This window comes from Vipera ursinii, assembly GCF_947247035.1.
Source record: "Vipera ursinii genome assembly, chromosome: 1".
Classification (NCBI taxonomy): domain Eukaryota; kingdom Metazoa; phylum Chordata; class Lepidosauria; order Squamata; family Viperidae; genus Vipera; species Vipera ursinii.
The window spans coordinates 305,073,575-305,139,197 of record NC_139512.1 but is presented as its reverse complement, the minus strand read 5'-3'; the positions used below and the strand labels follow the sequence as shown (position 1 = coordinate 305,139,197).

Sequence of the window (65,623 nt, the reverse complement as noted above, 5' to 3'; positions counted from 1 at the left end):
TAGTAGGCTAAAGCTTGCCTGAAGAGATTCTATAGTTTAATTAATCATCCTCAGAATTTGTATGAAAATCTAAACATTCAGTTGTCATGGGGTTGAGTAAGCTAGGAGTTAACTTGAAGGAAAGAATAAAAAAGGATCAAAGTCATAGGTCCAGTCAAGGATTTGCATTCATTAGTATAGCTACAGTGATTTCTCAGATACATCTCTGACAGTGATGACCCTCAGTTTAATTAGAATTAACTAATATAACTTACGAAATACTTGCAGTTGAATTAATTACAACTCTCTTTGGGGCTGATTACAAGAGTACAGGATAAATGTACCCATAGCAAGAACTAATAAAGACTCAAGAGACCCATTCATGAATCTTTGCACATTAGCCTTTAGATATCTTCTTCTTCCTCTTCCCTTCCACCCAGATTTTTTCTTGTATACCATGATTTTTCTTGTGTGACACCCTACATGCTCTTCGTGTGGTTTAAAAGGCTCTAAAATAATTATTTTAAACTGCAGACTATCAAAACCACAAATTACCTCAGGACTGCCTTAGCAGATAAATGTTTGAGATAGGGATCAACACGTAGTATCTCTGCCAAGCTTTCAGGGATGTCCTATTAATCTACTGCTTCAAGCAATGGCAGGTTCTGTGTTCAGCCCTTACTTAAAATTTTCCACAATGCCTTAGATCATTGTTCCTCAACCTTGGCAGCTTGAAGATGTGTGGATGGGGAATTCTAGAAGTTGAAGTTCACCCACACTTAACCTGCCAAACTTGAGAAACACTGTCTCAGAGCATTGTGGGGAATCATAATTGCAGCTATATTATCCGGGTAGAACTGTTGTCTGTATCTATTGAAGGAGATGGTAATGAATACTGGAGGTCACTTTACTGAGGCTCTTGTCCTCTTTTAACCTAAAGAGACTACTGTATATAAGTCAGATGCAGCACATCTGAATAGTGTGGACAATGGATTAGAACAGAGATCTCCAACCTTTGGGGCACCAGGGACTGGTTACATGGAGAGAGGTTTTTCTACGGATCACAGGGGGCGTGGTTTTGTGTTCTGCCTGCATCCTGCGGATGGGGCTTTGCTTGTTTGTGCGGACCAGTTGCTGGCATGCCATGGCCTAGTACTGATCCATGGACCAGGAGTTGGGGAACCCTGGATTAGAATTTAATATCCCATGATTTATTTTAATTACTTTATATCCTTTTTTTAAAGTTGATTGTGTTGGAATCAATTGTGGTTATTTACTGGTTATGCTGGCCTGAGTAATATTCCAAGCAGGCAGCTATTTGAATTGAAGTAATAAAAATAACAGTTTCTTTAAAAAAAACAGCCCTAGTATTTCCAAGTGGTTTCCTATCCCAACTACTAATCCTGTTTAGTTTTTTGGGATCAGTTACAGATAACAACTCATTTCCAGATACTAAGAAGTAATGATAAACAATTGAATTCACAAACATGTTAGCACTCTAGGTCTCTAGGCAACAACAGGATTGCAAATGCCATCTATGCATCTGACATCATCAGTTAGTTACGTGATGCAAATATAATTTTCTTGCTTGCATCACTTATTATGATGCAACTCTGTAATGGCTGCTTATGTAATTTGTATTATTGTGTGTGTATTATTATGTTGGCAGTATGCACTTTGCTGATTTTAAAACCTGGTTCTTTTCAACTTCTGCCTGATATATACTAAGCAATAATGTCACATATTTAGAATTTAACATATATACAATTACCCAAGAAAGAAATCATGGTATACAAATGAAAGCAGAAATGTCTGCCCATTATGAGAAATAAAAATCATAATTTTAATCTAATATGATTCAAGAACTGAAATGTTCTATCAGATTTATCTTTCATTATGCAGAGAGCTGTAAAATAATATCAACTGAAATTTAAAGAGTTTGATTTGAATGTGTTCCTTATTTTTTAATGTGAACTGTCTTAAGAACTTGGCAGGACAAAAAACCGGGTAACTATACATTGTACTGTAAATCCCCAACCTTTTGGGCACCAAGGACCGGTTCTGTGGGGAAAGGTTTTTCTGTGGACCGAAGGGTGAGTGGTTTTGTATGCTGCCTGCATCCCACTGATCGGGCTTTGCTTGTTTGTGTGGACCGGTTGCTGGCATGCTGCAGCCTGGTACTGGTCCACGGACCGGAGGTTGGGGACCCCTGTTGTAAATTACATGTGACTAATTTAAAGTGATACTTGCTTTTGAAATGGAAGCCTACAGAGACACTCTGTTGTTTTTAATTTATTGATGCCTAGTGTTGGTGAGAATTTCTACCATAATTGCAAATGTAAATTAGTAACACTTCTCAACCAGCATTACCATTGTTCTTGTTGCTGCTTCACCAATCAGGCTACAGTTTATCCCTCTCATTGCAACCTATCTAAATTCCAGACATAAATTCAGAGAGGGAAGAATGGAATAAACACCTGTTTTAAATAAAAATTAAAGGGAAGGATAATTAGAGATACAAAGGCAGAAAAGAATTTGAATAAGTACATATTTGACAGAACTGCCATGTCAGAAAAAGGATTCATCTGGACAAGCCAGTATTGGTGAGCAGGATATTTGAGTTTGCTCTCTGTTTCCTCCAAAATTAGGCTTATAAGATAAATCAGTTTGATAACATTAGTTTACTGAACAAGCCACAACTGATTTGATTGTCATTGCACTATGACATAAACATGATTTAAAATAACTTTTTTTTTACTCACATTAAATAAAATCAAACAAACCCACTGCTTTAGTGGGATGTGTGTGAATCCAACCCAAGTGTAAGGAGTTATATTAAATTCCCATAAAGTACCTTCTACCAATCAATAGGACAATGAGAGAATGTACATACAGTATGGCAAAACTAATGGGAGCACATTAACTTTATCAGGGTTCAGTACATTACAGTGATGATGAACAGGTTATTTAAAGAGTGCTAATATAGCCCTCAAGCTCCAGATATCTAAATCTGAAAGAAAGGGAAAGTATCAATCATTTCATGTACAATACCAAATAACTTAGAACTGAATTAATTTTACCCATGTCCTGAGTTAAAGAATTTTAAGGGAGAAGGATACAAAAGTTTCCATATCACTTCTTGAAGAGGGCATAGATAACTGATGAATAGACTTTACATCTCAAGAAATTTTAACAGTGAGTCAAATAGAACAATCTTCCAAGGTGGTAGTACAGTTTAAGAGCATTAAATAAAAACCACATATACATTGATACTTAAAGGTGTCTCCTCTACCACAATCAATATGCAGTATGTATGGGTTTTTATGGGATTGTTATGTGGTGTCTCAGTTATTTGATTCATACTACATATAGTTTTTTGAACTACACTCACCCCACAATGCTAGCACTTGCAATATTGGAATGTTTACATGCTGTAGCTCAGTTGTTGACCTGCTGCTTCACTAAGGGTTCCATGATAGATTTTTAAAATAAAATAAAATAAAATTGAACACTGCTGTGCCAGATGCAAATATGATTATTTTTTTATTCAGAGCTTTCCCGAGATGTGACAATTATTTCAAGGGTTCCTTCCAGGGTAAAAAGGGTTAAGAACAGCATGATTGAGGGGGTTACATTGTTGTATTGTTAACCACACAGAGTTATGTGCTTCAGATGGGTGGCTTTATACATTTTCTAAATAAATCAGACACTATTTCTGATTTTAATTGGATGCAATAGATGATTTTCCATTGTAGCTATTAATCAGGAGTAAAGAAGCTCCCTCCTCATTTTTGTTTTTGTGCGTTATCAAATCATCCATTGTGTTTTCAAGAACTGTAAACACATTAACTAAATATTTGACAATTTACAAGAAGAATCTAAAAACAAAATCTGATTGTATAGATTCTTCCTAAATGAAAAAGAGAACAATCCAAAGGTTTTAAATGTAAAGGATTTTACATTTGTGGATATAATGAAGCAGAAGAAATAGCTTATTAACAGAAGGAATATCCCAAATTAATGCAAATTTATAATGCCACCTTTAATGTATTAAGGCTTACCAAACCTGTAAACTATCTTTAATTAATAGGTAAAAATACTTTTTCATATTGATTTTATCTTCCTGGCAGTTTAATAGCGTGTTTTACTTTACAGACAGAGCTACGCAGCCACTTTTCTAAACGATATAGTACTGTATTAGCCACAGTGATTATATATCCAAAGAATGCAGTCATTCACGAGTATCTATCACACATAGCTCTGATAGGAACTATGTCTACTACGACATACCTAGGCATTCTACTTTGACAATCTTGTAATTCAACTTACAAACCAGTTCAACTAGAAAAAGTTAAAGCCAGCTTAGTGACAACCAACGTTTCGTAAGCAAAGATTATTCACTAGAATGGGGAAGGCATCGGTGAAGAGGCTTTAATTTTCAGCTTGGGACTGTACTGCTTCATTACTGTCCTACATTTCTCGTGCTCACTTACGTCAGGGAGTCTATGGGAACCTGTATACGGTTTGCAAGGTCTGATTCTTGGTAACCGTAAAAGGAGTTCATTCCCCAAACCTCATGCAGCTTCCCCGATGCTACTGTTGTAGCAAGTTCTTTACGTCAGGGGTCAGATCTTTTAGAACCCGCGTTGCAGGGCATTTTGCGGGTCGTCCGAGCGCTCATTCCGCTGACTTCTTCTCCCAAGCTTTCAACCGCCGGCATCCCTGTGCCAGTCAACAAGTGAAACAGAAAGAGAAATTGTGCTGGCGGCATATTCCTGCAAGTTGGAACACTTCGACAACCACCCGTAGCCGAAAGGTGCCTGGAACGGGCTTGCCGAGAAGTCTAGCAGTTTAAAGCGGAGACTGCGGAATTCCAAAGCCTGAACAAATTCGGCCCAGAAGCTGCAGCACTCTGTCTCTTTAAGCGTCTCGCCGAAGAAGGAGGCGGTAACGTTTGCCACAGGAAGTGCCCCCTCCCGGAGCCGAGGAAGGAAATAGGCCCCAAGATGGCGGCAGTTGTAGCGGCTGAGCGGCTCCTGTCGGAAGGGGAAGGAGGCGCCATGGATTCGGCGCGGCTCTCCCCACCTCCTCTGCCGCAGCCCCGGGGGGAAGCGCCGTCCCTGGAGCAGCTCCCGCAGAGCAACACGCTGGTGGGGCTGCCCATTGTGGCCATCGAGAGCATCCTCGGCTTCCTTTCCTACGACGAGACCAGCCAGCTCCGTTTGGTGAGGGGGGGGGGGGCTGAGTGGCGGTGGGGCTCGAAGGAGGGCCGGCGAAGAGGAGACGCTCGGTCTTGGCTGGGTAGAGATTTGGGGAGGACGTAGACCAGCGCCTTTCTGTCGCCCACCTTCCCGACCCCGATTGCGGATCGCAAGTATTTCCTCTTAAGGGCAAAACCGAAGCGAGGTGTAAAAGCTTGCTTTTCCCTAAACTCTCAAAAGATTAGCTTCTTGGCTGGTTTTGTTTTAATTGGAAATGCCCTGGGATCAAATACAAGAGGGGAGAAATGCCGAAGTTGGAGTCGGGAGTGGATGACCTTTAGGGCTTCTTTATTGAAGCCTTGCTTGGAATGAAAAGGTCTAGTGCCAGGGGTCTTCAAACTTGGCCCTTTTATGACTTGTGGACTTCAACTCCCAGAATTCCTCAGCCAGCAAAGCTGGCTGAGGAATTCTGGGAGTTGAAGTCCACAAGTCATAAAAGGGCCAAGTTTGAAGACCCCCTGGTCTAGTGTGCTTTTTAGGAGAAGGGACCCCCGATTTGAGGATCACATGATGCAACCCCTTTATGACGGAAAGGTACCCCTCAGATTCTCCCATCTTATTTTGGGCTCCTGTCGCACTGGCATCCATCCTCTTCTCCACCCACTTCTTTTGACTTGCTTTAAAAATGCTACTTTCTCAGGTCTTCACCATGTAGCAGTTTCAAAACTGCTTCTCTCTGCCCGGATTAGATTTCCTCATTCAGAATTTATTTTCTCTAGCTGTGTACAGGAAATGTATGGGTAATATACTATATATTTGGGACTCGTATGACTTTTAAAGTAATAAGCATATGCTTTACAACCATTAGGAACATGATAAAGATCCATATTCTGAAGAACTCACATTCTCCAGATGCAGAAGATGTATGGGATTAATGAAAAGGGAGAGAAATGTGTAGAAAAGTAGAAATGTCTTTGTTGTATATTTTAAGTGTTTTGATACAAGAACAAGAATTAAGATAAAATATGCTTGAATATAATTTAAGTGGGAACATAATCTAATAGTCATATATAAATTTCATCTTAAATTACTGTGCTTGTATGTCTTATTACAGGGCATATTATATATGGCTTTATCATTAGTTATATCTATTATTTTTTATATTTTTTATTTTTATAAATAGGGCAACAAAAAGTGAAAAAATAGCACTGCTGAAAATGATTGTAGTTTGCTCTTCCTGTAAATGTTTTCTGAAAAAATGGAATCTGATGACTAGTTTAGGATGGTCATAAAACTTTCAATACATGGGGCTGCAGCCTCTATCATCCCATAGAATGTGGCCGGGATTGGTGGAGGTTATTGTCTAAAACTTGCAGGCCTCTATATGGGAAAGATTCTAGAGACAATTTCCTTATTGTATGCACCAACACAAGCAGAAAGTACAGAACATTTTTTCTTTATATTACTGTAACGAATATGGATTTGTTCTTACAACCAAAGGACCAACTGTCTAATCCTGTGTGCAATTTATGTTAAAAGTCAAATATGCAAACAGATCAGTGCTGACTTATCTGAGAGTAGGAAATGCATGCAAGATACTTCTGTGTGGAGAATCACATAGTTCAGTTTTAAAAATAAATTATTCTTGCTTTTGCTGCCAAGGCTATTCAGTATTTTGTGACAGTTTATTATTAACCACAGAATTTTGTCTGTTTTGTTAGAACATGTGTGGCATGTGCTCAGAAGAATAAGGAATTAACCAGTGTTAGAGCTGAGAAAATTTATCCAGTTATAAATTCTATTTCCACCTTGCAGGTTTCATTGTCTCTTACCTCTGCATCAAGCAGACTGCAGCTCTTTAAAAATAGACACATGTTTAGATATCTTAGGAACCACACAAAATGTCTCCTGGTTAGAACAATGGCTTATAAAAGAAAATGTGCAGCACTGCTTTTGTGCTGCATCTGTCTGATCAGTATTGAAGTCGAGACTTATTGCAGCCCAGTCTTATGCATTTTTCTTTCAGAAGCAAGTTTAGCTGCATTTATTGAGGTTTCTTTTCCGGTAATTTACTTTGGGATTGCAGACTTGATATTATTAGAATCGATGTAGCTTGATCCTTGCTTTGAAAAAACTAACAAAATATTGTGTTCCATTGATCATTATGATATTTAAAATTAGGCTGTGTACACTGTGAAAGCATTACAGTATAAGAAAGTTACATTGGGTCTCTGTAAAATAAAAAGTCAATTCTTTTGATTTGCCAAAGTATTTATGTGTTGCAGACATCAAACAGATGTAGCTAAGCAACCAAACACACTCAACCTATTTTCATTGTACCTAGCAATTTGCATGAAAATTCTGGGTTAGGTATTTTTCCAACATCAGTATCTGGAAGAGAAAGTAATCATACACAGTAATAATTTAGCATGATAAATGTTTAATGCAGTACAAGACGTATAATATGTGAAATACATTTTCAGAGTAGACCATAATTTGATTTATGATAATAGTGGCTAGAAGTATAATTTACACTAAGCCTTACTGTGGTTTGCTTGGTTTTGACTAAGATAATGTCTGAACTGAGTCTTTGGTTACAATGTAGCCAAAGCATGATTAAAATCATAGTTTAGTAGTATACCTGAACCTGACTAATACTTTGGCTAGAAAAGGGGTGTCAAACTGCTGGCCCATGGGCCGGTTGCATCATGCGGAGGCCGCGCCCACACCAGCTCCGGCAATGCAAAAAAAGTTTGATACGTCGCAACACGTCACGTGACGAGTTTGACACCCGTGGGCTAGAAGATACTGAGATAAATTATTTTGGTATCCTATCTTCTATCATACTTTAAAACAGATCTATTGAATAAAGTGTTTAAAATTTTATATCTCTCCTTAAGAAAACAAATGTTCTTGAGATCCTCTTTAAGAATTTACTTTTCCCTTTCTAACATTTGCTTGAGTAGTTATTTTTCTAAATTTAACAATTCATGCACTTCTTAAATGAAAGTGAAACATTAAGTTTATATTATCATTAAAAGTACATATTGTAGCTGAATGGTGTTTGAAGAACACTTGATAGCCATGGACGTGCAAGTAGTGATGCAAATAAAAAAAGAAATTTAGGTAACAACAACAACAACAACAACAATAATAATAATAATAATAATCATCCTTTATTGTCAAAGTACAACATGTGTACATTGAGATTAGCTGAGCCTCCCCCCCCGTGCTCTCTCCCCCCAACACACAGTGACAACAAACCCTCCATCCTACCACACCATGTGAACCAACTACACCACACACCGGCCTCCCAAGTCAATTCTGCATAAGATTATGTCCCATTTAAAAGCCTAACAGCCCACGGATAAAAGCTATTTTTCAGCCTGTTGGTACAGCTGGCTATATTCCTATATCTCCTACCGGATGGTAGGAGAGTAAAGAGATACCGTCCAGGGTGTGAGTCATCCCTGAGAATCTTCCTCACTCTTCCAAGGCAACGAGCCCTGGCGATGTCATCCAGTGGTGTCAGGGAACAGCCCACAATGTCTTGTGCTGTGCTCACTACCCTCTGTAATACTTTCCTATCCGCGGCTGTCAGACCAGCATACCAAACCACAATACCATACGAGAGGACGCTCTCTATAGTACACCGGTGTGAGTCATCCCTGAGAATCTTCCTCACTCTTCCAAGGCAAAGAGCCCTGGCGATGTCATCCATTGGTGTCAGGGAACAGCCCACAATGTCTATTAACTATGTAGTTATTTATCCAATTTTATAAATATTTTGCAGCCTAATTATATGCCTCTATAGCAGACCTGTCAAACTTTTGATGTCACGTGATGTTGCACAACTTAAGGGAGCTTTCTTCCCATTGCCGGCAATGGGGTGGGCGTGGTTTGCTGGTGACACATCCGGACCGTGGGCTGGCAGTTTGACACCCCTGCTCTATAGTGTATAAATCATACTTTATTGCTTGCATACTCTGTAAAGCACCAGTCATAGGTTTTTTTCAGCAAATCATGAATTGAGCAAATAATGCCTTGAATGAAGGGAGTGTATTTTGAACATGCTTTGTTAATTGCGGTCTTTTGTTTTACTCTTAACAGTTTTGCTGGGCTCCAGTGACACACATAACAGATAATAAGTTATAACAACCTTTCATTTCTAAATATTTTTTTAAAATCCCTGATATATGTTTCCAAAAGTAAGCTGGCATAAAGCAGTTCTTGGTAATTATATGATTTTTTGTTAAAATGGCTTTGATTATTGTAAATATAGATCCAGTCTTAGTGAAGGTCCAGCTGTAAGTTTTCTGACTGTAGGAATAGAAGAAGACGATAATTTCTTCAGTTTTTCTGAAGAAAGACAGAATATAAGCACATAAGATGAACAAAGTGTCTGACAATTTACAGAAATGTAAGTAAAGCACAAAAGAGAGCAATTCCAGATACCATATTCTTTATTAGCCTTAATAGTTTCAGTGAGAACATGGAAGCAAACAAAATTACTATCTACCACATGAATTTGATTTTGGGCAGAATGTTTCTGAATAGTTACGAAAAAGCAGCAAATTACTTAGTGGTACTCACAGTAACTATTGAGTCTTGTCCCTCACTAGAATAATCACACACTACGATTAAGAGTGAATTTAATCTAACCAAATGTCTAGGAAAGATTGGGTATCTTAAATTGGTGTCCATGTATTTCTTTCAATTCTCCAAGTAACGTGGTCTGCTCAATATTGAAAGAAGGGGTTCTTAGTGCTCTCTGACCTTTGTTCTCCTGCCAACATTTCATTACCCAAACTAGGTAGCATCATCAGCGCTAGAATGATATTGAAAGAAAAAAAGTGTTCCATTTCTGGGGAAGCAATTGGGGACTAAGACAACTTCACTTTTAACGTAAGCAATGATCATGGTAGAAAGTGAAAGCAGTGGAGGAAGTAGGTTCCCAGATTCTTCTCTGAATGAAGGAGAGGACTTGGAATCACCGAGGGTGTCCTTACAGATAGTAGGATCATAAACAGTGATCTCAAACAGGTTTTAGAGCTCTGGGAGTTGGGAGGGACAGGAATGCCCAAGCCATGGTTTGGAGCCTTTTAGAAGGTCACTGAGTTTGCTCACTTCCCTTCTTAATCACTTTTTTTGGAAACAGCTTATAAATTGCATTTTGGACATTAAGAATGTCTATAAGGACAGGTTTTATTATACTGGGTGATTTTCCTCCAACCTGCAGTGAAAGGAGATTTATGTAAGTTTAAATTAAAAAAAACACCTTAAAACCTCTTTTTATTACTTGGAAGTAAGTTACAAAAGGGTGATTTTGCAAAGTTTTTAAATGGACAGAAAGGCCAGATTGACTGAAAACAAGACTTTGAAAAAGTTATAAGAATATTTCCTGTAATTTATTTAAAATTTTATTAAATATATATGACAATTGAGTGTAAGTGTATGACATCTCTTCTTGAGAAAATATTCTGGATGAGAGGAGGAGACCTTGAAGGCTGGTTACTAGAAGCAGCCAGAAATAATTAAAGAATATAACTAAAGGAAAATTCCCATTAATAGAGAATGGAGAAATATATTTTAGTTCTGGAGGAATTTAAGGATATTTGGCAACATTGTACCCAGAACTTGTCTTTAGACCAGACATGTCAAACCTGAGACGTCATGTGACGTAGTGTGACGTATCGGAGCTTTTTCCCCATTGCTGGCAACGGGGTTTCCTTGTGATGCGGCCAGCAGTTTGAGACCCCTGCTTTAGACTGTCTGACACAATAAAAATGGGCTTAAAACAAGAAATAAAAGAGAATGTAACAAAATGATGCTGTTTCAGAAATTAATTTAAAATTGATAGGTTACAAAAATGATATTGGCAAAGATGTTAAGCAGAGCCTACAAATGAAACTGGCTGACATTTTAATAGTTAAAAGAGTTACATACATAAAATTTACAGAATACAAAATAAACTGAGTTGGAAGGGACTTTGAAGGTCTTCTAGTCCATCTTTCTGCTCAATCAGGAAACCCTATAGCATTTCAGACAAATGGCTGTCCAATCTCTTCTTAAAAACCTCCACTTCAAGAGCAAAGCCAGTGGTTAGTTGTTCTCACTGACAGAAAATTTCTCCTTAATTCTAGATTGTTTCTCTCCTTGATAAGTTTCCATCGGTTACTTCTTGTCTTGCCCTCAGGTGCTTTAGAGCAGGGCTTTTCAACCTTTTCACCAATTGTACCACTTTTAGGATATGGCAGTATTCGACTATCACCTAGCAAGGTGTCAGAAACCTGATGACCAAAAAAAAAAAACCCTGTTCAAAGTTGCAATTGCACTGAAATGACTTATGACCATTTTCCACACTTATGACCATTGCAGCATGCCTAGGGTCATGTGATTTATATTTGGATGCTTGGCAACTGATTCATATTTATGATGGTCACAGTGTCCCAGGGTCATGTGATCCCCTTTTGCAACCTTTTGACAAGCAAAGTCAGTGGCAGGGCTGTTGGGAGCCAAGTGCTAAGGCGGGACTTCCCTCCCTCCCTCTTTCTTATTCCCATCTTCTTCTGAAGGAAGAATTTGAAACACACACACATACCATATTTCCCCTATTCCATATATTCATCAAACAAAGAAAAGCCTCCAGAGACAGAAAAGACAAGCCATTGAGGGAACTAGCTTAAAAAGGTGCATTCCCCTTTAAGAATTAGCTACTGGCTAGAAAGGAAAGTTAAGGAGCACAGCCGGCTTTTAAGGAAGGAAAAAAAATGTAGTAAGTATTGGCTGCCGGTTAAGGCAGCCTCCCCAAATGACTCCATTCATAAGTAAAGGAATGCTACAGGCAAAATCCATTTAAGAGAAAAATACTTCAAAATCCCTTGCAGCAAAACTTACAGCTAACAATAGCAGAGCAATAGAAGCTAACATGAGACATCAGCCACCAGCCAAATAGAAATTGCCAAACACTCCTTAAGAACACAAAACCCACATTGCACAAATCCCAGAACTTCAAAGTCACAAAAGGACATAAGTATCCTTCCACTCTCCATCTCCCTCCCTCCCTCACCTCAAGCCAATGCTGCCTTTCTTCATTGCTGCCTTTCTTTATTCCTCGTGGAGGGTGAGCCCTCCCCCACTGCGTTTCTTGCCTCTTTGTTGCTGCCAGCACGCATGGTTGTCACAGAAGTTGTAGATCGGCTCATGGCTGGCCTGCTTGATCTCCTCTCCTCTCCCCCCACCTTCCTTCTTCTTCTTCTTTCCCTTTGGTGCAGCTAGAGTTGACTCTGCCTCCTCCCAAAGCTGCTTCTTTTTTTTCTCTCTCCCTCTGCCGCCCAAACTTCTTCCTTTTATAGACTCTCCTGTCTCTGCCCCTCCTCCTTTCTCTTCCGGGGATGAGCTGGAAGTGAGCCTGGGGCCTTTGCCTCGCCCCAGCCACTCTGCAGCTCTGGAGGACTCTCTCACAGTAAGTCCTTGCCTGCGATAGCTCGTTCCCTCCCCCACTACACTTGGCTGGGCAGGGCTGCGTACCACCTACCACGTGCTAATGTACCACAGGTGGTATGCATACCACCGGTTGAAAAGCCCTGCTTTAGAGAATAGGTTGACTCCCTCTTCTCTGTGACAGCCCATCAAATATTGGAAGGCTGCTGTCATGTCACCCCTAGTGCTACCCTTCGTTAGACTAGACCCGTGGTGGTGAACCTATGGCACACGTGCCCTCGCCCCAGTCCTAGGCCTCCAGCTGGGTTTTATAAACCCTTTTCGCTTTAGGCCTCTGCAAAAAAAGAAAAAAAAGGTTCAATCAATTTCAACTTCTCGCGGGGAAAAAAGATGTCGCAAATTGATTGATTCAACTTTTTAGTCCCACCAAGTCTGCCGTTACCACCGCAGCCACACCCACCCAATTGTCCATGCCCACCCGGCACCCAACAATACATAAGTGGGTTTTGGGTTGCAGTTTGGGCACTCAGTTTCTAAAAGGTTTGCCATCACTGGGCTAGCCCTTCCAAAAAAATGGCAACTAAATGGTCTCTCTTATTCCAAATAATATATATATAATAATAGAGGGAGATCTATTTGATTATTTAAAAGTGTTGACATGGAAAGCTAGTTGGCAAAGAAAGCAAGCCAGAATAAGACTGAAGAAAATTCGGGATTTCATTTATCAGAGGGGATTTCATATTACTAATTAGAGGGCCAAAGGGAGAAGTTGAGATAAGGGAAATTTTGGTCATTAAATTTAAAACATTTGGAAATTAGTTGAAAATAAGGATGCTATTTGTTTAATACTTAAAAATTAGACCCAAAAGAAAAAAATTATAAATATATTTGATTTATTGATTAACTCAGATAATATATACAATAGGCTTTGATTTATTAAAGAGGATACTGTATTATTAATTAGATGATGTAAGATGGGGGGAAATAGATAACCTTTAGGAAATAGAACAAGATTATACCCAAATAGATAAGATGTGTATTTTGAATATTAGATTCTGTTATGAATTGAAATAAAGGAAACTTTGCTTACCTAAAACCTGGAAATTATAAATATCAAATGTTAAAGGGACGCGGTGGCTCAGTGGGTTAGGACGCTGAACTTGTCGATCGGAAGGTCGGCAGTTTGGCAGGTCGAATCCCAAGTGCCGCGTAGCAGAGTGAGCGCCTGTTACTCGTCCCAGCTTCTGCCAACCTAGCAATTCGAAAGCACATAAAAATGCAAGTAGACAAATAGGGACCACTATGGTGGGAAGGTAACAGCGTTCCGTGTGCCTTTGGCATCTAGTCATGCCGGCCACATGACCACGGAGACGTCCTCGGACAAGCGCTGGCTCTTCGGCTTTGAAACGGAGATGAGCACCGCCCCCTAGAGTCGGAACGACTAGCACGCATGTGTGTGCGGGGGAACCTTTACCTTTTACCTTTACCTAAATTTGAATATTGATGGGAAACTAAAAATTGGGAAAAACCAATTACAGGACATTGATTGAATGTAAAAATTGAATGTAAAAATAATTAAGATACGTATAAGCTAAAAATTTATTGATAAATGTAATAATGATATTTTTATTTAGTTGATATAATAAGAACTGTATTAGCTTAAATATGAGATAGTAGATATTAAGGGAAAAAGAGAGGAAATATTTGAGGTTGTAGTTTGAGATTTGTACTAAAGGTTTTTGTATGTTACTGAACTATTGATTAACCCAGCCACCACGTTGCTTTTTAAATTGTTGTTGTTGTTAGCTGCGAAGTCGTGTCCGACTCATCGCGACCCTATGGACAACGTTCCTCCAGGCCTTCCTGTCTTCCACCATTTTCTGGAGTCCATTTAAGCTCACGCCTACTGCTTCAGTGACTCCATCCAGCCACCTCATTCTCTGTCGTCCCCTTCTTCTATTGCCCTCGATCTTTCCCAGCATTAGGCTCTTCTCCAGTGAGTCCTTCTTTCTCATTAGGTGGCCAAAGTATTTGAGTTTTAGCTTCAAGATCTGGCCTTCTAAAGAGCAGTCAGGATTGATCTCCTCTAGGACTGACCGGTTTGATCGCCTTGCAGTCCAAGGGACTCGCAGGAGTCTTCTCCAGCACCACAGTTCAAAGGCCTCAATTCTTTGGCGCTCAGCCTTTCTTATGGTCCAACTTTCACTGCTATACATTGCAACTGGGAAGACCATAGCCTTGACTATACGCACTTTTGTTGACAGGGTAATGTCTCTGCTTTTTAGTGTGCTGTCTAGATTTGCCATGGCTTTCCTTCCCAGGAGCAAGCGTCTTTTAATTTCTTGGCTACAGTCCCCATCTGCAGTGATCTTGGAGCCCAGGAAAACAAAATCTGTCACTACCTCCATTTCTTCCCCATCTATTTGCCAGGAATTGAGAGGGCCAGATGCCATGATCTTGGTTTTCTTAATGTTAAGTTTCAACCCAACTTTTGCACTCTCCTTCTTCACCCGCAACAAGAGGCTCTTTAGTTCTTCTTCACTTTCTGCCATTAGAGTGGTATCATCTGCGTATCTTAGGTTGTTGATATTTCTTCCAGCAATCTTAATTCCAACTTTTGATTCATCTAGCCCTGCCTTTCTCATGATGTGCTCTGCATATAAGTTAAATAGGCAGGGCGACAGTATACAGCCTTGCCGGACTCCTTTCCCAATTTTGAACCAATCAGTGGTTCCGTGTCCAGTTCTCACTGTTGCTTCTTGACCCGCATATAGGTTTCTCAAGAGACAAATAAGATGGTCTGTGTACTCCCATCTCTTTAAGAACTTGCCACAGTTTGTTATGATCCACACAATCAAAGGCTTTAGCATAGTCAATGAAGCAGAAGTAGATGTTTTTCTGGAACTCCCTAGCTTTCTCCATGATCCAGCGTATGTTGGCAATTTGATCTCTAGTTCCTCTGCCTCTTCGAAATCCTGCCTGTACTTCTGGTAGTTCTCGATCCACATACTGCTGAAGTCTAGCTTGTAGGATTTTAAGCATGACTTTACTAGCATGAGAAATGAGTGCAATGGTGCGATAGTTTGAACATTCTTTGGCACTGCCTTTCTTTGGAATTGGAATGTAAACTGATCTTTTCCAATCCTGTGGCCACTGTTGAGTTTTCCAAATTTGCTGGCAAATTGAGTGTAGCACTTTTACTGCACTGTCTTTTAAGATTTTGAATAGCTCAGCTGGAATACTGTCACCTCCACTAGCTTTGTTGTTGCTCAGCTTTTCTAAGGCCCACTTCACTTCACATTCTAAGATGTCTGGCTCGAGGTCAGTGACCACCTCATTGTGATTATCAGGGACGTTAAGCTCATTCTTGTATAGTTCTTCTGTGTAATTTTGCCACCTCTTCTTAATCTCTTCTGCCTCTGTTAGGTCCCTGCCATTTTGGTCCTTTATCGTGCCCATTTTTGCATGGAATGTTCCCTTCATCTCTCCAATTTTCTTGAAAAGATCTCTGGTCCTCCCTATTCTATTGTTTTCTTCTATTTCTTTGCACTGTTCATTTAAGAAGGCATTCTTATCTCTTCTAGCTATTCTCTGGAATTCTGCATTCAATTGGGCATATCTTTGTTTTTCTCCCTTGCCTTTTGCTTTCCTCCTTTCCTCAGCTATTTGCAAAGCTTCCTCAGACAGCCATTTTGCTTTCTTGCATTTCTTTTTCTTTGGGATGGTTTTGGTTGCTACCTGTTGTACAATGTCGCGAACCTCTGTCCATAGTTCTTCAGGCACTCTGTCTATCAGATCTAATTCCTTAAATCTATTTGTCACCTCTACTGTATATTCAACAGGGATATGATTTAATTCATACCTGAGTGGCCTAGCGCTTTTCCCTACTTTCTTCAGTTTAAGCCTAAACTTTGCAAGGAGAAGCTCATGGTCTGAGCCACAGTCAGCTCCTGGTCTTGTTTTTACCGACTGTATAGAGCTTCTCCATCTTTGGCTGCAGAGCATATAGTCAATCTGATTTCTGTGTTGACCGTCTGGTGATGTCCATGTGTAGAGCCGTCTCTTGGGTTGTTGGAAAAGAGTGTTTGCTATGACCATCGTATTCTCTTGACAAAATTCTATCAGCCTGTGCCCTGCTTCATTTTGTACTCCAAGGCCAAACTTGCCTGTTATTCCAGTTATCTTTTGGCTTCCTACTTTAGCATTCCAATCCCCCATGATGATAAGGACATCATTTTTTGGTGTTAGTTCTATAAGGTGCTGTAGGGCTTCATAGAACCGGTCAATTTCATCCTCTTCAGCACTGGTGGTTGGGGCATAGACTTGGACTACTGTGATATTGAATGGTTTCCCTTGGATTCGAACTGAGATCATTCTGTCATTTTGAGGATTGTATCCCAGTATTGATTTTCCTACTCTTTTATTGACTATGAAGGCTACTCCATTTCTTCTGAGGGATTCTTGCCCGCAGTAGTATACCTGATGGTCATCTGAATTAAATTCACCCATTCCTGTCCATTTTAGTTCGCTAATACCTAAGATGTCGATGTTCAGTCTTGACATCTCTTGTTTGACCACGTCCAGCTTTCCTTGATTCATGGATCTTACATTCCAGGTTCCTATGGAGAAAAAATCTTTACAGCATCGGACTTTCCTTTCACCACCAGACACATCCACAGCTGAGCGTCCTTTCGGCTTTGGCCCAGTCGCTTCATTCTTTCTGGCGCTACTAGTACTAGCCCTCTGTTCTTCCCCAGTAGCATATTGGACGCCTTCCGACCTGAGGGGCTCATCTTCCAGCATCATATCGTTTTGCCTTTTGGTACTGTCCATAGGGTTTTCATGGCAAAGATACTGGAGTGGGTTGCCATTTCCTTCTCCAGTGGATCACGTTTTGTCAGAACTCTCAGCTATGACCTGTCCGTCTTGGGTGGCCCTGCACGGCATAGCTCATAGCTTCATTGAATTACGCAAGCCCCTTCGCCACGACAAGGCAGTAATCCATGAAGGGGATTTTAAATACCTAAATGTAAAATTAGAAAATTAACAAAAATATTATTTTAAAAAAAGAAAGTAGCAATGGTAAACCACTTCTGAAAAATCTTGCCAAGGAAATTGCAGGGATTTGTCTGGACAGATGCCAGGAATAAAAACTGACAAAGGAACAAAAATAATACATTAGATATTATCCAAAAATCTAAGAAAAGCAAAATTTCCTTGAAATTACAGTATTATCTGTTTAGGCATACAAGGAAGGAAGATGGGAGGTCAGGAGGAAGATTGTTTGTGAAAGTTAAAATAAAAAGATAATTATATATAATGGAAAGAAAGATCCAAGTTCCATAATAATGTAAAAAAATTTCTGTAACATCAAATCCACGGTTTGTCTTTATTTGGCCGTAGCCTGGAGATATTCATATATTAATCAGAAGACAACTGCCATTTAACTTCCATTTATAGATAACCAGTGTCTGTTCCTAATAAATTCAGTCCTTAAAAGGTGATCTTTGCATGTGTGCCACTATAACATCAGGCAGTAATAACTTAAGTTCTGCTAAATTTTATTATTTTATAAATACTGTACTTATTGTATTTTTGTGCCGCTATTTATTTCATTATATTTCCGCTAATGAATGATACACCTTAGCTTCAGATAGTTTGGTAATTTGTTCTGATATATACTTCTTTAGGCCAGTAAATGCTAGCAATAAAGTAATTCCATGAAAGTCTTTTTTAAAAAAATTGTAAACAAAGGCCATTGTTTGATAATCTTTATTAGGGCTATGCAAATTCTTTAAAAGAGGTCCTCTGGAACACATTGGGATGTGTACAGGCAGTCCTCAACTTACAACCATTCATTTAGTTACTTTCAAAGTTACAAAGTGACTTAATAGCCAATTTTCACACTTATGACTGTTGCTGCATCCCCAGGGTCATGTGATCAAAATTTGAGCTCTTGGCAACTGGCATGTATTTATGACAGTTGTACTATCCTGGGTCATGTGATCACCATTTTTAACCTTCCCAGCCATCTTCCAACAAGCAAAGTCAGTGGGGGAAACCAAATTTGCTTAATGGTGGCATGATTCATTTAACAACTGCAATTCACTTAACAGATGAGGTAAAACAGGTCATAAAATGGAGCAAAAATCACTTAACTGCCTTGCATAGTAACAGAAATTTTGGGCTCGATTCTGGTTGTAAGTCAAGGACTATCTGTGTCAATGAAGGGATGTGCCTATGCAAACACATTGCACAGACAGTGAAGCACCCCGAAAAGCCTGGAAAATGTTGCAGCTGCTTTAATTGATCCAAAAAGAATTTCTTTGAATATGTTAGTATGCTTTTTGAAGTAGCTTTCTGAAAGAATAGTTATAGCCTTTGTCTTTATTCTGTTATATTATTTTTGAATTCTGAAATATAAATATCAAAGTAGATAAGACATTCCAGTAAAACAATTCTGTATTAAAGTTGCAGATGATGTGGGTAGAATATAGTGACATATAGGCAGAAGTGCTCGTGAATTTAACAAAAAGCCAAGGCATGTTTGATGTGTGGGAACATAACAGAAAGCAATTAAACTTTATGGATTGTAATTCACTCAGCATGTATTAAATTGGTTCATGCATTAAGCATTTTGATAGGAATTATAAGAAGTGGGATGGTAACGCTATGGCATATCTGATAACAAAAGACTGCAGCAAAATTCTTCAGTTTTTGCAACATTACAGTTCTCTTTATCTGATGTGCAAAGTTCTGGTCAACATGAAACATAGAAAATGTCAATCTATCGTAATGAAAAATAAAGCTATATTTAAAGTATTTTACTGCACTGACATTATGAGTAATACCATGTAATTCTACAGCAAAGAGTAGAAATTTTGTGACAGTATTTACTATTCTGAATAGTTTAACATCAACAAATCTAACCTCTCTTCTCATCCTCTAACAGTTGATTACATTCACTAACCATTTATATATCTGATATTTAGATATAAAGCATAAAATATAATATAAACCATTTATTTGATATTAAGAAGAGGTAATTTTTGTAGATCCACTTCACTGGTTCCAGATTTCGGATATTTTATATAGAGTATTTTTCTGGAGTAGAATTATGGCTAGAATTTAATTTTGGTTGAGTCTTGCATATAGTCTGTTGCACTACTTTGCTAATAATCTCCTTTTGCCTTCCTTCAAAGAACCATTTTATGCATTTTGAATGATTTTAGTGATTTTTAGTGTGTGAATTAAATAGCATTGATCTTCTTTCTCAACCCATTTTGTTTCTATCCAACCTCCAGCTGATGTTGAGCTATGGCTGCCTGGTTCTGCTTTACCACTAGATGTCAGTCTAACACTACAATTTTGTGCATTCGTGTCAAAAGACTTCAATATAATATCTTGTTATCTTGTTATAATATCTTGTTATCTTGTTCAATATTGCCATAAAAAGATGGCTATCCTGTTATGTTCGTTAAAATACATTCATCTGGAAGTTTTTATATTTAATTTCCTTGGGTATATCTTGAACTACTGGTAGTTGCATTATTACTTCTAAAATGATTGTGAATAGTAGATGATTGCATTTTTTTCTGTCTGTATTAATAACTGTATTTGTAAGTGTAGCAGTACTGGAAAGTGTTTTACATTCCTGGATATTAAAATCAAACTTGGAGAAGTTTGTACACTTCATTTAGGTACTGATATAAAAAAAATATGCTACATGTTTGTAGGATCAATCACATTGTTGTATTGTATTTAATAATTCTAAGTTGATTCAGAGCATCATTAAAGTAGAATTCCAAGGAAGAAGCAAGATTCTATTTATAATACCGTAGCTGCCTTATATTTATTTTTATAGATATTTATCTGTATTCCACCATTATTTTTACAAATAAAGCGATGAACATATCCAATACACTTTCTTCCTCCTATTTTCCCTACAACAGCAACCCTGTGAGGTGGGTTGAGTTGAGACTAAATGACTGGCTCAAAGTCATCCTGCTGGCTTTCATAGCTAAGGTGGGACTTGAGTCTCCCACTTTGTAGTCTGATCCCACTAGTCCAAACTGGCTCCCTTTTACTTTCCAGTTACCTCTGTTGTTATTGAAAATAAATAATAATAATAATAATTATAATAATTATAATAATTATAATAATTATAATAATTATAATAATTATAATTATAATAATGAAGAAAGCACAATACTGTGTATTTGTACTTGAGCATATATTTCAGATATCTTGAAATCTCAATAGTTTGAATCCCAGTTTCTAGGTTTCAGAAAAATAATATTAGAAAACTGTTTTATAGTTGTAAATCAGAAGCTGTGTGTGTTACAGCAAAGTGAGGAAAGGACTACCAAAGAATACATTTTTTTACTTCAGGATTTCGTCCAATATTTGAACTGTATTTAGTGAGGTGTATCGGTGCTGCTCAAGAGGGACAGAACAGCTAGCCACTAGTTGTATACTTTTCCAGAATCTTGCTTTGCTTTGAGACTGATGTGATTGTGCAACTAAAAACTTGCTATTAATGTTAACCAATTTTTCATATCTGATTTGAGGACACTACAAGCTGATTGCAATTTTAAAAGCCACTTTATTTGCTTTGGAAGGCCGGCTATCCGATCTTTTGATCTTCTGCTTAGTGCAGGGGTAGGCAACCTCGGCTCTTTTATGACTCATGGACTTCAACTCCCAGAATTCCTGAGTCAGCTGACTCAGGAATTCTGGGAGTTGAAGTCCATGAGTCATAAAAGAGCCGAGGTTGCCTACCCCTAGCTTAGTGGAACATGACTAAGATCAAAGCCAAGGACTTTGCTCTCCTTTTGTTTTTTCATTACCAAAATCCTTGCTTGTTTTCTTAAATCCCCCATGACTTTTGTTTGCTTTCAGTTATTGTTTACATTAAAACCAGTTGTTTTAGTACTGCCTCCTGTGTATGGTATTATAAACTTTTTAGCATCTCTGCTTTCATTGTAATCTCTTAACGGATGTTTGCATTCTTCTAAATGTCCACTGCAAACAAGCTCCTCTGATTTTCCCTTTTCCCTGCTTTTACTGTAAAACTACTCATTAATAGCCATGTGGAATTGATCTTGCGGATTCTGAACTTATTTGATTCTTAAGGAATAGCTTGAATGCTAATGTGTACAGCTTTCACCTTGAAGCATACTTGGTTGTTTTGTGAAATGATGGGTTCTATTTTCTCACCAAAGACCAGCAGAGCTCCAGATACCTGCTACGAATAGCGTAACTGCAGGAACTGCTATCCCTCCTTTATTGCCAAAAACCTCGACCAAACTACTGCAGTGTAGTGATTTGTGGTAAACTGGAAAGATTCAGGCCCATTCCCATCCCCATCCCCATCCCCATCGCCCCCTTGAAAACTCACTGGGTGACAGACCAATCAGTCTCTCTCAACTCAGCCTGCCTCATAGGGTTGTTGTGAATGGGAAAATGGGAGAAGTCAGCGCTATCCCTAGAGCACATTATCCTAGATATGAGCTTAAACAAATATTACAACTTATTACCCCAATATAACTAAATATTGGTATTCTGATTAATGAGTAGCACTGCTATCTAAGCAGCCAAAATCCTTCGGTTTCCCAGATGTTTCTCGTGAAACATTGTTTTGCACTAATGTTTCTTTGTTGATTATTAAATTATTAAACAAGGTTGTTTAGTGACAAACCATAATACTTGCATTATTTTTGACTCTATAGAGACTTTCCTGCCAGTGTATGAAAAGAGTCAAACATTGCTGCCTTCTGTATAACTAGTGATACACAACACTCATAGTTATTTTAAGTTCGATGTTCCTGGGCTAAACTGTTTGCCCAGAGGGGTGGGGTGTGGGATTTGGGAATATTGTTGTGACACAGAGAGATGCCATTGCCAGCACCTTAGTCTGTTACCTTACATGCCATCTTGAGCTCTTGAATAAAAGGCAGGATATAAATCAAACATACTTAACTTTGCCTTGCAAACAATTGGCAACCAGAGCCATTACTAATACAGAAATGTCATCTTGAATTTCTTAAAAGTATGTTGTGAGGCAACTTTAACATCTTTTCTCTAGATGTTTTTTTCTCCCTGTTTCTCTTTCTTTGCATGTTAGGTTTGCATTTAAACTGAAAGCTTTAGAGCAGAGCTTGTCCTACCTTTTTGTAGATGGCAAACTTTTGGCACAATCTTTTCTGGGAAAAATGTGGTAACAATAAATGGAATTGGAGTGAATATAATAAAAAATAATTATTTTAAAGGAACATTAAACCAGTTACAAATTCTCAAGTGCCAGAAAGTGATAAAAATGCAAGGTTAAAAAAATCTATCCTTCTAAATGATGTAAAACAGTAAATTATTTTTAAAATGATTTATTTTTTTACTGTTTAGCATCAGTACAGGCAATCTTTTCATCTTGATCTTTCATGCTCAATGACTTCCTTTTCACTTTAGAGGAATGTGCTGGTCAAATCAAACTTAAAATATAAAGCAGAATCTCTTTATAGTTTCATAAAGATTTCTTTATGAAATCCTACACAGTGGTTATGTTTTACCTATTTATTTGGTCCAATTGCACTTTGTGGATTGGCCAAGCTAATGCATCTTGCTGAAGTCCAAGCAGTAAATAAAAATCAAGAGAACAGAATTTGCCATTTTTACTATGGTTGATGTGGCATTGCTCATTCTAATTTAAAAATCTCTTTCTGTTGCTCAAAAATGTCATTGTCATAGCACTACCTCTTCTTTGCCTTACATTTCAACATCTCTAAATGGAAGATGGAATCCTCTTTCTATTTTTTGGGATTTTTGTCTCACCCCCCCTATTTTCATCTCTTAATGATTTTCGTAAGGCACGTGTTTGAGCAATTTTCTTATCTGTCTTGAATAAATTAAATCATGAATGGAATGCAGCCTTATCCTGGCCAAATATTAAGATTGAAATTTATGAAGTAAAGGATCAGAAATAATTATTCAAGGTGCTAGAATCTAAAATGTGTTTCTATACTAAGAAAAGCTATTTTAAGGGTTTTGTTTCTGGAAATCTTCAATACACCGAGGACTATCTTTGGGGACCCACAAATCATATCAAGTTCAGTAGCTAAAAAAATAGGAAACATGTTGAAACAGGATTGGAAACGCAGAGTGGCAGCTTGCCCCCCTCATAAAAAAATCATCATCAGGTTTCATTCCTAGTAACTTCATAAAACATCTATTTAATTTTCTTGGCAACAATATTTTTTTATTTATTTTTAATTCCATTTATATCCCGCCCTTCTCCGAAGACTCAGGGCGGCTTACAAGCTTAGCAGTAGCCTTCATTCTATGTATATGCCTGCTTATTAGGTCTTTCACACACACCCCAAGCGGCATTATTACAAAGTCAGCTTAATTGCCCCCAACAATATGGAAATGTGTTGCCATTGTTTTCTTCTAGGATATTTTTCCAACTTTCCCGTCTTCTGTATAACCATGGTATTTCCTGTACTTATCAAGTTAAACCCTACTTAGCTTTTCAAATTCAGCCAAGGTGTAATAGCATAGATAGCATAAATAGTATTTATCCCCATAAACCTGAACTTCTAGGCTTCTTTCTGAAAATTAAATATAAAAATAAATGGTAGGAGATCAGAATCAGGATTTAAAAACCCCAAAAATTATTTCTACTTCTCTCAAAGAAATCAAATCCTGTTTCTTTCTTCCATATAGAAATTCTTATTTACAAACTCATTTTTTTATTTGTTTGCTTTTAGTAGTTCTGAAAATCAACAAAGATGATTGGGGGACTGGAGGCTAAAACATATAGGGAACGGTTGCTGGAATTGGGTATGTGTAGTTTAACGAAGAGAAGAGTGAGGGGTGACATGATAGCAGTGATCCAATATCTCAAGGGCTGCCACAAAGAAGAGGGAGTCAAGCTATTCTCCAAAGCACCTGAAAGCAGGACAAGAAGCAACGGATGGAAACTAGTCAAGGAGAGAAGCAACCTAGAACTAAGGAGAAACTTCCTGACAGTTAGATCAATTAACCAGTGGAACAACCTGCCTCCAGAGGTGGTGAATGCTCCAACACTGGAGGTTTTTAAGAAGAGACTGGACAGCCATTTGCCTGAAATGGTATAGGGTTTCCTGCCTGAGCAGGGGGTTGGACTAGATGACCTCCAAGGTCTCGTCCAAATTATTATTATTATTATTATTATTATTATCATCATCATCATCATCATCATCATCATCTACAAGGAAGCAGTAAAGTATTTGGAAGAAATAGATTTTTATGGTATGAAACATAGAAATTGATTCCCTCTTCATATCTTTTCAGACTGCAGTGAGGTAAAAAAAAGTAGGTAAATAGGATGGAGGAAGAGAAGGAAGATACTGAGAACCCAAGCTCCAACTTTTGCCACATCTAGTTTAGTAAGAGAAAACAATGGTTTGCTGCTATAATTGAAATTAAAGTGTTAACAGAAACAAATGTGAGGATGCATTCAGATTCCATGCCATAAACATAGCTTTTGAAAACTATTTGTAGCCAAAGCATTTTATCTATGAACTATGCCCAATTTTGGGTTATGGCTTAATAGCTAGTGGTTAAAAACAAACATAGTATTTCAAGATGCCAAGTCTTTTCCATGATAATTACTGCTAAGCTTGTTTGCCGCCCTGAGTCTTCGGAGAAGGGCGGGGTATAAATGGAATTAAAATAAATAAATAAATAAATAATCAACTGACAAATAGGGGTGGGATTAGCTACAGAAGGATAGAAATAAATGAATTGGATTACCTCTTTTTTATTTTGCAAAGAAGCCATAGCATTATATAAGAACCTTTTAGATTGTTACTTCTGCTTAAACTGCTTTTAAGGAAGCAAAAATGAATATTCGATTGATAAACAAAATAGAACTGATCATCTCCTCTGCATCCCTTTATCTGTTGCTTAGTTATTTCTAAGCTTGCACTGATGATGTTACCTAGTTTGGGTAATGAAACGTCTGCAAGAAAACAAGTAAGCTCAGAGCTCCAAATATTCTCCTTTATTAGTTGTTTCCAGCTTTTGTATTATGCCTGTCTCCGCTAGAAAAAAAAAAGAAAATAGAGACATTAGATATACATTGAGTATTGTAAATTGGCATAAAAGATTGCTGGAACTACAGAAACCCTGTTCAAAATGATGAATATGGAAAGAACGCTTTATTTACTAGGCAGTTGGGATGATGATTACAATAAAGATTATTAATTGCATTAAAAAAGCTGTATGTATGATTTGGTTTTTTAAAAAATTCTTTGTATGTGATCTATTTCTTCAGAGCTTCAAATTCCCATTTTCTGTTAATGCTAAGAAGAATCACATCAAAAATATCAATTTTTAAAATGTCATTTTAGGGAAAAATGACAGTTTTAAAATAGAACATTAAATATTAATTATGGGATGAGGGCTGTATTAAAAGAGCCCTGGGAAAGACTGTATGGGAATTATCTAGTTCAAGTTCCACCTTAACATGAAAACCAGCTTGGTGACTTTAGGCCAGTTTTTCTCGCTTAGTCCAACTTCCCTCAAAGTTGCTATTGTGGGGAAAATAAGGCAGGAGTATTAAGTATCTTACTGCTTTGTTTATTACACGCACAAGGATAAAAAAGTCTAATAATAATGAAGCCTGTGATATATTCACTACCTCAGATGTCTTAAATTTTGTCTTTGTATTTCCCATCTAGGTTTGTAAGAGAATGGATTTAGTTTGTCAGAGAATGCTAAACCAGGGATTTCTGAAAGTGGAAAGATACCATAACTTGTGTCAGAAACAGGTTAAAGCACAACTTCCAAGGTATGTGATCAACAAAACTGAAGGTCAGAGATAAGGCAGTCTAAAAAACTGTATGTGGAGATGAGATTCAAGAAAAACTTCCATACGCAATCATATAGACAAATATTTAACATATGAAATTATTCCCATCTTCTGGGGGAACCATTGTTTTATCACATGTAAGCAGAATAGCAGGGAGACTACCACTTGCCTCCTTTGTGTGTGCCGAGTGATTTGATGCTTGGCATTGTGAGCTTGGAATGTTTTGAAAGTGAACATCATTTGAAAGTGAACATCATACTGCTAAGCTTGTAAGCCGCCCTGAGTCTTCGGAGAAGGGCGGGATATAAATGGAATTAAAATAAATAAATAAATAAAATTTTCTCCCTGTTTCAGCTGAGATTGCTGCATTCTATTTCAGAGTCAGTTCTGCAGTGAGGACATGCAGATGATAAGCCATAACACTATTGTAGGTGGTCCTGATTTTGAATGTCTATATAGATCCATATCTCATCATTCTCTGGGTTATTTGTTCATTATTTCATTAACGAAGGCTTTCTGAGAAAAGACAATGACAAACATTTTGAAAAAAAGATAAGCAGTGTAAATGTACTTCTTAAATAAATAGTGCAGGAAAGATATAAAATGTAAAATTCACACATCCCAGAATAGAATAGACTTTTAAACTAAGCCTAAATTATAGCAATGCCGGGGAGAAGCCAATGTAACTTCTAGTGCCAAAAGGTTGTTAGTATGGGTACCAGGCTTGCCACCCAGAAGAATAATGGTACCATGCTATCTTTGCTTAGAAAGGGAGATCATACCGAGCTGATGAAAGGTGCTCCTAACAACAATTGCTGTCTGTGTCTCCAGTGACATGATTGGTTCAAGGAGAATAATCAAATGATGCATTTCAAAACAAAGGGCAATCCCCCCTCCCCCGAGCAGATTGAGGATCATTTGTTCAGGCAAACTTTCGATTTTGCCTTGATCAGGTTTTAACTATGATAATGTGCTCATTCTCTCCATTACTATGCTTAGGCATCAGCTCAAGTCATCAATTACATCAATTAAAGGGAACTAAAGTTGTTATTATCAGGGACGCAGTGGCTCAGTGGGTTAGGACGCTGAGGTCGATCAGAAGGTCGGCAGTTTGGCGGGTCGAATCCCGAGTGCCGCGTAACAGAGTGAGCGCCTGTTACTCGTCCCAGCTTCTGCCAACCTAGCAGTTCGAAAGCATGTAAAAATGCAAGTAGAAAAATAGGGACCACTACGGTGGGAAGGTAACAGCGTTCTGTGCGCCTTTGGCGTCTAGTCATGCCGGCCACATGATCACAGAGATGTCCTCGGACAAGCACTGGCTCTTCGACTTTGAAACAGAGATGAGCACTGGCCCCTAGAGTCGGAAACGACTAGCACGCATGTGCGAGGGAACCTTTACCTTTACCTAAAGTTGTTATTAATTTAATATTATTGATGTTTAACCTGTGTTGCCTAAGAATAGGAGTAACCTTACTGATAGAGATCTAATTTCAAAGCAAGGAAGAATTTTTTGACTCTGAAAGTAATTAGGCAATAGAATCTCTTGCTTCCTGAAGGTGTGAGTGTTCATGAGCACTGGATAAATATTTCTCAAAGTGGCCTGAACATTCTTGCCCTGGTCAGGAGGCTGGACTGGAAGACCTGCAAGATCTTTTCCAGCCCTTTGATTCTGTGGTGGCTGATACATATTTATAAATCAGTAGTTTGTATTCCTACTTAGAATTTGAAAACTTGTATGCCGCCTGACTCACAATGACTCTGGGTGGCTCACAACAAACAAACAAGAAATTATAATAAAATCATTAAAGAAGGCAAATGGGAGCCTTGAATGAAGCAAGGGGTCTTGCTCTCTCCAAACACTTGGGTGAACAGCCAGATCTTTATGGCTCTTCTAAACCACGTCCACATCTTGGGAGGAACCTTGTTCCAGAGGACAGGGGCTGCTACAGAAAAGGCATACTTCCGTTGTCCCGATGGATGATGTTTCCTCAAAAGCATCCAAAGTGTGCCAACCCTGCAGGATCAAACCAGGCTGGCAGTTGCTATGGGAGACAGGCACTCAAGTGACCAGGCCTGTGCCCATAGGGCTCTATAGCTGATAGTTTATAACTACTTACTAGTGGGAATCTGATCCTGAAGTACAGTTAGATTAAACAACTTTATATAATAATAGCTTCCTTTCAGTATAAGAAACTTCCGCTATGCCACAGTATTTCCTTTTGGAATGTGCTGATTAATTTGTTTTTAGAGGCCTGATGTTGCAATGTTTTGCTTGGGTGTCTAGTTCCCAGTCTCCTGTTTGCTTTTTCAGTTTTCTGCTCTTGGTTTATTGTTGCCAGGATCTATCAAAGCTCTTCCAATGTCTGTCTTGTTCATTTGCATGTAATTATCCATATTCTACTCAGAGTTTCCACAAAGCAATGTATGATGTGACAAATTTAAAATGAATTTTAAATAGCATCATTAATATAGCCTAACTCTAGAAATGCAGATAACTTTTGACTTACCACCACAATTGAGCCCAACATTTTTGGTTGTTAAGCAAGGCAGTTAAATGAGTTGAGCCTCATTTTACGACTTTTTTGCCACAGTTATTAAGCAAATCATTGCAGTTGTTAAGTGAATCATGTTGTTAAGCAAATCTGGCTTCCTCCATTGACTTTGCTTGTTGAAAGCTGGTTGTGAAAATTACAAATGGTGATCACAAGATCCCAGCTCAGTTGCAACTGCCATAAATACATGCCAGTTGCGAAACACCCAAATTTTAATCCGATACCATGGGGATGTTGCAACAGTTGTAAATGTGAAAACTCAGCCTAAGTCACTTTTTTCAGTGCCACTGTAACTTTGAACGGCTGCTCAACGGTTTTGATGAACCACACAGATTATGAAACAAAGGCATTAGCCTTGCTCAATGATTCCTCAGCTAAGACATCAGAGATGAGAACAATGGTCACCCAATTGAATGTTCAGCCAACTCAAACAAAACAACTGTATAACAGAGAAGGAATAATGGAAAATGAGAGGAATGCAGCCCCAACAAGATTCTATGGACTCCCCAAGATACACAAAATACGAGTCCCTCTCAGACCTACTGTAATGTTATGAGACACCCCTACAAATAACCTGGCTAAATGGCTGTCACAGCACTTAAGCTTCCTGACCCAACCCTCGAACACACAATTTCTGACAAAATTACAAGACTTAAATGTGGCTCCCTGATGAAATCATGGTCTCCTTTGATGTAGTATCCCTATTTACATCTATCTATTAATAGATGGAAAACTAGAAGAAGAGTACAACACAGATCAGGACAACCTAACCAAGACACAAATCATGAAGCTACTTTAATACTGACAATGCACCTTCTTCACACTCAAAAGCAAAATGTATGAACAAGTAAAAGGGACACCTATGGGAATGATTGCAAAAACTGTCCTGTGTGAACTAGAACACCATGCATTTCGAAACTACACAGCTAAATTCGGATGCCACTACGTGGATGACACATTTATCATCATCAAGAGAAACATACTTAAAGACTTCCATACCATACTGATCTCCATTTTTCCTGACATACAGTTCACAATGGAGGAAGAAACAGCCAGCAATTACCATTTTTAGAGGTACTTGTTAACAGACAAGAGGATGGAAGCCTAGAAACCACAGTTTTATCACAAAGCCACCAACACCACACGCATTCAGAATTTCAACAGCAACCATCCATTGTTACACAAAAAGAGTTGCATCAGAACACTATGGCAGGGTGAGAATCCACTGTAGTACTCAGCAAACCAAACAGCTGGAGAGCAGATACTAGGTGAAGAATTCAAGCAGAATGGGTATCCACAATTATTAGTTACAAGATGTCTGCGCAACACAGTGGGAAGAGAAAGGAAGAAACAAGGTACAAGACCAACCACATGGCACACCCTGCCATATACCAAAAACATTTTGGAAACGCAGCTTCCGAGATCTGCAGGTGGGCATCACACACCACCCAGAGGCTACCATACGAGGACAAATTATGCATTATAAAGATTGCTTGGAGGTGGGAGATATTTCCAATGTAATCTACAGAATGCCCTGCATGGATTTTCCCCTGTGTTTATGTAGGACAGAAGGGGAGGAAGCTAACCACCAGACTGTAAAAACACAAGCGAGCAATCAGACGAGGAGACCCAAAGTCATTGGTAGCTTCACAATGCAACGAACAAGGACACACATTCAACTTTGCAGCAACTAAGATCACGAGCAGGCATAAAAACAGCCAGGGAAGTGATTGAAGTCTGAGAAATAGGCCCCTCATCAGTCAACAGGAGAGCTGATTTACCACCAGCCTATCAAGTATTTAGAAGGTGAGGGCTGGGCAGCAGAAGCGAACGACAGTTAATGACTTAAAAGCCCCCCATCAACACACCCCAATCAACATCTAAAAAGCTACTTACAAAAGGCACAATAAATACCACACACAGAACAGCACACACTCTGCTAAAGAGAAGTTCCCTGAAGATGGGCTCCAGCACAAGACTGAAACCTCTGGGCTCCGGTGTCTGAGCCAGATTGGATCCTGCAACTAAACAAGTGATTTGTCTGAATCATTTGTCTGAAATGGTATAGGGTTTCCTACCCAAGCATGGGTTCCTCTACTCTGATTGTAAGTCAAAGACTACCTGTACATGGCACCTAAAAAAGCATCAGGGTTGCATCTTAAAATATTTAGAACATTTTTCATATGAACATGTGTATATGTGTATATATAATGAAAATAAGAATGCTAGGCATGTTAATAGAGGCTTATTGATATGTGATAGTCAGGTATTGAGGGACAGAATGTAAGTTTTAGCAATACAGGGCAGAATTAATGTGTGGATTTTAGGAGCAAGCAATATTTTCTGTAACTGTGCAATATATGCATTATAATTATAAAAAACAGTTTTAGATATTAACTGCATTGAGTTCTTGGAAAAAGAAAACTTAAATAAACAAATTTCATACGTACAAAAAGTGCACGCATAGTGGTTACCAATTTTTCTTTCAAGTTTACGCCACCTAAATCTGCTCTAGAATTCTCGGTGTCTGTATTTAGATCCAGAATTTATAATTTGTTATAAACTATCATTCTCTAGGTTTTAGCTATGTGTTTAGCAAGAAATAAAACAATTTGTAATATTTGTAACAGAAAATTAGGAAATTTTAAATTGTGTCAGTAATTCAACAAAGCACTTTGCTTAAATCTCTTCTCTGGACCCATTTATGGAAGCGACTGTAGCAAATCTTGGGGGAGTTTTATTGCTTCGTTGTACTCAGGAGCAAAAGTACAGAACAGTTCCTTCATGAGAAAAGCACCCTGAATTATTTACATAAACCTAATCAGCAGCATCTGAAATTTAAAGTTAAGGTCCACACATAAAAAAGAGATGTTCAGTATTTCTAAGCATTCATTATATTAAGTAAGTAATGTCTTCTTATTTTTAAGAGCTTTCGGGTTGGCACATTTAAATTATTTATTGTATTAACTATATATAACTTTTAATGCATTATATTTAGCAGTATGTTTCATTATTTATGAAGTGCTATTGATCATAGTTAATATTTAGGGGCTTCAAGAAAGAATTAGTTGATCATGAATCTCAACTGATTATATGCAAATGCTTAATGAAGTAAATCCTATTTGGAAAAAAATAATTGGTGCAGTAATATGTTATCTTTTTCATATAAGAATTATTTTTCTGAGTTGACATTTATTGTTTGAAAATTAGAACAAAAAGTATTGATCTTACTCAGGGTTCATATAGCATGCTATGCTATTGTGGAAGTAGCATGGTATGTGTCATCCTAGCCTTGAATTACATGTTCCCCTATCATTTCTCTTCTCATTTGTGTATAGTTAAATAAAATTTGGAGCTCACAATATGATTTGTAAATATAATTGCTGGCTTCCAAATACTTGATTTAGTTTGATAATTTTGATTAGCTAACAATGACTAGTTTGTGAAAACAAGACTTCCTTATATTTGAACAAAACTTGAAACTGCTACTAATTGGAGCATTGTATTCAGTAAAACACAATGCAAATACTTTTTAAAAGAAATAAAAGAGTTAACCTGTTATTCTTTGCTGTACTTTGACATATGCAGGACATATGAAAAGGGGTTAATTTTAAAAACACATTGGAATTCAATGTGAAGATTGTTAGATTTTGAAGTATAATCTGTCCTGTGTATTAAGGCAGAGGTCCCCAACCTTTTGGACACCAGGGACCAGTTCCATGGAGAGAGGTTTTTCCATGGACCAGAGGGGCATGGTTTTGTGTGCTACCTGCATCCCGCGGTTGGGGCTTGGGGACCCCTGTATTAAGAGACAGTTTTCCCCAGTGAAAATATGTGAATTGGTTTTCAATATTGCATCCTCTTATTAATTTCAGAACTACAAAATAGTAATAAATTATGCTAGATTAAGAAGAAAATTAGTACATGCATTCAGAAACAACAATAATTCATGTGCTTGTGACCTCCCGATTGGACTACTGCAATGCTCTCTACATGGGGCTGCTCTTGGGGACCACCTGGAGGCTTCAGCTGGTGCAGAATGCAGCCACGCGGGTTGTGATTGGGGTTTCCTGATACTCCCGTGTAACACCTCTGCTCCGCAAACTGCATTGGCTTCCTGTTGCCCTCCGGGTGAGATTCAAGGTACTGGTGATGACCTATAAAGCCCTAAATGGCTTGGGTCCGGGATATCTGAGGGAACACCTGCTGCCGGCATCAAGCTCCCTTCGTCCTGTGCGCTCCCACAGGGAGCGTCTTCTCAGGGTACCGCCGGTAAAAGATTGCCGGCGGACAATACCCAGGTGGAGGGCCTTCTCTGTGGGTGCACCTGCCCTTTGGAATCAGCTGCCTATAGAGCTTAGGACTGCCCCTGACCTTCGTTCATTCCGCCGGGACCTGAAGACCTGGCTCTTTGAGCTCTCTGGCCTGGTCTGAGCATATTAATTGGGATTTTAACTGTTTTTAACGGGTTTTATTGCAAGGTTTATATAATTTTTTTAATTGATTTTAAGATTTTTGTAATTGTTGTATCTGTTTTTTAAAATACCTTGTGAACCGCCCTGAGTCCTACGGGAGAAGGGCGGTATATAAATTGAATAAATAAATAAATAAATAAATAAATAAATAAATAAATAAATTCACTAATTTTTAGTAATGCGCCTGCCCTTTCTCATCTTTTTAAAAGGAGAAGGAGTACTTCTATGGACCTAAAGCGTATTTTTGTACCTTACTGGAGGCATTAAACAATAGACCCTAAAATCTTCCCTAGATGGAATATGGGAACGGACAAGAATATAAGAATTTGATTGGTGATATGGTCTATAGGAATATGATGTCTGTAAATAATAATTCTAACCAGTGATATGTGTATAAATTTTTATCTGTTCCCAAAACATATTTCAAAAAAGAAACAGTTTGATCAAAATGGAAGCTGCTTTTAATTCAACTTTCAATTTTTAACAAAATAAACTAAATAGAATTAGGAATTTTGGACAGGTCTAATAATATATGAATTCTGATGTCACATTTTCTTTCACATCTTCTAATTCTGTAATTTTTTGTTCATAGCTATTACTTGCAGTGTCACTTAATGACAGACCTGAATTTCTTTTTTAGACGGGAATCAGAAAGGAGAAATCATTCACTAGCTCGCCATGCAGATATTCTTGCTGCAGTAGAAACAAGGTTATCACTGCTAAACATGACATTTATGAAATATGTGGATTCCAACCTCTGCTGCTTCATACCTGGAAAGGTAATGTTTAAAAAGGGCTATATTAAAGTTAAGGAAATGCTTAATATATATGTTAGCACTAAATTATTTTGAGGACATCAGTAAGGATCTCCTGTACAAATGTTGCGGCTTTTGTTATTTATTATCTGTTCTTGTATAAGACTGGTTTTTCCTTTCCTATAACAAATTGGCTTACCTGGCTGAAAAGTCTTCAATCATATGGTGTATAAAATAAAGACATATATAAAATATTGATTACAATTGGTTTGTTTTCTAGGTTTACTATGATTTACTGTCCTCAGATTTACTATGCCTGTAAGTCAGATTAAACATGCACGCCCTTAAATTGTTTTACAGACTATTTCTAGTACTTTTTAATTTGTTTTTAAATAACTAAAAAGTCATTATAGAAAACTATATCCTAGTTGGAAAATATGTTCATTTGATCTTGCTGTAGCCAAGTCTCTATTTTTCCATTTATTACTAGGTAATAGATGAAATTTATCGTGTGTTAAGGTACGTAAACTCCACTAAAGCTCCTCAAAGAGCCCATGAAGTCCTTCAGGAGTTAAGGGACATTTCATCTATGGCAATGGAATATTTTGATGAGAAGATTGTTCCAATTCTAAAAAGAAAATTGCCTGGTTCAGATGTATCAGGACGTCTTATGGCAGCAGCTCCAGGTACTGCTTTGAGTGTCTTATTCTGTTCAGCCAGTAGGAAAGTATATTAGTTTCACTGTTGTATGATTTGGCTTACTGCAGAGAATTTATGGTAAGAATGAAATGTTCTTAAGATGGTTTCTTCTTGCGTATACTCAAGTGTTCTTTAAAAATGACAGAAGCACTTTTTAATGAATTTATGGAGAATATGCCTATACTAGTATTTTCCAATTACTTTAATAAGAACCTGTCCAGCATACAAAAATAATCTAATAATTTTTTTTGGGGGGGGGAAACAAAAATATATCCAATTTTAATTAATTAGCGAGTTCATATGCGAAAATAAGTTCTCCATACAGAGAGTTCATTAAACGAGGCTGAAGAATAAATGCAAGTATCCAAAAAGAGCTTTAGAAATATGGCTTGTCTTGATTTAAAGGGGTTTGCTTGGATTAAGAATTGTTCAGGGCTTTTAATTAATTTAACCTGACTAGGCTTCCACTTAGAATTAGTAACAAAGATGGGGTTTAGATTCCCAGAATTCTGGGAATTGAAATACATCTAAAATTGCCAGTTTTCAAAAATGCTGCTTTAGTCAAATTGGAAACTCAGTATATTTGTAAATTGGAGTAGAGTGAAGAATCCATTCTGGGAAGTAGTTTGAGAAAAGAGATTTTGGGAAATTCCATAAAAGATAATTTCCTGCTGCTAGAAGTGTTTCAGTTGAAAAGAAGCTAAATTATATTTGCAGTGACAGGGAGGGAGAATAGGAGAGTGGATGATTAGTAGAGTTTAATTTATATAGACTTTTGCAAATATCTAAAATAGTTATGACCTTGTTCTGAGCACTGCTGAGAGAAAATCCAGATAGCTATACTATTATGTATCCTTATGACCAAATAAAATTGAAGGGATCATAGAAGCACTAATGAAATTAATACTCACAATGAGGACATAGTGAACTAAACATCCCTGAAGGAATGGAGATAATATTATGGCAAAGACCAGCGAAATCTCTCTGGAGAAAAGAGAGATTGTAAGATTGCTCACATATACTCTGGGCAACTATCCCTCACAAGTAGATTGCAGGAAATGAGGTTTCTGTGGTCCACTAGCAAGCTGAAAGGCTGGGAGTTGCAAGATACCAACTAAGCTCAGAGTTATATTGCAGCCTATGTTTCTTAATCAGTTTTGGAACTACTACTATACTGCTTTTCATATAGAATCTTTTTTTCCAATCCTTAACAAAAAAAAATTAAGTATAAATTTAAGTGCTTAGAAAAAGTCTTGTTTTGAAAATAAATATCAAAAGGTGACTGATTTTGGAAACTTATAAATAGACTACGTGTCAAGATGGATTCGAAAAAGACTTTAAAATTAATAAAAAGAATCCTTCCCATGGGAAATGGCTGTTAGTTTGTATTCCGAGGGAGGGGGAGATAATATGGGACTTTGAAGGTTGGACACCAGAGCCAGCCAGAAGAAATGAAATATTATAATTAAAAGAGAAGATTACCGTATTTTCTGGCGTATAAGACGACTTTTTAACCCATAAAAATCGTCTCAAAAGTTGGGGGTCGTCTTATACACCGGGTTGTCTTATACGCCGGAAAATACTATTCACCTCTGATCTTTTCTGCTGGACGGCGGGATTGCTGGGTGAATGGAGGTAGGCGATGGCGACCCGTGGTTAAGCGGCCGATGGCGAACGGGTGATGGAGGGCAAACTCTCGTCAGCTCCTGGAGCGACTACTGCAGCCGCCGCCGTTGCTTTCTGTAGGACTGGCCATGCTGGCGCTTCCAATGCTGGCTGTCAGGTCCCTGAAAAGAGGAGGGGCAGGCGGTCCCCAGAGGCGCACTGCTCAACAGTAGGAAGGGAGCACCTTTGCTCCTGCCGAGGCACCGCCTGACCCGCGCCGACCAGAAGAATCGCTTGCCTGGTCACGGAGTGCAGAACAGCGGTACTTGGCGCCCATCTTGCCCACAGACCATGCAGCGGCCCTCGCCAGTCGGCCTCGGCATGGCCGCCCCAAGCCCGGCTCTCTAGCGTGTCTTCCGGGCCCACCTGGCCAACCGTCTCCTGGGCGGGGCTTGGCTCCAGACGCGGTGGTTGCTCCGTCTGCAAATGCTATCTCAAAGCCGAATCGCGCTTGGCTGTGCAGGCTTCTCAGAGTTCCCGCGGTGGTTGCGGCTTCTGGCGTGCTGTTTGCAGAGTCTGGCCTGGAAGAGCGCGTGGCTTTGCACCATTTGCATCAGACGGGGCTGAATCTGAATCGGGCTTGTGTCGGACACTTGGCAACTGGCATGTAAGTATTTTCCGGCGTATAAGACGAAAAATCTTGAAAATCTTCTCAAACGTCAGGGGTCGTCTTATACGCCGGGTCATCTTATACGCCGGAAAATACGGTAATTTTTTCTTGCTAACAGTATGGGGCAAAGTATTTTAACATTGGATAATTAATTTTAAGAATTTCTATCGTAGGTAAAGTGTGTATAAATGATGTTATGGAAGAAGAACAAATTTAACTGAACAAAACTGAAATAAAAGTAAACATGGATTTAAAAATGACAGTCTAAAAGAATGATCTGGAAAAAGATGATGTACCAGATATACAAAAGAAATTGGCTAACAGTTTAGCTAATAGTTGAACAATTAAAAGGGACATGATACACTAGACAGCTGTTAATAATTAAAGAGCTATATAAATAAGAAATAAAAAGAATGTCTTGCATAATTTTGCTATATTGGATCTACAAATGAGACCTATTAAACCTGTTGGTTTGAAAGATTATGTAGTCTAGGATATTATTTGAAATGACTAAAGATGTTTGTTAAAAATAAAAGGAATGAATATAAATATGATTTATTTGATCAAAGTTAAACTAGATGTTGCTATTTCTGATCTCCCTTAATATACTTCTGCTGACCAGGACTGAACAATAAGATTTTAAATTTGCTTATAGATAAAAGATGATGTATAGAATGAAGAATTTGTTGTCTTTCAAGAGAAGGTAATAAGTCGTTTAAATTGTTTACACTTGTGATTAAGGAGGAAGTTATTCTTTATATATTTCTTTTTTCTTTCTTCACTTTTCTCCTTTTTCTTTTCTTTCCCGTAGTCTCTCTTTTTAATCTTTTTTTCCCATCTGTATATGCTTGGTACAAATTATTTTTAAAAATGAAATTAATATTTGGCCAGGATAAGGCTGCATTCCATGGCTGATTTCACTTTATTCAAAATCAAACACAATAAAAATGCCAAAGCACATGCCTTAAGAAAAGTATTAGAGATGAAAATAAGATAAAATGAGATAAAAATCCTCCTGAAAAATATAGAGACTCCATCTTCTCTTTAGAGCTATTAAAATGTAGGGTTAAGAAAAGGTAGTGCCCTACAATGACATATATGAGCAATAAAAAGTGATTTTTAAAACCAAGGGAGCAATGTCACATCAGCCATAGCAAAAATACACTGTGCCCATTGTCTCTTAAATGGCCAAGACAAGACTTTAGAATCTATGTATTGGGAAACTTTCCTCATAATATTTGGCAGGTTCTGCTCTCTTACTTTTTATTTCCTGTTTGCCTTAAGCAAGAGGTGCATTAGCTTGGCTAGTCCACAAAGTGCATTTAGACTACATAAATACTATATCTGACTCAGTCACCTGAAAATGTTTCCTTGTGATCATAGTTCCTGCTTTTCTGGGACAAGGGCTCTTTATAGTTGTATTTTCTCCAGGTAAAATTTCTTACAAGGGACGTGGTGGCTCAGTGGGTTAGGACGCTGAGCTTGTCGATCAGAAGGTCGGCAGTTTGGCGGGTCGAATCCCGAGTGCTGCGTAACAGAGTGAGCCCCTGTTACTCGTCCCAGCTTCTGCCAACCTAGCAGTTCGAAAGCATGTAAAAATGCAAGTAGAAAAATAGGGACCACTCCGGTAGGAAGGTAACAGTGTTCCGTGCGCCTTTGGCATCTAGTCATGCTGGCCACATGACCACGGAGACGTTCTCGGGCAAGCGCTGGCTCTTTGGCTTTGAAACGGAGATGAGCACCGGCCCCTAGAGTCAGAAACGACTAGCACACATGTGCGGGGAAACCTTTACCTTTACCTAAAATTTCTTACTCTTTGTTTTTCTGAAAAGTTCTGTGAAAAGAATTTCAGGGATTAGGTGAAACACAGATTAGTTTCAGTCCATGAAGAGAAGTCCAAAGAGTTGAAAAAGTTGTTGTGAATGGAGTCTGATTATTTTCCAGACAAAGGGTAAAGTGGGTAAATTGTTCCAATTTTGACCCAGAAAGATGGTATTTTCAGCTGGCAATATATCATTTAATATATCCCACTCTTTAATATGTCTGCTATCTATTTTTATTGAGGGTGGGAACTCTAATGAATTAAGTATTCTTACTTGTCTCCTTTTGCCTGTTTCCATGACAAATCAAAAACAATTTAATGAACTTCTGAGTAATCTTTTCAAAATACACAGCAATCAGTTATTAAATATTATAAAATCAAAATTCAGCATAGCTAATATATTAGTTCTAATAGAAAATTTTAAGATATATTAATGCCACAGAAAGTTTGATAAATTAGGAAAGTGTTTGCAACTCAGTGAATATGTGACTCCAATTAATGCAGCACTATTACTTTTGATTCATGATAGACACACTCTAGATCTCCACTGGTTGATATGATGTGGGGTAGCAACAGAAAAGTTTGGAGTTGTGGACATTGAGAGATTAAATGTTTAGTATGTTTACAGTAGAAGGAAACCAATCAAAGAGAAAGGAATGTGAGCTAAATAAAAAGCTTCCAGTTTTCACAATTCCAAACACATTTCCAGTAGCAGAACATCAATACTGTACACTTTTGCACTTCATTACCTCCTTGTTACTCCAAATAGTTTCTCTGCAGTTGGGATAACATTTAAGCACAGAACTCTAGGGATGTTGATTGATTAGTACTAATGCTACGAAAATCAGGATTTCATCAGCAATATAGGGTTGTACTTATTTTTGTATAAGAGAGGTATAACCTCACTTATTTGGCCACCATAAATTTAATTTAATTTAATTTAATTTTATTAGATTTATATACCGCCCTTTCCTGAAGGACTCAGGGCGGTTTACAGGGAATTTAAAATCAACAATACAAAATACAAAAGTTAAAAAACAAAAAAGATTAAATTATCCCTTAAAATAAAAACTCCAGTTAACAATTCTTAGCCTGGGCCGGAGAGCTCAAAGAGCCAGGTCTTCAGGTCCTGGCGGAATGAATGAAGGTCAGGGGCAGTCCTAAGCTCCACGGGCAGCTGGTTCCAGAGGGCAGGCGCACCCACAGAGAAGGCCCTCCCCCTGGGTGTTATCCGCCAGCAGTCTTTTACCGGCGGCACCCTGAGAAGACCCTCCCTGTGTGAGCGCACTGGACGAAGGGAACTTGATGCTGGCAGAAGGTGTTCCCTCAAATATCCTGGACCCAAGCCATTTAGGGCTTTATAGGTCATCACCAGCACATAAATGTTTATGAAACCCTATAGGATTATGTATTCATGAATAAAGCCAAATAATGTTGCAGGATCCAATCTGGGTCAGTCACGAGGAGCAGAGAAGCCCATCTTCAGGGAACTTCTCTGTCACCAGAATGTGATGTTGATGGTGATGATGTATTCACTTTGTAAATTTGATGTACAGTTTTTGAATTATGGGATTGAAAACATATTAGACAGAAAACATTCTCTCTTTTCCTTTAGTTCCAGGTCCTTCTGCAGCTTTAACTACAATGCAGCTCTTCTCCAAGCAAAACCCATCAAGGCAAGAGGTCACCAAACTTCAACAACAAATTAAAACTAATAGTGCAGGTGTGACTGTATTACGACGTGAAATTTCAGAGCTTCGCACCAAAGTGCAAGAGCAGCAGAAACAACTCCAAGACCAAGATCAGAAACTTCTTGAGCAAACCCAAATCATAGGTGAGCAGAATGCCCGACTGGCAGAGCTTGAACGCAAATTGCGAGAAGTTATGGAAAGTGCAGTAGGAAATTCCTCCGGGTCAACACCAACTGAGGAGGCCCCTAGGAAACGGAAGAAGGCTACTGAATCAATAGGTTCACCTAGAAAGTCAAAACGCCTTCGAAATAATAAATAACTTTGGGATAAACGGCACTTCCAGGAGAACACACTGCTTTAATAGCTGAAGCGGGTTGTCTGGTCTGGATGCTGCAGAGTACAGCATGTATCATCTAGGCTGCTGGTTCTTCAGAATATCATAGCCTTGAACAACTTTCTCTCATTGCTGAGACATTACTTCACAACCCATCCCAACAACCCCATTTCGGTTTGAGTGGGTCTGTTGCACAGGACAATTATAATTTGTCACAAATTTGTACCCACTAGACCCAGTATATCATGTCCTAAAAAGTTTGCTTTCATTTTCTATGCAGAAAATGAGTATTCAAATGAACCTTAAGTTTTTCCATCAGTTAGTATTTCAAAACAAATTCAGGCTTAGTCATTGAAAAAGTTAGAAATGGTTAAACAACAGATGTCCTGCTGTCTTGAAAATATCCACTTTAAAAAAAATGTGTATGGGGGTGGGGGAGGCTGACTTTTTGTTGCAAGTGACCTTGTTTAGAACATCTGAAAAGTAGTTTATATGTCTGAGAGTACATGACAAGTAAGCTTACAGTATTGGCTATATATATTTTTGTAAATTTAATAATCCAAGGGTTACTCGGTCTGATTTCCACAAATGCACACTCTACTTCTAAGCATTAGGAGCCATATTTTTTATCTTGCATGGACAGACAGATGCATGCATTGCTTAGTCAGCTTGGTAGAAGCATTTGCCTTGAATCACTGTTGAGTAGTTGGCCTCTCCCATCTTTTGAAAGAACATCTGTTGGTTTCTCACCCATGATTCTGCACATCTTTTGAGCACAGCTTTTCTTATCTTTGGAGCTAGTTTGCCTAAATGCTACAAGGGAATATATAAGCCAAGCTGTTTTGCTGCTTCTGCTTGCTTGTTGACTTTAAGCAGATTGCACGGTTTGGCTCCTTTTGCTTGTGGGTTTCTGATTATACACTACTGATCCTGATTCAGTGATTGAAAGACCATTCAACTGGACAGAATTTATTTGTTGATAGAGTACACAGGCTTGCTCAGTTATCATCCAAGTTTTATGTATGTTGAGAAAAAGATCTTACTGTTGTATGGAAAAAACTCTCTCTAATCCTGTGTTCTAGCTGTCATTAACCTAAGAAATACATTGTTCAGATGTTTTTGCACCCCTTCTGTTTTGAAATTGAACTGGAAAAGCATGTTTTGCACTGTACAGTCTCTGGATTTGTCACCTTTAACAGCTTTCAAGTTATAAAGTACAGTGTTTCCCAATTATGTTTCTTTCTAATCCTGCAACAAATATTGTTATCCATGTTTTAATTTGATATTACTAAGTAATGTAATTCTATTGCTTGACTGTTACATTTTTCCCTCAACCTGCTATGATTAATTCAGCTTTTTGGTAATTTTGAAATGGGAATGGAAAAATGGGTCTGATTGGTTATTCAAAAAGCTCTTCTTACATGATAATATTCTTAAAGTACCTGGGTTTAAAACAGATGGATTACTCATTTTTGTCAGTTTGATGAAAAAAGCTCTGCCAAGGATTGTTCTTGGCTTTTTCTTTTAAAATAATCTGTTAATTCTTAATTTGGAATATGTATTCCCTAAAACAAAGTACTGCAAATTGATGTCAAGAGTTTGGAGTGTTTAATTTTTTAAAAAAATTATATTGTTTTGCTACCTTAAGGCCTTTTAACAATGTGTATTTGTTTAATTTTAATGGGAGCAGGCTATGTATCTTACCAGTGGGCATACACTGAATTATTTCAGATAATATAATAATTTTGAAACATTCACTTGAGCATTTCTTAATTAATATATCTCAGTATATCTCAAATCAGCATTGGTATATTTAATTTTTAATTTAATTTATAAAGAACAATATGGATACAGTATTTTTCAGTGTTGCTCTATAGATCAACTGTTTGTGCATTTTGCTATTTATTTTTGTTTCAAAATCTAATTACATCTCACAAGATACAGTGATGTCCTTCAAACTGGATATTTTAAGAGTCATATTCATTGAGGAGGGAGTCATCAGTAATAAATTTAGTATAATGATTAAAGAATAGGATAGGATAGGATAGGATACTGTCACTTTAAATGTACACTAATCAGCATACATTAAAATGGAATTTCATTGCATTCAGCTCTCAAAAAAATACCATTATGCATATACCCCGTAAAGGTAAAGGTTCCCCCGCACATGCGTGCTAGTCGTTTCCGACTCTAGGGGCCGGTGCTCATCTCCATTTCAAAGCCAAAGAGCCAGCGCTCGTCCGAGGACGTCTCCGTGGTCATGTGGCCGGCATGACTAGACGCCAAAGGCGCACGGAACGCTGTTACCTTCCCACTGTAGTGGTCCCTATTTTTCTACTTGCATTTTTACGTGCTTTAGAACTGCTAGGTTGGCAGAAGCTGGGACGAGTAACAGGCGCTCACTCTGCTACGCGGCACTCGGGATTCGACCCACCAAACTGCCGACCTTCTGATTGACAAGCTCAGCGTCCTAACCCACTGAGCCACCGCGTCCCTTTATATACCCCATACACGGACATAAATGACACAGAAACATCACAGTTTAGTTCGAATGTATACATATGCATGACAAAAAAAGAATCCTGCGAATTTACAAGAAGGATGGCATAAGGAACAAAGTTATTTACAGAATCTAATAGTTCTGCTATAAATACTTTGAAACCTCTTCCCAGAGAGGAGCAACAGAAACAGACCGTGAAGTGGGTGTGTGGAGTCTCTAACAATGCTTCACATTCTAAGCACATAGCTCTTATAAGCAGTATACTGAATAACAGGAAACAAGCTTCCTATTATCTTCTCAGCTGTCCTTATCACTGTGTGGACCTTCTATCTGAGGCACTGCTACCACCAAACCAAACCGAACAGCGATGCAGTTTGTTAAAATGCTCTCAATCATACCTCTGTAAAAAGTGGCCAGAAAAGGAGAAAAATGTGCTCTCCTCATCCGACGCAAGAAATGCAAGTGCTGGTTTGCACGCTTCACTAAAGATAACATATGAAGAGACCAAGTCAGATTGTTAGTTATCTGCACCTCCAGGTACTTAATACTATTGACCACCTCCATGGCTGCAGCCTTGATACAGAGTGGACTATGACTATGCTGACTCTTTCTAAAATAAGCAATGATTGGAAGTTATATTATCATTTCCTGTAGTGTTGGGATTCTTTTGCTTTAGCACTATATATTGTGAAATATATTTGTAGCAGTGCAATTTGTCAAGAATTTAAGAGGTTTCTGTTCATGAATAAGCTGTCCAGAGAGTGAATTTTCCTCCTCCTGTTTCCTAGGAGGGGCATTTCCTTCTGCCTTTGAGCAAACCTTAGTGTTATCACAATGTGGCCATTGAAACATTATGTGCTCTCACATATTGTAAAAAAGATACCAGACATTTATTTATTGGTTATGGAGAAGACCTTAGAGTGGATCAAGTTGCATTAATATGGTCAGGAAAACATGTATTTATTATCCAATTTTCCTCCCAATATGATAATCACAAAACATAACTAATTATTATAGTTTGTTGCACAGCCAGAAGTTCACACTGGATTTGGCATTTTTATCCACTTATTGAATCCTTTCCAAGGACTTGGATAGACCAGTGCAGATGTTTGATGGTGATAGAGGTATCATTACAGAATGTAAGCTGTTCCAAGTAAAGCTGCCTTTTGCAATTGACTCATGGTGAATTTGTCGATGCCAATGGCATTCAAGTGGTGCACTAGTTGTTTTGGGATTGCACCCAAAGCACCTATTACTATTGGTACCATTGCACCCAAAGCACCTATTACTATTGGTACCATTACTATTGGTACTATTGGTACCACCTTTGCTTTCTTTTGCTATTTGCAGATCTTTGTATTTTTTACCTTCTCTTTCTCTTTTAACTCCAGGTACTGCCAGTATCCAGACTTTTTTATTTTTCTTATTGACAATTGTTAGGTCTGGGGTGTTATGTGGCAGGTGCCAGTCTGTTTTAATTCTGAAGTCCCAGAGCACTTTAGCTTCTTCATTTTCTATTACTTTCTCTATTTTATGGTCCCACCACTTCTTGCTTGCAGCCAAATGGTATTTCTTGCAGATCTTCCAAAGAACCATTGTTGCTATTTTTGTCATTATTTTTGGTTAGTTTGTGTGATCTTCTTGCAGCAACAAACTAGGTGATCCACTGTTTCTTCTTTGCAGAGGTGGCACTTGCTATCAATTGCTATCTTCTCAATTCTGATTTTGTATGCATTTGTTCTTAAATTATTATTGTTATGATGCATCACACAGTTAAGTGTTTAGACTGGATTTGGTGTTTTTATCCACCTATTGAGTCTTTTCCAAGACCTGGGATAGTACAAGTAGTCCTCGACTTACAACAGTTCACTTAGTGACCATTCAAAGTTACAGTGGTACTGAAAAAATTGACTTATTACCATTTTTCACATGACCGTTGCAGCATCCCCATGATCACACGATCAAAATTCAGGTACTTGGCAAGTGGTTCATATTTATGATGGTTGCAGTGTCCTGGGGTCATGCGATCAGCTTTTGCAAACGTCTGACAAGCAAAGTCAATGGGGAAGCCAGATTCACTTAACAACCATGTTTCTAACTTAACAAATGCAATGATTCACTTCACTGTGGCAAGAAAAGTCCTAAAATGGGGCAAATTCACTTAAATGTTTAACTCAGCAACATAAATGTTGGGCTCAATTGCGGTCGTAACTCAAGGACTATCTGTACTATTTGATTTTTCCTGCCCAGATACAGGAGCTTGAGTTGTTATAACTGAACATCACACTGTTGGATTTGAGCTAACATTCCAGTTTGTCAAGGTAATTTTGAATTGTGATTTTACTTTCTATTTAATTTCCCCAACTTGGTACTGTCTATAAATGTGATAGTCCGTCCTCCTTCCGTTCCATCCCCTATATCATTTAGAAATAGGTTGAATGGTATTGGGGAGAGAGTTGATTTCTGAGCAACGCCACTTATATTACAAGATGAGGCAGAAATGTTTATGAATGCCCTTTAGATGCAGTTTTTCAGCCAACTGCCAGTCCACTAGATACCTAAATACAACTCACATTTATCCATCCTAGCTATCAAATATTTTCCTGAGATTTAAGTACACTATATCCGTAGCATTCTATGGTCCATCAAACAAGTAAGAATTGGTGACAGAACTAGTATAATGTAGTAGTTAAAATGCTGGACTCTGGCTAAAGTCCATCCTCAACCAGGATGCTTACTCAGTGATTTTGTGCAAATTATTCAGCCCAACTTCCCTCTCGGAGTTTTTGGGAAAAGTAGAAAAAGGGAATGACATTGTGTCCAATTTGTGGTCTGTGATCTGTAATCATACAGTATTTTGTGGGTTCATAATAGGACTATCAGCCCACTTATGACCTTAAAATCTTCTTTTATATTAAAACTATGTTGTTTAGGCCAACGCTTAGCCAAACTGCTGAAAATGTATTGAACCCCTAACGCCCTACTCTTCAGAGGGATTTCTACTCAATCTGGCCCAAAGATATATCTACCAGTTTAGCATTTTATATTTTATATACATTTTAAGAAGAGAGGCAATCTGGTATAGTGGTTAAGGGATCAGGCCAGGAACCTGTGTGTTCTGGTCCTGTCTTGGGCACAAAGCCAGATGAGTGACCTTGGTCCTAGAAAGGAAGCAATGGCAAACCACTTTTGAAAAACTTTGCCAAGAAAACTGCAGCCACTTACCCAGGCACTCTCTGAGAATCCGATGTGTTCAGGTTGTGCAGGTATACACTGCACACGGGTGCCATATCTTGGGGGATGCCAGTAAAGCACAGGAAGACAACAGCACCTCTCTATTTCAGCCAAACAATAAATTGCAATTGGCCAGGCTTACTACTGAGGATTTTGCTTGTTGAGCAAACAGGGTGGGGAAATGCAGTGATATGCACGTGTTCCCCATTTCCTCTATTATAACAGTACATTTTCTAAATTCTTATACTTAGTCACACATTCTACTTTTTCAAGTGTGGCCTTGCCATACATTTTCAAGTTACATCTGTTTCGGTTTTTTGAGTATACGGTGTAGTTAAGAATCAGGGAATTTACAGCCCATGCTATTTCTCTATAATAGCCAATTGTAAAACTAATTAAAACATTTCTAAACTGATTAACTGAAGTTTGGCTGATGATTACAGAATTACACCCAAAATTTGGTAACTGATAACAAAATTCAGCCTTCTGAGAAAAAGAAGGGAAAAACAGGAAAGAAAGATATGGCTAGGGAGTCTCTTGAGAGCTTTGTGGTGCAGGCTAATGTTAAGTTCTCCCCTTTTATTACAAATTCTTTTACATTATTCCTAACTAAATATTATTCCTGTCTAATTCTTATTAAATGAATCCCACTCTGCAAAGCTTAATTGTCTACTTATTTCCGCAGAGTATTTTATCCTGTTGTCCCAAGGAAAAAAAAGAAACAGGTTGGTTTGCTATTGGTATGAACTGTACGTGGTTCCAAAGGACAAGTTGTACACGTTTCCTATAGAAATGTCAATTTCATGCAGTATAGTTTTTCAGATAAAGAACATTTCAGACTGGAAAGAATATATTGACAGCTTCCCCTAGTCACAGCACAATGATTTCCTGGCAAGACTAATTTTGTTCCTTGTCTATAAAATATTGTCTATGTCATTTCCATCTCAAGATGAGTTGGCCCTAAATAATTAGTAGATATACCAATATTGCATCAGGATTTGCTCCCTCTAATATTGCTCGGGTATAGCCTCAAGAAATTTCCCCCCTTAGCTTGGAGAAAAGTTAGATGTCTGGTAGTTACTGTGTTAATAGGCAGTCAGAGGCACTGGTGGGAAGAAGAAAAAAGTCATGGATGGTGATTGTGACCATGCTCTGAAAGCCTTGTTGGCCTGAGCATCAGCTGGGTGCTGTTTTCCTCGTGGGAGCAGCCAATAAGTCACGCTGGAACTCCTGTTTCTTTCTGCAGAAAGAGAGAACCTCAGGCTTGGGACAGAGATCCAAATCAAATGCCCCTAGTTAAGTGTTAACTCGGACCTTTATACAAAACTTTTCTTTGTTTACAGCATGCCAATCTATATGGTTTCTTTCATAAGTGTTTACATTTGGTTTATTACATTTGTCCTTTTTGTTACAAAGTTACTTTAGGACAAAACAGCAGTATCTTCCTAATCCTATTATTGTAAGGAGTTTCCTGCCGCATGTCTGTACTTTGTCAGTTTCACAAGGAAGCTGTAAAAAGAGAAGGGAAGCCCCATGGGTAATTTAATCACTTTTAACTTTGGGTAGCTTGTTTCTACATAACCTGATCAACTCCTGGCTGACTTGGTGTTGAAAAAAAAATATTTGTGACCTTTTCTTATGAATGGGATTCCTTTCCTATAGAAGTTATCATTTTTGCTCCCTCTAGGTTTTAAAAGGGACATTCCTTGTTTGAAGGATTCAATTATTTTATATTCATCAATTTATATTCTTAAGCTATCATCAACCTATCAGCTTGCCCATTTCTTTAATGCATTGTGTGGGGGGAAAAGGGGGGGGGAGGCTCCAGTTGTATGAGTCCTGCTACCATATTGACTGTCAAATCAAAGTCAAAAGCAACCTCCCTGCAGAAACCGTACAAAGTAGTACAAAAAGCATTTCGGTATTACGTGCAATGTATTTTTCTTGACTGAATAGTTATCACTGCATGAAACATGAAACATTGAAAATCTTTTCTCCATCTTTGGGTCCCTGATATTGAAGGAGTAAAACAAATTCTTGAACCAAAACCTCCAAACTTGCAAGGCTCCTGAACTCAAGTGAGCCTACTTACTAGCTTGCTTAAACATTTGCAGATGCTGTCTCACGGATTATCTTAAATCAGAAATTAAATGGAAACTAGGAAGTAACTTAGAATAACCTTAGAATCTTATAATCCAATGAGTTTCTATTTTAGAACATTATCAAATACACTCTAAGACAGGCATGTCAAACGTGTGACATCATGTGAGATTGTGCAACGTATTGCAAATTTTTCCCCATTGCCAGCAATGGAGTGGGCAGAGTTTTGGCAAGACGCATCCAGCCCACAGGCCGGCAGTTTGGCATTCCTGCTCTAAGACCTCAGCATATATTTTGACATGTTAAATTGGTTTGTTTTGACAGTTGTTTTCACCGTACTTAGCATGAGAAATCTACCCCTGCCTCTGTATGTTTAATCATTCACTCCTAGGCCCAGTTGTGCAGAGATAAGAATCAAGGGTGATCTGATTTTGCTTCCCTTCATGAGTGCTGCCTAGTCATTTGTTGCTTTGTTCTCTGCCTTTTCTTACTGATCATGAGCTCTGTCAACAGAGTTCCATATGTTCACAATACTTTCAGTGTGATTTAATTTGAATTGCAGCACTGATAACAAACCGTTTTTTCCTGTGTCGATAATTGGCTTGTACTTGTGTAGAAAAAAAGTTGCATTTTTTTCTCCATAAAGACAGGGCTTTTCAACCTTTTCACAGATTGTACCACTTTTAGGACATGACAATATTCGAGTACCACCAATGCTTAGCAAAGTGTCAAAAACTTGATGACTAAAAAAAAGGGGGGGGATTTGGGATTTTATCATTTAGATTCATTTGTGGTTATAGAAATGGCTAGTTTATATTATGGAAAAGTAAAAAGTTGAGGATCAATGTTAACGCTTCCTTCTACTGCAACAGCGGAAGTCAGAAGTCAATGACTTTTCTTTTTCCCTTCTTCCCCTCACTTTCCCCTTTTTTTCTCACCCTTTGCTCGCAAAAGCCCCTCACTCACGCTCACTCCACTTGCAAAAGCCCCTTGCTTGCTCTTTCACTCGCTCACGCTTTGCTCACAAAAGCCTCTCGTTCGCTCTTTCACTCACTCACCCTTTGCTCGCAAAGGCCTCTCTCTCTCTCTCTCTCTCTCTCATCCTTTGTTCTCAAAAACCTCTTGCTCTCTCTCTTACTCACCCTTCGCTTGGAAGCACCAATCAGCATGTAGCTGCGCGCAAAGATCCTGGGCTACTGTGAAGCCCTGTAGTCCAGCTGATCTGTGCGGCGGTGCTTTAGTTCGTTCCCTCCCCCGCTACACTTGGCTAGAGGTCGTGTACCACTGGATTAAGACAATAAGAAAGAAGTTAGTAGTTCCCTGGCCAATCAGAGAGGATGGCCTAAAGCAGGGGTGTCAAACTCAATTTCATTGAGGGCCGCATCAGCATTGCGGTTGGCCTCAGCGGGCCTAGTGGGTATGGCCAGGGTGGGTGTGGCCTACTGGGTGGGCGTGGCCAGCTCTACATCGTTCGCATGAAGGGTGCCTATGGGGGCCTGGGCAGGAGTGGGACAGATCTGAGGGTCTCTGGCAGAAGGAGGGTCTCTGGGCCAGGGCCAAGGCAGTGGGGGCCGTTCCCTCACTGTTTCCAGGATGGCTTCGCGGGCCACACGAAACCACTTCACGGGCCGGATCTGGCCCCCGGGCCTTGTGTTTGACATGTCTGGCCTAAAGGGTCATTTGTGCTAGTAATAAAATTATACTATTTACAGTATATAAAAGTTATTAGAGCTCAACACCAAGTGACGTTAGGGGCATACAGGAATAGTACTGTAGTAACAAAAATAAATATAATCCAGTTTGAAAATTTGGCTGTGTGACGATATTTTAATTCATATCCCTTTATTATTTATTAAATAACTCAAAGCAGTGAACATACCCTTCCTCCTATTTTCCTCACTACAAGCCTGTGGACTGGGCTGTGACTGACTGGTTCAGCTGGTTTTCATGGCTAAGGTGGGACTTGAAATCATGGGCTTCCGCTTTCTAGCCTGGTGCCTTAACTACTAGACCAGGGGTTCCCAACCGGGAGTGCTCACACCTCCTAGGGTTGCGAGACGATATTCCAGGGGGTGCAAAAATGTGGGTTTTCAAAATTATAGTGTATATGCATAATTCATTGCTGTTATTTCAAACTTTAGTGAGGGGTGCAAGAATCTTATCAGAAGCATTCTAGGGGTGCAGAGTATAGAAAAGGTTGGGAGCTGCTGTACTAGACCAAATTGGCTCTCTTGTATTGTATTCTAAATTATGCAATTATATTATGCAGGATTATGCCATAATATGATAGTATAATATAGCATTGTAATACTGTAATATTCACACACGTTATTTATGAAACTTGTACGCTGCCCAACTTTAAGCCTCCATACTCATACAGTCCATCTATATCTTGCTGTTGCGCTCTTCCAGGATATTTTTTTGGCTTCAGTTTTTTTGTTTTGTTTTTTTAATCCCATTTATATCCCACCCTTCTCCGAAGACTCAGGGCAGCTTACAATTTAAGCCTTACATCTTTGGGTTTTCTAGTAGTCTGTCCAGTATTCATCCTGCTTAGCTAGCAGTTATGCTTGTTTGTATTATCATTTCTTCCAAATAATTTTTGAAACATGCAAAGGCTAGCCTGTTAATTCTTTTTATTCAAATAAACTTGTTACTGTCATGTATTCTTACTTTTTATTTTAAAAAGCATCATGATTAGTTTTTACAAGCTAGAAGTAGCTTAGTCCTTGGGATCACCAATTCTCCTTTGCCTACTAACATCTCCTCAATGTAGCTTTTGTCAACTTATTAAGAAACAGATTGCCTATTATTTGTGCATCTGCAGACAAATCTACTGATGGGGGCTGACAAGGTATTTTTTTTAAATGCCGATCAAATTCAGTATTAAGACTACTTTAGAGAAAGTAAATAACGATGTAAGGCTACTATGATTATAATTATATTTCTTCCAGGAATAATCACTTTTGAACTTAGTATGGATCCTCCTCCTTTGATCGACTTGGCTCAATGTTATTTTTTTCCTGGCTCTACTGCATACAAACCCTTAGGTGAAAGAGCAATTTTATTTTCTAAAATATATATTTGTAATATGCATTGATTGTCATAGGTTTTTAACAAACAACCATATTCTGTATCTCATTTTCCCCCTCATCTTCCACTTGTTATATAAAACAAAGTAATAAAGGTTTTGGTTATGTCAGTTGTTTTATATTTTATTCTTCCCCCCCCCCTTTCCTATACTGTAATTTGTTTAGTTGTTTCTTCTCCCTCCTTTATGTTTACTTGTTACTAACAGGCAGAAAGATATTCACTAGTACCCTTCATTTGTTATTGAAAATGCTCTTCCTCTCTGTGGCAGCTATTTCTGAAGCCTGCAAGGAAAAAAAAAAGGTTGAAAGATGTGTTGCTAATCTCCTTTTGCTCTCTGTACAAATGTGTTTTTTTTTACAAAAAATAAGATATAGAAAAACAAAAATCATGTAGGCAAAAGATCAAGGGAAGGTGTAAAGGAATAAAGAATACTGAAAAATAGTTTCCAACTTTCTTCGACAGTTATAAATATAAAATACATTAGCCTTTTGATCAGAAATTTTATAAAACCTAATACTTAAATCATAAACATTTCTAATCGTCCAACCTCAAAATTTAATGTAACATTTCCTTCGGTTTCTAGCAAGAAGTCCAAAAGTGGCTTCCAGGTAGACACGAAGTTGGAATTTGATATCCGTCCACACATTCGTCATTCCTTCCTCCCCGCCCACTTCCCCAGTTCACAATCTAGGATCTGTAAAGTTAGCATCCACGCCTCGTCTTCGAGATCTGCGTATCCTTCGAGTCCAGTTGATATCAGTGGGGTCGATGTCAGTATTAACATCCTAGAAGTGGACCGCGTGGGTTGCGGGCAAGGTTAAACCGCCGCTTAGGCCAGGCTCCTGTTGCCAAAATGCTGCTGTTCCTGGGGGGAAAGGGTGGGGCATGTCCGGCAGAAGGCCCGAACAGAGCCTCGGGTTGCGGGTTCTCTGCAGTCAGTTACGCTGAGGCAGCCCAAATACGGCTGCCTCAGCGGAGAACGAGGCTCGCCGCGCCGAAGCGAAGAGGAAAGGCGAGCACTGCAGTTCTGTACGGTAGTTTGGCTCCGAGTTAGACTCTCGAAGGCTCCTGGAAACATTTAAAACATTTACATCTTGAATTCGAAGTCTGGGCGGCTCCCAACCAACAATTAAAGAGAGAGAGAGAGAGAGTGTGTATGTATGTGTATATATATGTATGTATGTATGTATGTGTATATATATGCGTGTATACATACATACACACACACACATATACGTTTTCACGCTATCAGCCATCGCTGCAATATTTTTTTCTTTTTGACTGAGCAGATATATTTACCCGCAGCAGCCATCACGTGTTGCTAACGTGAGAGGTTTTTGTCGCAAAATGTATGCACATAAGACACGTAGGCGATTAAAAGACGAATCTTATGCATTACATTAAAACATCCGAAATATTTTTTTTTAAAGAGACATTATTGATATAGCCCTGAAGAAGCCGGCTGCCAGGCAGCGAAAGAGCGGCGTTTCCCCAGCGAGAGGCGCACGTCAGAACAACTTCAATTCCGGGCCTCCGCCGCCGCCTCCCCCCCCGCCCCCAATTTCAATGGAAGAGGGCTCCGAGCATCGCTTCCTAGGGGTGATGACACGGGGTGGGTGCCGTCTGCAAAAGTCGCAGTAATGGTAGCGTAACGTTATCAGCCTGGAGAGGCGACCATTTCCAAAGGAAACGCCTGACGCGAATCCTCTCCAAATGTTTCCGAGAAGCAGGGGGCCTTGGGGGGGGGGAGTTGGGGGGGGGAGAAAAAAAAGGACCACTTTGAATTTGGGGCCGTCCGGCTCCTCTCCAGAGGCTCCCTTTCCATGACGTCACCGCCGGCGGGAGCCAATGGAGCCGCGATGCAGAGGCGGCCGTCAGCGCAGGTCCTCCTCCTCCTCCCTTCAATGTGAGAGAAAAGGGAGTCTGCCGAGTAGCGGGGTTGACGCGCCGACGCCGACGCCTGCAGCTCCTGGAGGGGGGGGGGATCCGTAGACAGAGCCTCCGGCAAGAGACCACGGCCCGGTGGCGGCTTTTTCCTCAGGCGATGGGGAACTTCGTGGCCCGAGAAGACTTCGAGTGGGTCTATACCGACCAGCCGCACGCCGACCGCCGCAAGGAGATTTTGAGTGAGTTAAGGAGCGTTTCTCCGCCTTTGGGCCGCCCCGGCCTCTTGTGCGGCAAGCGCCGCGTTGCGCCGATGCCTATATGTGGAGAAGCGCGCGCCTCGCGCCTTGAAGGTCGGTCCGGCTGGCGAGGAGGGGCGTCGCCTTCTTCCGAAGCCTCTCCGAATTTTTTCGTGGCGGGGGAGATTTCTGAAGCGGGGAGGGAGGAGGGCGAGCAAAAGCCTCTTGTGGTCGCAGGGAGTCACTTCGTTTAGATCAGGGGTCTTCAAACTTGGCCCTTTTATGACTTGTGGACTTCAACTCCCAGAATTCCTCAGCCAGCAAAGCTGGCTGAGGAATTCTGGGAGTTGAAGTCCACAAGTCATAAAAGGGCCAAGTTTGAAGACCCCCTGGTTTAGATAGAAGGAGACCTTTTCCTGGCGCTTTTCGACGCCCTGTCGAGTTTCTCCGTCTCTCTGGGTTGGTTCCCTCCTTGCTCCAAGTCGGCTAAAATGCCTGTTTTCTTCTTGGGAGGCGGTCCTGAGGGACTTAACGTGACATCCCAGTTGTGGCTTTTTTTTTACCATTAACTAACTCCCCAAAGGAAATGTTGGACTCAAGTTCCACTCGGGCTTTTTTCCTACCTTCAGAATTTATGAGCCATATTTATTGGCTGATTTATTCGTCTTATTTATTTATTTTATTTATTTTATTTTAATTCCATTTATATCCCGCCCTTCTCCGAAGACTCAGGGCGGCTTACAAGCTTAGCAGTAGCCTTCATTCTATGTATATGCCTGCTTATTAGGGCTTAAATACACCCCGCAAGCGGCATTATTACAAAGTCAGCTTAATTGCCCCCAACAATCTGGGTCCTCGTTTTACCTACCTCGGAAGGATGGAAGGCTGAGTCAACCTTGAGCCTGGTGGGACTCGAACCTGCACTAATTGCAGGCAGCTGGTGTTACTTAAGGAGGCATTAGCCCACTGCTCCACCAAGGCTCTAATTTATTCAGTTATAAATAAAAATGACTGCATGATAAGCCTGGTTATCTCAGCAAGTAATGAAAGTAAGTTTGAAGGAAGTTAACTTTTATGTGTTGGCTGTCATATACAGGTAGTCCTTGACTTGCAACCATTCATTTAGTGACCATTTGAAATTACAACAGCACTGAAAAAAGAGATGAGCAGTTTTCTTATCTTATCTTATCTTTTAGGAATCCAATTCGCTCGTCCCATTTCCCCACACACACACACACACAACAGCAATCTTCTGAAGGAGGATCAGCCTAAAAGGGTGTGATGGTCACTTAGGAAACTTCCATGGTTGAGTGTCGACTGGAACTTGGGTGTCCCTGATTTCAGTCAACGCTCCTTAATCATCCATTCGTGTTTTTTTCCAGCTTTTTTTCCTCTTAGATTGCACTCATTTTGCCCTTAGGCATCCTAGCCCAACACCTTAAACACTAATTTATGCTGGCTCTCCACCTACTGCTTTTTAAAAAGCCCCTATGTGTGTAGATGTGTGATTTCGAAATGTGATTTTAAATAACACGGGTACTTGCGTCTAGGTAGTTGAGTAATTAAGCTGTGAACAGTTGTGAAAGCTGAACAGTGATGAGTAAGGAGGTAAATCAGTGGGCCAAGTAAAAGCTGCCTGCTTTTTTTGATGTGCTGAGCAGCTAGTAGAGTCACATACTTTATGCAAAGCAGTAAGGGGAATAAAAGTTTGTGCTTAACACAAAAACTTGCCGAGGGAAATGGAAGATAGATATATAACGTTAAAGAGAATGTTGAATTTATTCTTAAATAATCTGTGAGTTGAAAATAGTTGCAGGTTAAGCATTTGTTCAGATTGCCATCAAGAATTACGTAAATCCAATTTGATGATGAACAAACTATATCCAGACAGACAGGTCTTTTAAAATGTTGTACAATATTCATGAAGCATTGGAAAACAAACTAATTTATTTAAACAGTTTAAATTTGCCTTCCCCATGCCTTGGAGTTTAATTATTATTTTTTATTAAGTGTTTACATTAGCAAAAGACAAATGCAGAAATATATAAAGGAAAGATGCAGGAAAAAAAGTTAAAAGGGAAAGAAGCATACACACTCATTATTTCTCTGCTTTCCTTAACATTACAATACCGTATTTTCCGGCGTATAAGACGACCCGGTGTATAAGACGACCCCCTACTTTTAAGAAGTTTTTCAAGGTTTTTTGTCTTATACGCCGGAAAATACTTACATGCCCTGCCCTCCCTGTCCGTCATAATCCAAAATTCCATTTGGATCAATCAAACACAACTCAGTGATGCCAGACTGGATTTGCAAACAGATCCAAAACTGTCACATTCAGAATCACCATGGTATCATGTTCTCCTAGAGTCCTCCATTGAATTCAACAGACTGAAGTAATTAAGGAGAGGTTTGAATGAAAAATACGCTAGACAGTTTTAACTCTAACACTCACGCGCCCCCTCCCCTTTCAAAGGATTGTTTTTATGGTCCTGTCTTTCGATGTTCTTATCCCATCTCTTTCCATCTGCAATTTTCGGACAGCTTTTTGTTTAAATAAAAAACGTATCCCAAGAGTTATCGATAGTCTTTACAAAAAACTAAGGCCCCTCGAGTTCAGAAGTCTGCTCCCCCCACCAAAAAAAAAATCCCAGGAGGTGCTGGGCCGTCCTGCCGCTGCCCGAGGGGAGGGCCTCGCGCCCACCAGACTCACCTGTGACCAGCACCGCTCTCCCCCCCGTGGGGAATGCGCTTCCGCTGGGCGGTGCTGGCCGAGACGAGCCAGCAGGCAGCCACCGTGAGCGCGGCGCTGAGGGGCAGCAGCAGGACGGCCCAGCGCCTGCAGGATGGCCAGCAGCCCCATGCGCAGCAGCAGCCGCCGGCTCAGCAACAGCTCCGAGCGCAGGAGCCGCACCGCCAGGCTGCCCAGGAAAAGCAGCCACACCGAGAGGCTGCACGCCCAGTCCAGCTCCATGAGGGGCAGGGTGGGAAGCTGGCCGGGAAGAGGGACCGGGAGCCCGGGCCGAGCGCGCCTCGGCTGACGGTGAGAGGGAAGCGGCACATGAAAAAGAGGCTGCAGGCGGAGCTGCCCCGCCCTGCGCCGAATGGGAGAAGTTCAAGGCCTGGGGGGGAAGCAGGAGGGGCGCAGGCCGTGGCGGGGTGGCGGCTGCCCTCCGGCGCTGCCTGCCGCCCGGGAAACGCTGCGCCTTGGGGGCCGGCAGAAGCGCGGGAGCAGCGGGAGGGCCAGCGGGGCCAGTCAGGCCTTCGCCTGCTCTGCGACGGACAAGAGCCGACGGGCAGCGCCGCCTTCCCGTGGGGAGAGCTGCCCGACGCTCCCGCCCAGCCGTGTCCCGGAGCCGCGCCGGAGATAGCTCGGTTGCGCGCGGCGGCCCGGCTTTGCAAGAACGGGGACGCTCGACTGATTTGTTTTTTTCCCCGCCGTATAAAACGACCCGGCGTATAAGACGACCCCCCCCAACTTTTGAGGTGATTTTCAGGGGTTAAAAAGTCGTCTTATACGCCGGAAAATACGGTAATTCCCTTATTCAGTCTTTTTTCAGTACTCAATTTAGAAATCAGCATAACACACAAACCAACCAAAACCCTCCAAAACACCCTTAGTAAAATAAGATCCAGCAGCCTCAGAAAACAAACAAACAGGAATTTACAACATACAGTGGAACAGCCACTATGTAGGACAAACAGGCAGAAGAATAGTAAAACAGGAACACCAACTAGTAATCAGAAAACATGATGAAAACTCTTTAATTTCGCAACATATGGACAGACCTAACCATAGTTTCAACTGGGAAACTGACCATCCTAGGCCAAGCCAAGTCCAAAAACTTTAGAATGCCTGAAAGCCTGGCAATCTGACAAATTGGTCATCAACAAGACATATAAACATTAACAACATCTACGTACTGTGTAAAAGACAATCGAGAACAGAAAGATCAAAATACTACCTCACCAGCAAGCCACACCCAGATGAGCATAGATTAACACCAAGATTAACACAGACCAACAATCAAGAAGTGAACAATACCCCAATCAAGGAATGGCCAAACAAGGTAACCATAAACAACCCAACCAAAGAATCTCCCAAGACCACACCCATCAACACTGACAGGGCAAGGGTCTGCAAGAAACCCGAGCCACAGAGCAAAGCCACAGCCATCCTGGGAAGCCCAGCCACACCAGCCCAGTCCAGCACTACATCGCTAGATTGTAGCTGCCCCAGTCCAACACTGTGTGAACTGCAGCCAGTCCCAAGCTAGCCTGCTAGCAGGGCATGAGGCCACAACCATCTCAGGAATGTCCAGCTTACTTCAGAAATTCTCTGCCCTGCATTCCATCTCCTAAGCTGACCCTTTGCTATGTTCTTCCTCCCACTTCTGATGGGGCATGTCCAGTGTAGCCCTTTGTGAGGCAGCTCCTGGCCATGTGAGGTCTTCTTCCCCAGGTCTTGCAAGGAAAGTACTGCATATGATGTTGGGAGGAAAGCCTTGTGTGGCCAGCAGTTGACTTGCAAATGGCCAGGCTCAGTGTGCTTGGTTTAGCAATAGCAGTAAGAAGGAAAGGCCACAGTGGAGTGCAGGAGGCCAAAAGGGCTGAGATGGAGGGGACATAGGCAGGTGGCGAGAGTTGAAGCACCCCTGCAGTCATAAATGTGGGTGGGCTACTACCAAGTATCCAAACTCTGATCACATGACTACAAGGGTATTACCATGGCCATAACTTTGGGAACTGGGTATAACTACCATTGATTCAGTGCCACTGTAAATTCAAACAGTTGTAACTCGAGGACTACCTGTAGTCTATACATTTGTACTAACTCAGCCATTCTTTAATGTAAACTTCTAATTTCTGACTGAGTTTTTTTACTGAAATTTCAATTCTTTTCAAACTGTCAGTTGATATTTATTCTCTTCTTTCAACAGGTAAACATCCAGAGATAAAAACTTTGATGAAACCAGACTACAATGTGATCTGGTTGGTTGTACTTATGGTGTTTGCACAACTTGTTGCTCTTTATCTAGTTAAAGATTTGGACTGGAAATGGGTTGTATTTTGGGCGTATATATTTGGCAGTTGTCTCAACCATTCCATGACTTTGGCAATTCATGAGATTGCTCACAACAGTGCCTTCGGTAATTGTAGATCTTCCTGGAATCGATGGTTTGGAATGTTTGCCAATCTTCCACTTGGTGTACCATACTCCATATCATTCAAGAGATACCACATGGATCATCATCGTTATCTTGGTGCAGATGGAATTGATGTGGATATACCTACCGACTTTGAAGGATGGTTTTTCTGTACCCGTTTTCGAAAACTCATGTGGATTATTCTCCAGCCACTTTTTTATTCTGTTCGACCCCTCTATATTAACCCCAAGCCAATATCTCGATTAGAAATAATTAATTTATCAGTTCAGTTTATCTTTGATGTTCTTGTATACTATTTCCTAGGAATAAAATCATTGTTCTATCTTCTGGCAGGAGTAATACTGGGGCTGGGCTTGCATCCTATTTCAGGACATTTCATAGCTGAACATTATATGTTTTTAAAGGGGTATGAGACTTACTCATATTATGGGCCACTAAATAAGCTTACCTTCAATGTTGGCTATCACAATGAACATCATGATTTTCCTAACATTCCTGGAACAAGTCTTCCACTGGTAAGTAAATATTAGTGCATTTATTTTGTTTTTACAGCTTAAAAGCCCATTTCATGAATATGCTATTCTACAGCCAATGAGATTCTGGCTGCTATTCAATATCTGCTATGATTTGCAATCTAGCATAGTCATAATACTTTGAAATTAATGTAGGATGTGTGTACTTTCATTACAACTACTTACTACTAACTACCATTACAACTTCTAAGTGTTTAGAATGTAATGGTGAAAGTAAACTTTTAATGAACTAAATAGTCCTTTGTTTCAAATAATAATGCTTACTCTTCAGAGCAGTAGCATATATTTAGATGCCAAGATCCTTTAACAGAGGACAAGGGATAATGACCCCATATATCACCCTTTGATAAAGTTCAAGTATTTTTGACAAAGTAGACCCTTGATGTAAGAAAGGGATTTATAATTGATGTAAGAAAGGGCTTTATAATTACCACAGGGCATTTGCTTCCAAGCAGGCCTTAGCTGAAAACATACATCTTGCAGTTCAGGTTTGCACAAAAATTGCTATATAAAGTTACCTAATATTTCAGATTTATCATAACTTCTACCACAGTGCTAATAAGTTGTCTTGTGTCAAGTCAGTATCATCAAATTTAGCCAGTAATTATGTTGTACAATTTCTGTACACATACATTGCTTGCTTCTGTGGGTTCAGCAGACTTGTTTCAGATTTCTGTTGATGGCCTTAACAGTTTTGTTAGCAGTTTAATTGAGGAGCAAGAGGAAATAAGTTTATACAGTTTGCCTTGCTGATTTTGGAAAATATGGGATAGAAGAACATATGGATGGAGCAGTGTCAAAATTCGTAGGGCATAAATACGGATATCTAGGATACAATGTCCAGATACTAGGACTGTCCAGAGTTGTCATGGATTGGGCAGCTATACAAATCAAATAAATAAATCCAAACTGAATAAATAAATACCTGTGGCAATGAGTTTCATTGCAGAAGATATTAGGACATGGAATATTTTATGGAGGAATAAACTGCTCAGATACTTCTTTTGGAAAAATTCGCAAAAAATATTTGAAATTAATGCATTGACAGTATAACCCCAGTTCTTTTAACAAGAAATGTAAGAAAAGTTTTAAAGGAATTTTTATTTATTCTATAGCTGTCCAATCTTAAACAAGCAACTCTGTTGGAAGGCATGTAACAAAACTGGTGCATTGGTGGAACTCCCTAAACATTCAACAGTGTTGGAAATCAGTTTTTAGGAAGATAAATAATCTGTACACCACGAGTTATAGCAATATCTGAATTCTGTTTTTTAGCTTTATACGAAAGCTAAGGTATCTATAGCCCAGAAATAGAAGGTGATTAGTATTTCAGTGCTAGACCTTGGTACTCCAAAATTACTAGAAATGGTTTTAATAACACCTTGAAAACTTTGTAATATTCATAATGAGATATATATGATATTAGGTACATTTCTTTTAATCTAATATTTTTATCTGTTTGCTAAAAATTCAGACTCAGTTAAGAAACATTTGTCTCCAGTGCTGATACAGGTTTTATAGAATAGATAATCATTTTTATGGGAAATGTAAAGAAAATGTGTCAAACTAGCTATGTTTAGGACCCAAGTGACAGAAATTCTTAATTTGTTCCCAGTTGGGATACCCTTGGAAACATTTCTTAATTTGAAAACAAGTTTTGAAAACAAGTTTTTTGCATCTTTTAAAATTAAAGATACTGGATTAATACATATCTCCGTATGTTTCCAATTTTAGCTAAAGAAAATGGCTCCTGAATACTACGACCACTTACCACAATATAACTCTTGGATTAAAGTGCTTTATGACTTTGTGATGGATGACACTGTCAGCCCATATTCACGTATGAAAAGACCTGTAAAAGGTGATGAGAAACAAGAGTAAGCTTTCAGACAAAAGGTATCTTCACAAACTCCAGAGGTGTGTCTTCATGGTGGCTGGAACAAGATGTCACTTGATAAATACTTGATGGCTTTCTATCTTGAGCAAGGCTAGAATATGGATATATTGTTACATTTTAAAACAGGTCTCTGAAAAATTAAAACATTGATAGAATCAGAATGTTCCTCTTTTTCATTTTTTCTGGCATAGTTCAGTGCGCAATGTAATTAATATAGTAACTTGAGTCTTTAAACTTAGTTGTTTAAATATATACAATTTTGTTTCAAGTATCTGCTGACTACAACTCTGCATACTCCTTATTTTACTAACAGTGTAATTATTAAATAAACTTATACTTAACATTAATTTTGATTTTATAGTATATTAAAATGCCTAGCTTAAATCACTTCTAAATACATGTATGTTATTAATTAGCATATGTAATGCTAATATAGCAGATAGACAGTATTGCACTATGATTATTTAAAAAAATACAAACTCTTTAAAATAACAGTACTCTGACTTCAAAATAAACATGTTTCCAAAGAGCTGAAACAATTGTATTAAATTTAATTAAAATCAGCATCCATCCAACAGAAGCTCGTAAATTCAACAGTGTGATAACATATTTTGCATTTGTGAAAAAAGAGCATGTCATCTGATCTTATTTGGAGGATATCCAGAACCTTCAGAACAAGAACTTGGGTGTATGAGGGTAAGATGAACTTAAAGATAGTGGATTTTTTAAATAGATATTTTATTGGTTTGGGGGATATCCCACAAGATCTGGCAATTACTGTTATAAGGAACCACCTACAACAAGAACAAGGACAACACCAGGACTCACTCCATATTGAAGATCTTGTACAACTTGTGACTTTGTGTCTTAAAACATATTTCACCTTCCAGGGCATTATTTATGAACAAATTAAAGGGACACCAATGGGATCCCCCATTTCGGGTGTCATTGCGGAGGCGGTTCTACAGCAGTTGGAGGCTGTGGTGACGGCTAAGTACCGCCCTAGGTTCTGCAGGACAATTAGGAGCGTTACAGCCAATTGGGGTGGGTAGACCGGTGACCCGCTCAATGAGCAGGGCGCAAAAGCAACTGGCTACATAAGCAGACCCCCGGAACTCCTGTTTTCACTCTGACAACGTCGGCAGTTTGGCCGACAAAAGCTAAGTGTTTTGTATATTAAACAGTTTTGTTTATATTTCTTTCCTGGTGTTCGATCCTTTTCTTTTTAATATGCACACACCCAGGATTCGTATTTTTAGTGTAATTAAAGATACACACATACATACATATACACACATATATATACATATGTGTGTGTGTGTGTATATATATACACACACACATACATACATACATACATATATTCCCATTTAGTTAAAAAGGTAAAGGTTCCCCCGCACATGCGTGATAGTCGTTTCCGACTCTAGGGGCCAGTGCTCATCTCCGTTTCAAAGCCAAAGAGCCAGCGCTTGTCCAAGGACGTCTCCGTGGTCATATGGCTGGCATGACTAGACACCAAAGGCGCACGGAATGCTGTTACCTTCCCACCGTAGTGGTCCCTATTTTTCTACTTGCATTTTTACGTGCTTTCGAACTGCTAGGTTGGCAGAAGCTGGGACGAGTAACAGGCGCTCACTGCTACGCGGCACTCGGGATTTGACCCGCCAAACTGCCAACCTTCTGATCAACAGGCTCAGCGTCCTAACCCACTGAGCCAACGCGTCCCATTTAGTTACATCATCCCAATATGTCATGCATTATAAAACTACTATACCTTTTATCTGTCTTATGGTATCTAGATATAACATTCTTTTTAATCAATTTATATCTTACTTATATATTAATAAAAATACATCAATCTATTTTAACATTTAATATAAAACTTTATTACTTAAATCTCATTATCCTTGTTACAAGGCCCCTTTATGTTCAAAATTCTCTGTTCTTTTAGCCATATTCAAACATGTTCATTTACATAATAGTCCATCTGGTAGGGTGAGTCTTGTATCTTGTCTCTGATCTTCTTTTGCCAAGTAATTTTCCAGGTTGATGTAATCCCCTTACCCAACAGTTCCTGTATTTTTTCAAATGTTGGGAATACAAAAGATGAAGTAAGATAAATTCTTTCTGTCTCCCAAACTTTAATGGTTCTCCTGATAACTCCATTTTTCTTGTTGTATCAGAACCTTGTAGATTTTTTCCTGTTTGTGTCAAATTGTAATTCTTTTCCTTTGTTATTTCATCAATTTGGTCATATTCTGCCTGATTTATTTGTTCCTTTGTTCTTATTTCCTGGGTATTTTTTAATTGTAGATTTAAATTGGAAATATGCTTATATAAATCCTCAAAATTGTTTCAGATTCCATCGTGATTTGAGTCTATTGTCATTTGTATTTGTCCTAACATTACATATATTTCCTCTGGAAAAGTATTTAACTTGCCTTGACGTATTGCTTCTGGAGGCCCTTGATTTACCAGGCTTTGAGAAGCTGATAAAGGACATTGTATGTAGACTCCTGCCAGCATTTGACCTGATTCAGTTTGCTTACCGACCAAATCATTTAGAGGATGCTATTTCTTCTGTTCTCCATCTGAGTTTGGAGCACTTAGAGGAAAGAAATACTCATGTGCGTTTGTTTTTTGTCGACTTCAGTTCAGCATTTAACACAATCATTCCCCAACTTCTAATAGATAAACTGGGCCCTTTAGGTTTAAACACTTCTTTGTACAATTGGATTCTTGATTTTCTTACTGACAGTCCCCAGTATGTGCGAGCTGGAACAGGTATTTCTTAACACCATTTTCTTGAGCACAGGTTCTCCTCAGGGCTGCATCCTAAGTCCGCTGCTGTTCACCCTGTTGACCCATGACTGTTCTGCTAGGTTTGCCACCAACCATACTGTGAAGTTTGCAGATGATACAATAGTAGTGGGCCTTATTCAAGATGACAATAAGGGTGCTTATTGCAAGGAGGTTGAGGGCTTGGTGAACTGGTGTAAGGAAAACAGCCTAGTGTTAAAAATTGGAAAAACCAAAGAGATCATTATCGATTTCAGAAAAGGCAGGCACAGCCACACTCCTCTGTGCTTTAATGATTCACCTGTGGAGATGGTTACCAGCATCAAATTCCTGGGTGTGCAGTTAACAAGTAGGCTGGCTTGGTCTCTCAACAGTGAGAAGCTGGTGAAGTGGGCACAGCAGCATCTGCATTTTCTGTGTCGCATGAGAAAAGCACATCTTCCTTCCCCTGTCCTTACCACTTTCTACAGAGGGACGATCGAGAGCATCCTGTCATACAGCATCACAGTCTGGTTTGGAAGCATCATTGCTTCAGACAGGAAGGCAGTGCAGAGAGTGGTGAGGATGGCTGAAAAGATTATTGGCAGTTCCCTCCCTTCCATTCAGGACACAGCACATAAGTGTTGTTTGAGCAGAGTCCGCAAGATTGTCTGGGACACTACACATCCTCTTCATGACTTGTTTTCCTTGTTACCTTCTGGGAGGAGGCTCCATGGTATCCGATGCAGAACATCTGGATTCAGTCACTGTTTCGTTCCATACAGTATTAACCTTGTGGACTCTAAAGCTCTCTCATGTATTCAAGTTGGACAGTGATTAGTATTTATGTTACTTATATGTAAGGGTGTAGGTCTATACATATGTTGTATAGTATGTTTACATGTTTGTTATGTATGTGTACACTTTTAAGAGCAACTAAATTTCATTTTTAATGTGTGCCATTGTGCCCACAGTAAAAAATGACAATAAAGATCCATCATCTATCTATCTATTTATCTACATTTGTAACCTTACAAATGTAAGGTTGTACATTTACGCAAATGTAAGGTTCTACATTTAGGCAAAGTCTACTGAGTGTGTTCAGTTCAAGATTGTTCCGGC

The 65,623-nt window shown here is 39.2% G+C and overlaps 2 protein-coding genes across 2 annotated transcripts; both read left to right on the top strand.

The window, feature by feature from the left end:
- Positions 1-4,965: 4,965 nt before the first annotated feature.
- Positions 4,966-42,832, top strand: FBXO28 (F-box protein 28). Its single transcript, XM_083379479.1, has 5 exons — positions 4,966-5,204; positions 26,342-26,451; positions 34,140-34,278; positions 34,745-34,940; positions 40,666-42,832. Exons 1-5 carry the CDS (start codon positions 4,986-4,988, stop codon positions 41,058-41,060), a joined length of 1,059 nt encoding a protein of 352 aa, XP_083235605.1. The 5' UTR covers positions 4,966-4,985; the 3' UTR covers positions 41,061-42,832.
- An 11,066-nt stretch (positions 42,833-53,898) lies between these two features.
- Positions 53,899-62,940, top strand: DEGS1 (delta 4-desaturase, sphingolipid 1). Its single transcript, XM_083372224.1, has 3 exons — positions 53,899-54,128; positions 59,066-59,808; positions 61,561-62,940. The coding sequence occupies exons 1-3, from the start codon at positions 54,047-54,049 to the stop codon at positions 61,705-61,707; spliced, it is 972 nt and encodes a 323-aa protein (XP_083228350.1). The 5' UTR covers positions 53,899-54,046; the 3' UTR covers positions 61,708-62,940.
- Positions 62,941-65,623: the final 2,683 nt, after the last annotated feature.

Excerpts from the sequence above, each read along its gene's own strand:
- FBXO28 (XM_083379479.1), top strand. The coding sequence starts at position 4,986 with ATGGCGGCAGTTGTAGCGGCTGAGCGGCTCCTGTCGGAAGGGGAAGGA. Across the intron at positions 5,205-26,341 it reads AGACCAGCCAGCTCCGTTTG|GTTTGTAAGAGAATGGATTT; the intron begins GTGAGGGGGGGG and ends TTTCCCATCTAG. Across the intron at positions 26,452-34,139 it reads GTTAAAGCACAACTTCCAAG|ACGGGAATCAGAAAGGAGAA; the intron begins GTATGTGATCAA and ends TTTCTTTTTTAG.
- DEGS1 (XM_083372224.1), top strand. The coding sequence starts at position 54,047 with ATGGGGAACTTCGTGGCCCGAGAAGACTTCGAGTGGGTCTATACCGAC. Across the intron at positions 54,129-59,065 it reads CCGCCGCAAGGAGATTTTGA|GTAAACATCCAGAGATAAAA; the intron begins GTGAGTTAAGGA and ends TTCTTTCAACAG. Across the intron at positions 59,809-61,560 it reads CTGGAACAAGTCTTCCACTG|CTAAAGAAAATGGCTCCTGA; the intron begins GTAAGTAAATAT and ends TTCCAATTTTAG.